This window comes from Notechis scutatus, chromosome 1 (assembly GCF_049901735.1).
Source record: "Notechis scutatus isolate UNSWTSFEM ecotype Mainland chromosome 1, rNotScu1.2, whole genome shotgun sequence".
Classification (NCBI taxonomy): domain Eukaryota; kingdom Metazoa; phylum Chordata; class Lepidosauria; order Squamata; family Elapidae; genus Notechis; species Notechis scutatus.
The window spans coordinates 50,740,661-50,812,749 of NC_142009.1; the positions used below are offsets into that span (position 1 = coordinate 50,740,661).

General features: G+C 38.5%; 1 protein-coding gene across 3 annotated transcripts; it reads right to left on the reverse strand.

Annotated features, from left to right (window-relative positions):
* Positions 1-274: 274 nt before the first annotated feature.
* Positions 275-49,153, reverse strand: LOC113420441 (spermatogenesis-associated protein 7-like). Of its 3 annotated transcripts, none has more exons than XM_087952429.1 (11): positions 49,065-49,153; positions 40,737-40,814; positions 29,031-29,123; positions 22,915-22,962; positions 16,754-16,875; positions 15,197-15,624; positions 15,012-15,072; positions 10,189-10,235; positions 7,777-7,854; positions 4,695-4,749; positions 276-2,395 (listed from the first exon to the last, which is right to left on the reverse strand). In XM_087952429.1, exons 2-11 carry the CDS (start codon positions 40,798-40,800, stop codon positions 2,294-2,296), a joined length of 1,098 nt encoding a protein of 365 aa, XP_087808555.1. In that variant the 5' UTR covers positions 40,801-40,814; positions 49,065-49,153; the 3' UTR covers positions 276-2,293. The 3 variants fall into 3 exon arrangements, with proteins under 3 accessions (XP_087808567.1, XP_087808555.1, XP_087808563.1); XM_087952437.1 differs by having other exon boundaries at positions 48,918-49,130; XM_087952441.1 differs by lacking the exon at positions 22,915-22,962 and having other exon boundaries at positions 275-2,395.
* Between the last annotated feature and the right edge of the window lie 22,936 nt (positions 49,154-72,089).

Below are 72,089 nucleotides of genomic sequence, written 5' to 3' on the forward strand. Positions count from 1 at the left end.
ATGTAGAGTAAAAAGAAGCGTTTCTTGATGTGTTTTCATGCACATGCATAAAGAACATTGATTATAGGTCTGACATTACACTATTACATATAGTCTTCATTTAACAACTCTGAGGTTACAATAGATTTTTAAAAAGCTATTTGCAAACCATCCTCAAAGTTACAACTGCACATCACAGTCATGTGCACACATACACATCATAGTCATGTGACCACATTTTAGGCACTGGCAACCAACTTGCATTTATGACCAGCTGCAATGTTCCCACCATCACATGACTGCAATCTGCATTATTTTGGGGCATTTTTCATCAGAAAATGGAATACCTGCAATGGATGCAAATGTTAAAGAATTTTGAAATCAACCAGTTTGATTTTCTGATATGAATTTATTTTTCCCAGTTGCTTTCATTCTGATAAAAACTGACACTGTTTGGAACTGAGTTAACATAAGGGAGGTAGCAGATTAGTGTGATCATCATAGGAGGAATATCTACTTGAACAATGAGACTTCTTTTTCGTATATACACATAACGGTGTTCTGGAAGGTTCTCCAGCTTCCTAGATGCACAGCATGTTTAACTCAGCAGGATTTCTAAATAAACATTTACACAATTTCACTATTAAGCTGAAATGTAAATAGACTAATATGTATTTAATCTCTTTGTACCCATCTTTCTACTTTAAAATGTAAGGCACAGGTAATTGTTTCAAACATGTTATAACCATGATGGCGAACCTATGGCACGCATGCCACAGGTGATATGCAAAGCCCTCTCTGTGGGCAGGAGCTGTTGCCCCAGCTCAGCTCCACCGCGCATGCGCCTCCCATCAGCCAGCTGATTTTCAGGTCTCTTCTGCGCATGTGCAGGAGGTGGGGAGAGTGCAGGGGGAGGCAGCATGGGCCCCCCACATTCCCCATTTTGGGTCTAGTAGGCATCCCTGCAACCTCCTGGGAGCAAAAACGGGCCGTGGGGCAGCCGTGCTGCACCCCACCCTGCTGCCTGTTTTTGCTCCAAGGAGGCTGCAGGGAGGTCTACTAGGCCCAAATCAGCATGCAGGGAGGTCGCGCGCACAGGCATGGAGGGGCAGGGAGAGCACGGGGGTTGTGTGCGCATTCACAGGGGGCAGGGCGAGCGGGAGGGGTCACATTGCATTATGAGTGCAGGCACGTGCACGTGCTAATGCGCGCATAGGCACACACTTTGTCACAACAACAAAATGGTTAACCATCACTGAGTGATGACTGACATATAGGAGTCACCCTACAGGCTGTTAAATGGGCACCAAAAAAAAAAAAATTTGTCCCAAAAAATTGTTCCCAAAATTGACCTGGGTGACTGAAAATCTCCAAAGATAAGAAAAAAAGCATACTTTTTTAATGACCAAAGTTCCTCAACAAGATAATCAAGTCTTGTTAGTTGATAATATTATAAGATATTGATGATTCGAGAAATCAGCAATTGGGTTCTGTAAACCCACATTGCTGACCCTTTGCTGATATCATCTTTCTGTAACAATGCAGTGATACATATATGGAAACAATATAAATTGTTTATATAAATTGTAAATATCACATGATGAAAAGCTACCTAAAAAGTCTTAATGCTCTTTAAAATAAAAGCTTTTCAGCCAAATAATTATAACAATGAAACAATTAAGATCAATGTACAAATGCTACTAGGTAAAAGGGATCTGAATTATAAATTTATTACTTAATCCCGCAATCTAACATCTGAGATGGTTGTTCTGGTAGAGCTAACATTGCTAGGTTTCAAAACTCAGGACAGACCATTCGATAGCAAATACGCTTTTACGTTCTTTTGAGAGAAGTTGCATGATTTACAATTCCAGAACTGCAAAAATATGGAGGAGCAATAGATGGCAACGAAAAGATACAGAAAATTCTAAGTCTCCAAATTGCTATCTAGATATTTATAGTCAACACATGCTAATTCTCTACTCAGGGGAAGTAGGTTCATAACTATCTCAGTGTGAGCTATTTAAGTACAATTATGTATCTAAAAGGACAGTGCCAGACTTGCCTATAGAAGGGTTGGTGTTCATAAGAATGGAGAACCTGATTAATAATACAGTTTACAAAAATACTTGTGCCTAGAGGAATTTAGAAATCCAATTCGTATTAGCAGATTAATTAAGGTTTATTGTACTATCTAAATTGCTCTTGGCATAGTAATTTTTTCCCCTATGCTTATTATGAAATATTTACTCATTTGAACATGATACTTTAGAAGGCTATAGATAGGGCTTATATATAATTTATATTAAAGCCACTATTCCAATGTTTCAAGGCAGTGTAACTCAGATGAATCAGGCAGATGAGTGTAAATGTTCAAATCTTCCTCCAGGGCTTGAAAAATTCTTTGTATTTTTACCTTTAAAAAAGTGGGGAAGGAAACAGGGAAGAAAAGAGAGAGAGGTTTTAAAAAATTGGACTCTTGGGGCTGCTTATTATTACTATAGCTATATCCAAGTGTTTAGGTCAGACTAATTTCCTAAAAATATCTCTTGCACAGGCATAATTTCAACCTAAAGAGCTCCCAGTGTCCAAATATGTCATTATATCTCATGCAATGTGGTAGCTCATAATGAACCAGAGATGTGCAATCGAACTTTCTTCTCTAGTTCTCTTCATCTCTCTAATGAAGCTGCAGTTTGTTTACTTCTAGTGCTTTTATACCCCAATATAACATGAATAAAAGGAGTGTCAAGTACATGAACTGTATAGGAACTCTGTAATTCAGAGCAGGAACGTCCAATGAACCAGATACAGGCTGGAAAGCTTGAATTGTATATCCTAGAAGTTTTGAGATCTGGTATTCCATTAAAGCTTCCAACAAATTTATAATTTTTAATGTGAACCAAGAGGAAATTGATTAATTGATTAGACACAGAAAGGTGATTTTATTATCAGCATTCAATTAAAGCAAGTTTTATTTATGTCCTATCCACTTTTTGGCTCTTAACATGTTGTTCAAGACCAAATTTGGCCCTCACCCTCCATAAAAGTAGTGAATCCTTTTAGTAAAAAAACTATTTTTCAAATATTCTACTTCAGAACTTTATCATCAACCAACAGAATATCAAAGAAAACTGGATGACAGGACTGGGCACACTTGCTGAACACTGCAGAATATCTTACACTTTTTTGAAATTGCAGGAGGAAACCAGTATTAGCACTTAGCACTTTTACATTTCTCCTGATGTACCCAAGCTTCACTTTCCTAAGGGCAGAATGTATTTAGAATAATAGAATTGGAAGCTCTTCTGATCCAACCCACTGCACAAGCAGAATACAGAATACAATTCTGGACAAATGGCTATCCAATCTCTTCTTAAAAACCTCCATTGTTGATGCACCCGCAACTTGAGAAAGTAAGCTGTTCCAGTGGTTGATTGGTCTCATTGTTAAGAAATTTCTCTTTAGTTCTAGATTGGTTGTCTCCTTGATTAGTTTCCACCGATTGCTTCTTGTCCTGCGAAGCACGCTCTTATAGAACCAGTAGGAAAAAATTTGGAACCCCACCACTGGCTATGATTCTGTGTGATTTCCAGATCCACATGGACAGGGAGGTACTAGCCAATCAACCAGATTATCATGGTAGTAAATAAAGACAGAAGACAGTAGGAGTGATAAATCCAGTGGTGCCAAGTGACAGCAACTTCAGGAAGAAGTTGGGTAGTTGGAGATGTACCAGAACCTAAAGGAGGAACTGGAGAGAATGTGAAAAGTAAAGGACAAACTGGTGCCAGTGATGATAGAATTAGGGCTATGACTATAAGCTGGGAGCTCCAACAAATCACAGGAACAACATTAGAGCTCTCTGTCCAAAAGAGAGTGCAGGGCAGGAAAGAGCTAAGATACTGCACAGAACCCTCAAACCGCCAGACTTCTGGTAGAGGACCTGAGACTGAGGAAGATACATATGGATGAAAAGAGAATTTAGATAAAAGGAGAGAGAGAGAGAGAGAGAGAGAGAGAGAGAGAGAGAGAGAGAGAGAGAGAGAGAGAGAGAGAGAGAGAGAGAGAGAGAGAGAGAGAGAGAGAGAGAGATGAAGAAAATCTATATTGCTACTAGTAGTTGAAACTGTCTCAATGGTATATAATCATTCGATTAATATAAAGAATCCAAAGCTATGAAGAATTATTACTACACCTTCAATACATTTTGTATTTCTGTTGGAATATGCAGCTCTCAGCAGTTTTGTTCAATATGTGACTTGTGCCATCAGTACAGGTTTTATCCTAAAAAGGACGCTTTGAAACTTGGAGAAGTTGAGCATTTTCCCCATGGCTTTACAATTTAACAATGTATGAAAGGATCCATGTCTTACAAGTAGAGTTAAACTTTCTCTCTGACCTTATCTGTTGTGTCAAATGGCAGAAATGCAAAATCCAAATATATGTTGCAAGAAATATCCTCATTTGGCTATTCCAGAATGTAGATTGCTACCTATTCAATCAAACATTGTTTTGTTCAGTTGTACTTTGGAGATATAAGAAAACATTTCAATTTTTTCCTTTTGAGCTTATTACCAATATAATTCATTTCATGTTGGCACCTGATTTTCTTCTCCTAATTAATGTGTAGTAGTCTAAATAATATAATTTTTTCTAGATATGCATAAGACTATTCCTGGAATACATTGCATTGTTTTATGAGTATTACTCACCTCATCAAGGTCACACTTGTTGATAATATGCATCCGAATAATATCACCTAATGATCTTAAAAGGAAAGAGAACCAAATTTCAGTTCAATAGGATTTACACCAAATAAATGTGCATAGACTTACAACCCACTCATATTTTCCTCACTGATAAACCTCACTGATTAAGCCATGTATTTTGCTGCAATCTAATATTTGCTGAACATTTATTTATTTATTTATTTATTTATTTATTTATTTGCCAATTGTTTACAAGATAATAAGTATAAGTGTATACATAGTTGTGAATACATGAAATGGGTACATATAAGAAAAATAAAAGAATAAGAGAAACAATAGGACAGGGACGGTAGGCACGTTGGTGCGCTTATGCACGCCCCCTACAGACCTCTTAGGAAAGGGGTGAGGTCAATAGTAGACAGTCTAAGGTTAAAGTTTTTGGGGTTTGGGGAAGAGACTACAGAGTCGGGTAGAGTATTCCAGACATTGACCACTCTATTGCTGAAGTCGTATTTCCTGCAATCAAGTTTGGTGCGGTTTACTTTGAGTTTGTATCTATTGTGTGCTCTTGTGTTGTTATGGTTGAAGCTGAAGTATTCATTGACAGGTAGGACATTGCAATGTATGATTTTATATACCATGCTTAAGTCAGACCGAAGACGGCGTAATTCAAGGTTTTCTAGTTCTAGAATTTCAAGTCTGGTGGCATAAGGTATTTTACAACGAGTAGAAGAGTGGAGAACTCTTCTTGTGAAATATTTCTGGACTTTCTCAATTGTGTTAATATCAGATACGTAATGAGGGTTCCAGACTGATGAACTGTATTCGAGTATTGGTCTAGCAAATGTTTTGTATGCTCTGGTTAGTAGTGTGATATTACCAGAGAAAAAGCTACGTAGGATTAGGTTAACAACTCTTAATGCCTTTTTGGCTATGTAGTTGCAGTGGGCTCTAGCACTTAGATCATTAGAGGTGAGTATTCCAAGGTCCTTTACAGAGCTTGGGTCATCAACAAGATCTTGGCTATTCAGCTTGTATTTTATTTTCTGATTTTTTTTGCCAATATGTAGGACAGAGCATTTATTTGTTGAGATTTGAAGTTGCCATTTGTTTGACCATTCAGATACATAGTCAAGATCTTTTTGTAGGGTAGCAGTATTGTCTGTGGTATTGAACAGCTTTACATCATCAGCGAAGAGAACGCAATTGCTCTTAATATGATCACAGAGGTCGTTTATGTAGAGTATGAAGAGAGTTGGTCCTAGAACACTGCCCTGGGGGACACCACTATTGACAGGTACTGGATTTGATAGGATGCTCCCGATTTTGACCATTTGTTGTCTGTTTGACAGGAATGCTTCTATCCAGTTAACACATCATCTATGTAAAGTACAGATACAATCATGTTTTAAGCCATCACATTTTAACTAAAGCATTCCTTCTATTCATATAAGGAACATATATGTGTCATATATACAGTATGTATCAAATATATAATTACATATTTATAAAAATGCACATGCATAAAGAATGCATAACATGAAACAGCATTCAAACAATTATCAATGCTGTAGTTGAGCTATTATTTTCTCTAACATTTGACCCTAATATTAAAAATATGTAGCATTGGAAGGAATTTAAATTTCCTGAATTTAAATTCCTTATTTGTTCTGCTCAACAAAGCAGAATCCAAATGTTGATGAACTATTTAGTTTGCACCTTGGAATAACCAATTTTGTGATAACTGGAACAACCTCCCCCAATATTGTGTTCCTCCAATGTATTGTCAGTATTGTTTCCTAAACTTTTGGTGTTAAAAAAGTTCCAGAAAATAGTAAATGTGATTGTGATGGTTTAAAAAAATATGTGTTGCATTGTAAGGAGAAAAATCAATAGGGATCTATACCAAAAGCATTTTCATAATGCAGAACAAACTTTAGCCTACTGAAGCTATTGTTTCTACCATATGCTACAAAGGATGATGAGAGATAAAATAATTTCTTTAATCTATATTGGCAAGCAATCTTCATTTCCAATGTCACCCACATTATGGAATGTCACCCATCCATTTTTAAGACAATTAATGAGAGATAACATTGCTCCTGAGTTTTGCTTATGTTCTGTAATATAATTGCCTCCACACAGAAAGTTGGGATATGTACTAAACAAGTAAATTTATCATCAATAGCTATATTTTTAATGGAATAGATTTTACTTTGCCACATGCTTAATGCACTAAAATTATTGCAATAATTATTGCCACCCTGATACTAACACAACGCTACTTTGGATGTCTTGAGGCAAATGAGTTCTTTAAGTATGCAATAAAACAACTTAAAACTTTGAAACATATTCCACCATTTGCATTTTCCATCTTATATTTAATCGCATGTACATATGTTGGAATTGATGCAAGAAGTGTCAAACTTATGCTATTGTCTAGCCTTACATGTATAACTTTCATGGCATCTTGGTTTAGCTTTGCAAACAAGTATCATCATTTAAGGAAAGAGAGGTAAACAAGCATCATCATTCAAGGAAATTTGGCTTTCGCTACTGGGGAGCTGATTATTGGAAAGCTGTGTAATAATAATGGGTTCTTATTCTTTGAATAAGATAAATTGAACTAATACATGAAGTTAGTTGGATTGTAAGGAGCAAGGGAATCAGAATTTTACATTGCAGAGCTATGAATTTAAACTGCAATTTGCCAGAATTGCTCTTTTGTTAGAGCACAAGCATCTTACAAAGGAGCAATTAAAGCATTCAGCATCTTGAAGAATCAGACAAGCATTTGAATTTGCTGACAGAAACTTTAAAGCAAAAATTGTATTATTGCTGTTGAGACAAAGATACAACAGTGCTTTGCTAGAATTTGTTTAGACTGTCCTACATTTACGTGTGGATTGTTTTACATATTGTGATTTTAATTAAAGAAATTATTGAAATCTTTACCAGTTTATTCCAATTTAGACGCAACACAGGTAGAAATTGGACCAACATGTTAAAAATATTTCATCTTAGGGGGACATGTTTTTACACGCTATTTACAGAAATAAATTATTTAAAAAAATATCTGACTCACTTCTTCCAATAATAACTTCTAAGCAAAATATAATTCGTAACTTCTTGAAGCAACTGCAGGTACTTCAACTCTTCATTTCTTAAAAAAGAAACAAAAATAAGAATATCCATGGAAAATCAGTTCTCATGTTTTAATAATTATTTTCTTCCTACAACTTACATTAAAAATGGCGAATATAGTTGAAAGTCAGTCTAATCATACATAAATTATTAGATTACAGACTAACAAGAGTTGGAAGGGACCTTGTAGGTCATCTTCTAGTCCAATCCCCCACCCAAGCAGGAGACCCAACACCATTTCTGACCGATGGCAGTCTAGTGTCTTCTTGAAAGCTTCCAGGGATGAAGCTCCCACAACTTCTGGAGACAACTTCTGTTCAATGGGTTGATTGTTCTCATTGTCAGAATAGTTCTCCTTGTTTTTAGGTGATGACAGTTTCCTCAACTTTGCTGCCCTCCAGATGACTTCAGCTTCCAGAATTTTAACAATCATGCTGGTTAGGAATTCTGGGAGTTGGAGTTCACCTATCTACTGTCCATTAGAGGAAAATAGCAAAACTCGTGTAATGATGTCATTACACAAACCCTGCAACATATACCGTATATACTCGAGTATAAGTCGACCCGAATATAAGCCGAGGCACCTAATTTTACACAAAAAAACTGGGAAAACTTATTGACTCGAGTATAAGCCGAGGGTGGGAAATGCAGCAGCTACTGGTAAATTTCAAAAATAAAAATAATTAATTTGGGAAACGATCTCACTATCATGAAAGGTTTAATTGATTCACTAACCCAAAAGAAGAAGATGATGATGACAGCGGGAGGCAGGAGTCACTCTCTTCCCCTCCCTCGGAGGCCCCCTGAGTCAGGAGTCACTACCGCCGGCACGGCCCCAGTCCCGCCGCCTCGGGAAGGGAAAGGCAAAACGCTTTTTGCCTTTCCCTTCCCGGCTGGGGCTGTTGGGAGTCGCTACCGCCGGAGCGGCCCCAGTCCCGCCGCCTCGGGAAGGGAAAGGGAAAACGCTTTTGCCTTTCCCTTCGCGGCTGGGGCTGTTGGGAGTCGCTGCCGCGGAGGCCGCGACTCCACACCATTTTTTTTCAGAGGGAATCTGACTCGAGTATAAGCCGAGGGGGATTTTTTCAGCACAAAAAATGGGCTGAAAAACTAGGCTTATACTCGAGTATATACAGTATTCCTGTGTCAGACAGCAGGATGCAAGTACAAAAGAATGAAGTTTAGGTCACAACGTCAATATATGGTGTCGTCTTGTCTGTCATTCTACTCAAAAGGCCTATTCACATGTCTGGAGATTGTCATAAATTCTGTGTTAAATGAAGGGTGTTTTAGGTCATAGTTGCATCATATCATATTTATCACAAAGCTATAGATTTGCAGCCATAGCCCCTGAAATCTGAGTGCTACAGAGGACAAGTCACTCTTCATTCACCCCAAGTGTTAACAAAGTATGCAGGAGAATACACAGCTTTGTCTTCTCCAGCTTCCCTTGTCAAAGCCCAAGGAGGCATCTGCCTAGATGCAGTGTCAGGATCGATGCTCTTCTAGCTTTGGCAAAGCCTTTCTTATACCTCCTGCAGTGTTTTTTTTTTTAAATCACAATGAACAAAAGAGAGTTCCACATCATTGGGAGGTGTAAACATGCAAAACCAGTTCAGTAAACCCTAAAATAAGCTTAACGTTTTGTTAAAAATGGGGAGATAAGTAAACTATCTCTTGAGTCAGTTTAAAAAGAATCAGCGAATCTGGTGTTATTATGCCCTCAGTCCTCCCAAAGCCAAGTGCAACATCTGGCCATCAAAAGGTTACCCAAATCTCTGTCAGAAATCCTAATGGAGATTAAGGCAAAACCTCACAATTTACATTAGCATATAGCTTGATAGTGAACTAGCACTGATCCCAATGTGGCTCATCATCTTGACTACAGTTCTCCAGAGATTTAAAATAACTTTCCCAACCATATTAGAACTAGGAAAGAAAATGGCACCTTCTGTAAGCAAAGAGTGCTCTTCTCTTTAGCTACCACCTTGCAGAATAAGCATGGCAAAATCTATTCCAGGGGCTGCAAAAGACAGGTGAGTAATCTGCATGGAATGCCTACCTGATACTTTTTGCATCCCTGATGTGGGCTTTGCATATCACCCGCTCTCACCATTGAGATGATAATATTAGCATAGAAAGACCATTTATCCTGCTTCCAGACTCAGAAGTGTCAGGTTGCCCATTGAAAAGAAAAAGGCAGACTAGATAAGCCTTTGCCTGGGTCATTCAGAACCCTTGTTAGGTTCTTACAAAGGAGCGGCCTCCATGTTTCAGGTTTCTTGAAACAGCCACAATTTTAATATTTTGTTGCACAGGGAACAGTGTTGTTATTAAAAATAAATGCAGAACTCACTTTGCATGAAGAAGTATTTGAATAGCAGTTGAATTCCCAGAATGTTTCTGTAATTTTTAAACACAAAGAAAAGATGTAAGCAATTGCTTTATCTCATTCATTGCTTTACATTGAGGCTGTGCAAATCACTGAGTAGATATTTGCTTTGGCAAACATCTGTTCCAAAGCAGCCATGTTGCTTCACTTTGCATTGCAAAGATTTAATGATTACTGCAGAGGACAGATCACTCTTCATTCACCCCAAGTGTTGACAAAGTGTGTGGGAGAATACATAGCTTTGTCTTCTCCAGCTGCCCTTGTCAAAGCCCAAGGAGGGATCTGCCTAGATGCAGTGCCAGGATCAATGCTCTTCCAGCTTTGGTAAAGTACAAGTAGGAAATAACAATAAGGCAATGCAAAACCCTTGAAGGCAATGCAAAATCCTAGGTAGCTTCACAATAGTTAGCTTCACAGTAATTATATTTGGGCATGTGTGCTATGCTGACTATTTGCTTTTCTGGGGGGAAAAAATCCTCAGTTTGATCATAAGGCACAAAGTATCTCTCTGAAAAGGCCTTAATAATTCATAAAAGGAAAATACTTGTTCATTTTCAGATGCGGGACAACAAAATCAGCTCTTAAAATATATAAAATACACTATACATTGCATATCCTTTATGTATATCTGCACATATTCCTTTTGTACACCCACAATGAATCAAATCCACTGTGGATTTCTGCATAGATCCTGGATATTTTTACACTCCCTGTGTTTGACAGGATATAATTAGTGTTGTGTCCCTGACTAACTACAGTCTCCAACCTGGTCTGCATTCCTGGCGGGAGCAGCGACCGCTCCCATTGGTCGATGCCGTTTGACAGCCGGCTACAGTCTCCAATCTGGTCAGCATTCCTGGCGGGAGCAGCGACCGCTCCCATTGGTCGATGCCGTTTGACAGCCGGCTATAAAAGGAGCTGTCAAACGGCATCAGCTGTTGCCACCAGCTGGCTGCCAGCCCAGCCTCGGCAGCCGCGGTAACCCGTTATGCTTCGAATAAATGTTAGCCTTTAGCTCCGTGTCTGCCTCGTGTGTCCGCACTTACACAACACTGGCGATGAGGATGGGATACACAAATGAGAGGCAACCGGACTAAAACAGCCGAGCAAAGTCACTGTTGAAAAGAGCCGAAGCCGCTGAGAGCTGAATGTCAGAAGCCGCAGACAATCTCTGCGTGTGCCAAGTTTAAAAGCTCCACAGCTGAGGAGACAGGCGCCGCCTAACAGGCACTGCTGCGAGCGCTCTTTTGAGGGCGCGAAGCTCAAAGCCTCCCTGACTGAGGAGACAGACGCCGCCTGAAAAGGCACCACTCGCCGAAGGCCGAGATGAGCCGGTCTACCCGCCGAGAGCCCGTCTATCCGCTGAAGGCCGAGACGAGCCGGTCTACTCGCCGAGAGCCGGTCTATCCGCTGAAGGCCGAGACGAGCCGGTCTACTCGCCGAGAGCCGGTCTATCCGCCGAAGGCCGAGAGCCGGTCTATCCGCCAAAAGCCGAGATGAGCCGGTCTACCCGCCGAGAGCCGGTCTATCCGCCGAAGGCCGAGACGAGCCGGTCTACCTGCCGAGAGCCGGTCTATCCGCTGAAGGCCGAGACGAGCCGGTCTACCCGCCAAGAACCGGTCTATCTGCCGAAAGCCAAGACGAGCCGGTCTACCTGCCGAAAGCCGAGACAAGCTGGTCTACCGCCGAGAGCAGAGGGTCCTGAGCCAGACAACCCGGTCTACTCAGCAAGAGTAGGCGACCCGGTCTACCAGCCAACACCAAAGTTTTCCCTGCCTGACCCGGTCTACCGTTCCAGCCAGACGATGCGCCGAAGCAAACCGGACGGGGAAACCTACCTGGACCACCGCTGGCTCCTGGCTGATCGAATTCACACCCCTGCAGCTTCCAGGACGATCCCGGGGGCAAGGGACTCTACCCCAGCCGGAGCTTCCCCTGGACTATGACGGTACAGCCGCCAGCGCAGGCAGCCGGCCTATTTGCAGGGCCGCGCATGCTCTTAGCCAGGGGAAAGGGGTGTTGTGTCCCTGACTAACTACAGTCTCCAACCTGGTCTGCATTCCTGGCGGGAGCAGCGACCGCTCCCATTGGTCGATGCCGTTTGACAGCCGGCTATAAAAGGAGCTGTCAAACGGCATCAGCTGTTGCCACCAGCTGGCTGCCAGCCCAGCCTCGACAGCCGCGGTAACCCGTTATGCTTCGAATAAAGCAATGTTAGCCTTTAGCTCCGTGTCTGCCTCATGTGTCCGCACTTACACAATAATTAGGGACACTTCCACACCACCATTGTTATACCTCTGTTTGACAAAAGTAATTTAACATTGATCTAAAATAAATTTCATTGCTGCTGACCCTCAAATTTACACACACATCACACACACACACACACAAAGATCAGCACCTCCGCTGGTGATTGTGGGGTTTCTCTAAAAATCTGAATGGTTGGTGTTAGAAGGAGAATCTACAAAGTTACTAAGGCACTTGCCTTTGTTCCCTTTAAATACCATTGAAAAAACAGTGATTCCCCAAGATGTTACCACATTTGAATCTTTGCAGGAAGCTGGAAGGTGCAATGATGGAAGAATTCTGCCAACAGGAAACTAACAATGGGCAACAAGCTCCCACAATACAGCAGTCTGCCTGCCAGACACAGAACCCACATTCCCATAAGGGACAGATGTTCTTGGTTACATATGTATGGAGTCAAAAACCCCACCTCCTTCCCCTGATGAACATAAAAAACTGTCCCATTCATGGTGCTCTCTGAACTTATTTGCTTGCAAACATATCATTACCCAACTAGGTAACATCATCAGTGAGAGTGAATATGGGATTTACTGTCTGTTTATATCCAATAGCTTGCCCTGACCATTTTGATGAGGGTATGATTTGTTCCTTGGTAGTTTCTTTATTACAGCATTGTTTAATCCTTGATTGTTTGCCTAGTGCTAATCCCTGCTTATCTGGATGTTGGCTGATGCACTGAAGGAAATACTTCTTTTGAATACATCCTAAATCACAAATAGCTGATTATTTACCAGATTGGTCCAAAGGCTTCACACTCTCAGATGTGAATGCCATCTCAAATCAAAGACAAAGATTTCTTGTGATCACATGGAAAATCTGCTGTCCAACACAGTGGTAGGATTCAAATTTTTTAGCTACCAGTTCTGTGGGTGTGGCTTGTTGGGTGTGGCAGGTGAAGGATACTATAAAATCTCCAGCCAGAGGTGGTATTTGCCGGTACTCCAAACTACTCAAAATTTCCACTACCAGTTCTCCAGAACTGGTCAGAACCTGCTGAATACCACCTCTGGTCCAACACAAACATCATAAAAGCATGCTTCTTTCAGCAGGCCCTTGGTCAAGAAGAACCCACTAATATGCTGCATTCTTTATTCACTGGATTGTGATTTTCTGTTGGTTCCTCCCCCTTTTTTTACTGTTATATTGTGTTCCTCACTTGTTCTGTGTGCTGCCTTTAGTTGCTTAACAATTAAGCACACATGCACACACAGAGAGACAGATTCTGACCATATTCTGCTTTGTTTTAAGCTAACAGGTTAGACCACAAACCCAATTCATCCTGAAAAATTGATGGAATAAAATATTTTGCAATATCAGAATGAAGTACATATTGTACAATCAATACCTTTTGCTTTTTATTTTAAATAACAATTGTGAAAAATGCCAGTAACTGGGCTAGATCCCTAGTAGCTGTTTCTAATTCAGGATGTGTGTGATCCTTTGTACCTATAAAAACCTGGCGTGATGAAGTGTTTTTTTTAAGAGTTAAAGTCTGAAGATCCCTAATCATTTTTTTTTCAGTGATATTGCAAAATTCTCTGGCACCTAAAAGAGGCAGTAGGTATAAACTGTCTCTTTTGTTGTAGCTTCTGCTAAATGAACCTCCTAACTGCCATTTGGTGCTTGGCTGATGTTTTGCAGACATGATACAAGCAATGCTAATATATAGTGGGAAGAGACAGAATAAATATTGTGCAGCCAAATGTTACATGAATACACATTTGATACTAAATAGTCCAATGAAGTACTTGTATGATCACTTTTCAAACTGTTGTCTTTTTCTGATGTTTATATGCTGCAATGACCAAAAAGCAAATGAAAAAGGGAAATGTTAATTTCAGACATGCTCTCTTGTTCCTTTAAAGCAACTCTGCACATCTGCTGATAGAGTACAATCACAGATACTGTCTGCATATTGTGGAAGTTTTAATTCTGCTTGTGTTTGGGAAAATCTGCTTTCAAAGGAAAGCAGCTTCTTTTCTGAAAAAGCAAAATAACAATGTGTTTGTTCCACATAATTTCTGACTACATTAGTGAACACCTGATTTATGTTTTCACATTCTCTTTTAGGAGGGACAATTCTGCATTGGGCTGAGTTATGACTTTGACATGTTTTTAAACACTGTTTTCAAAGCGGTGCTGTAATTTTAGGTCTACTGTCACGAAACACCACTGTCATTATCCACTCTGAAATACTAGATTTCCCAAAGAAGTACAGTTTTAAATTGCTTTCATAACTACTTTTACTTAGAAGAATCAAATAACATTATTCACAACGCAATCTAATTCATGTCTTCTCAGAAATTAGACTCCCTGAATCTAACGAGACTTCTTTTTTTCAGCGCATGTGAGTAGAGAATTCAAACTTCATTATGGATAAATAAAAAACTGAGCAATGGCCAATACATTTTAATACTAATGTTGATATTTATGAATGTTACTGCCGGAGTAATTTAATCTATTACTGAACAATATGAAACCTTGTGTGGATGGCATGGAGGGTCATCCATATAAGCTCTTAGGCACTCGTTATCCATAGACCTGAAAGATGAAAAAAAAAAAGATATCAGCAACAGTGATAGCAGTTTAAAATTTACTTGTCTGAAGCTGAGATTGGTTCAGCTTCACCAACTATTTGTTGATAACAAGCTGACAAACTCTTTACCTGTAAACATTTCTTGATCTTCTGTGTGACTTTGTATGAAGAGAAAGGTTTTTCTTCCTGCACGGATGGTTATAATATCTATATTTTGAAAGAAATGATTTACTTGCTGTTTTTAAGAGCTTTGGGGTAAAAGGCTGCTTTGCTTCCGTAAACCAATCAGCGTGTGTGTCCAGTAGATCTCCACTAGTAGATTTCTTCTTAGGGCTCTGACATAATTTCCCAGGAGACAGGGAAAGAGATAATGCACATGGCTGGAGTGCATTTCTGTACCTACGAGATAAGACTGGACCTTGAATATCTTCTGCCTTCAAAACTGAGGGCTGGAGACTAACATACATTTTCTTAGACCATTTGGAAGGACTCTCTTCCTCTTTTCTCAAAGGAGGTGATCTTGCTCTTGAAATCAAATTCAGGTGATTTGGTAACTGCTGAGAATTTAGGAAAAACAGAGAGAACATTTAAAAATGTAATTGTCCTTCTGCACCCTAGAGTCATATGACTGAAATCTTATAAAGGAGAACCAATATAGTGGATTCAGTTGTTTAAAAACATAGGTAGGAAATCAAATTCTATCATTCCACACTCCAGGAAGAAATTGCTGTTTAGAAGTTTTCCCATGTTTCAAATCAAACATCTCCAATAGAAATTGCAACATAGCAGAGTAAAATTTTAGCTGGGCTAGCTTTATCACTGCAGATTTTTTTTTTTAAAAAAAGCAAAGATATATTCTACTTGTGGAAGAAAAAATTCAAGCATATAAAAATGTGTGTAATCACAGGCATTCTATAATGTTCTTTGGAATCCTCATTCCTACTTCATTCAATTATGGGCCAAGAATAGGTTACAGATAAATTGTACTATATAAAAGAATGATACCAGGATATGATTTGGAATCAGTAGAAATTTATCTTTAGGCTGGAACTGATATTATAAAAGAGGCTTCAATTTTCCATGGACAGGTCTTGCAAAAATACAGATGGGAAATCAAATTCTATCATTTCCCACCTAATGAGGAAGGTGGATAGAAATATGAAAATATGAGTAGGAAGAAACACTTTCATTGATTCATCATCCAACTGATATTTAAGATAGTTTTAACTCGTAGGACCATCTCAAATCACATGGCTCATTTTGCTGAAGAGTTGATAAAATAGGGTTGGAGAAGACAAATGAAATGTAACATTGACCACAATCCCTAACTAATTAATTAGTCTGATTAATTAATGCAATACTAATGTAATATAATCTGAGCAAAATAAATTCAAATGAAATAAGTTAAAATAACACAGAGTTTGAAAATAGATTATTCTTACTGCTGCTGAACTAGCATCTAATAAAAGTGTTCAGTACCATAGGAAAATAAGTTGAGGATATGGGTCCATATTCCATTTTTATTACTAGACAATTATAGCATTAAGCTTTCCCTCACTTAGTGTTTCATTCATTCTATGAAATGGTTTTCATGCACTCATTAGACACTGGAATACAGTTCCTTGGAAGAGACATTCACTTCCTACCCATTGCCTCCAAAACAAGCTACATAGTATATCATCTTACATTGTGATTCTTAGCGGAAACACCTCTAGAATGACATGGTGATGTAGAATGGATCAATGCTACTTCTTTCTTGAATTTTTCAACAGCTTTGATAAGCTTCTCTCTTTTCTGTTGGTCTCTGTCTGTGATATGAAAGTTTTGACACAAAGAGTTATCATCTTTCCTTATCATCTTCTAATAAAAGAGACTATCTGTAGCTCAGGGCTGAAGAGTTATTGGTGCTCACCAAGCTTGGGTGTTTGTTTGCAGATCCTTCTTTACCTAGCAAGATTACCTACTCCTCACCATTTTCTTTAATGTGGTGTAACTATATATTTAAAGCAAGCTTGTCCAACCACTTGGCTTGCCTGAGCCACACTGAGTGAAGAGGAATTGTCTTGGCCACATATAAAATACATAATATAATAAAGAACAAATTTCATATATATTCATTGTGATCTTGTGGGGCTGCATTACTAGTTGTCGAGGGCTACATGCCTGCTTTAAAAGATTTGGGAGAAAAAGCTAAATTAAGACCTTTGAATGTCTTATTTTTTTCCTCAAAAAAAATTTCAATCCCTCAGTAAATTGTACTAACTGGTAAGATGTTGTTATTATTAACAATATTGAGCCAAATAATTTTTTCCATCTAACCTTTCTTTTTAATTGATATTTAATATGTTGACCAGAGAACATATATATATATAAAAGAGGTAAAGACAGGGACAGAGAAAAAAATACAGAAAAGAGATTTAAAATTTCCAGGAAAGATAAGAAAAAAACCATAAACAATCGAAAATAGTTAAAATTGGGCCAAACATTTCAGAGGTTGTTAAGTGAAATTAAAATTATGGGGCATCCCTTTGTATGTTGCTTTTGACTTGAAGAAGGTGGAATATAAGTTAATATGGCTTTCTTATATGGCTATCGCGATACCAAAAGTACTTGAAGTTTTGATAATCTAATAAGATTATTAGATAATCTAACAATATTAAATTATTAGAACTGAAGAAAGCAAAAGAATCTTAGGGTGATGACTTTGATTAAATAATCTGATAACAGGGAGAAAAGATATTTGGGGGAATCTAATTTTTTCTTGAAAAGTAGAAACATTACATTCTGGATGATATCTTTGCATCTCGCTGTTTGAGGAAGTTCCACAACATTTTCAGAGACTCTTCCCATCCCGCTCACAATTTTTGTGAACTGTTGCCTTCTGGCAGAAGATACAGAACAATTAAAACTCAGACCACACGTTTTCCAAATAGTTTTTATCCCAGAGCTATAATTGCACTTAACAATGAACTTAAAGACCACCATCAGTAAGCTGTTGGACAGTATTACTTGGTCTGTTGTATGGATGCTTGTGTGTGTTTTAGGGGGTGAGGAACCTTGGCAGGTGGGGTGTTTTTCAGGATTGTCATGTATGTGTGCATGTTGGGTCCGGTCTTTGGGTGTTATGTGAATTTCGTTGCATGTGTATACTGTGTATATTTGTACAATGACAATAAAGTTAACAATAATTATTATTATTATTAAACATTACATTCATATGTTTAAATTTATTCCGCCATGTAAAGAATTTGTATAGAGTGAACATTATGGAGCACTGTTAGTACATTAGAAAATTGATTTGCCTGCAGGCAAAAAGAGATACAACAAGAACACGGCAATAAGGAATTGGTATGGGAAATGTAGTTCCAAATACTGCACTTATAGAAGTGATAGCTAATAAATTGGGTGTCATGACTGCAGAAATCCAGAAACTGGGCCATTCAATTTCTGCCCCCTTAACTGCTTTGAATTGTTGGGGACACCATACAGGTATTGCCTGTCACATCTCAATTCAGAATAACAGAGTTGGAAGAGACCTTGAAAGTCTTCTAATCCAACCCTCTACTCAAGCAGAAGACCCTATGCCATTCCAGACAAGTGGCCATCCAGTCTCTTCTTAAAAATCTTCAGTGAGGGAGCAACCACACCTTCTGAAGACAAAGCATTCATTCATGATTGTATAGGCCTCATCCTGGCTTATAACATGGTCTGAAACTCAGAATGTGGGATTGCTAAGTGAGCAAATGAGTAAATCATAAGAGTAAATCTATATTCAATGACCATGTTCCAATGGAGGTGAAATAACCTGGGAACACACAACTAAGAAAATTAAAGAGGTTGGAAGAGTTTGGAAGATTGTAAACATTTCTCTCCTCTTTTGTTCTAAAAAAATTGCTAAGTAGGTGTAAATTATAACAGCTCAGAAGTAATGGATGGTGTATTCTATAATTCCCTTAGGTCTTAATTTACCCTGTAATATGGTACTTCTTCCAAGCAGATAATAATATATACCATGAAAGGCTGTGCTAAATCTCATTGGCTGAATATCTAAACAATCATTCTGCAGAAGCCTACATTTTTAATTATATAACGCCAATTTCTTCCTACATCATTTTTTTCTTTACCTAGTTTCAATTTCTGTAGGCCATCAACTATCATAAAAAGTCCTCTATATTTATGCTTTGCTATTAATTAAATTACTTTACCATCTTCCACAAGGCTGCTTTCAAGCAGCAAGTTCTGAATTATAATGGAATAAATATTAATAAATTAAGAAAGTGAATTATTAAATTTAAATTTTAACAAGAACAGTGAATTATTAAGTTAAAAGTTAACAAATTAAGAACAATGGATTATTAAATTACGGACCAGTATTTATTATAATTCTTTCTGTTTTATGTAATAACTGTAAAGCATTTTAATAGATGTGTATTTCTCAGCAGTAATCATGTTATGAATTAAAAAAAACATTTTATCCATTCTTTGAATGAACACAGATTACTGAAAATCTCATCAGACAGAATGCTGCTAATATCATAAAATCACTTTAATTACCTAATAATATACGCTACGCTGGCTGAAGAATTCTGGGAATTGCAGTCCACAAGTCTTAAAGTTGCCAAGTTTGGGGATCCCTGCTATACATTCTATGTTCATTTAAATTCAAAGAATATCTATTGCAATTTAAATTCATTATGTAATAGTCATCCCTTCACAAATTACTTCAAGTTCAACTGCTTATCAATGACATCACATATTTTAAAAACAATGGAAAAGTGATTCTGGTATTACCGTATTTGCCGGCGTATAAGACGACTGGGCGTATAAGACGAGCCCCAACATTTCCACTCAAAATATAGAGTTTGTTATATACTCGCCGTATAAGACGACCCCCACTTGGAGGCATGTTTTTCAGGGCAAAAAAGTCATACGCCGGCAAATACGGTAAGTTGTAACACTTGGGGTATTCTGGATATAATTCTTGATTGACACCCCGTCCCTTTCCGCCAAACTTACAAAGCCACCAAAATGCTTTAGAGAGGCAGCTTCGCCTTTCTCAGGCTGGCACTCAATTCCTCTCCCTTTCTTTGCGATCTGCTTTTTTCAGGGGAAAATAAATAAATAAAAATAAAACTGGACGAAAAACAGTCGAGTTGTTTCTTAATATCTTTCCACCTCCCCAACCAATTTGTCTCCAAGGGTGCACCACACTGATTGCGACATTAATTATTTCAGAGAGAGAGGGTGGGGGGAGAAATCTTTGCTTCCTACTGTGGCTTTTTCCTGCGCATCGTTTTTCCCTTGGCTTTGTGGTTGTTACTTCTTACAGGGAGGGATAATGAAATATCCACGCTGGGAGAAAGCGGAAAGGATGTCTATTTTCCTGCTCACTAACTTTCCAGAAAGCGTCGAGTTCCTACCCGAGACTTGCCAAAAGTCCAGTTCATTCATTTGCTACCTTTCTCCAATGAGATCCAGATCTGTTTCCACAACGCGCTTAGGATCTTATCTTATTATCTTATTATTATCTTATTAGCCTTGCTCGGTCCGTCCAAGAGAGAAGAAGGCAGACGGTTTTGCGCTCAGGGAGAAAGGAAAAGAGCCTCTCGCTCACGCTGCACACTGCCCCCCTCCACCCCAGCAACGCTTAGGAAAAGAGTTACACAAGCATCCTTTCCAGAAGTGAATGGGGGGAGGATTCGGAGCAAAGGCTGAAACCGGGAAGAGAAAATTCCCAAAGAAAATCGCACGAGCAGCATCCCATTCCTGGGAGAAAAACAAAAACACGAACTCTTCCCGAAGCACAAAAGCAAGGATGGCGCTTTCTCAGCTTTGAGCTGCGTGGCTGCTCTCCACCCCTCCACTCGTCCCCACGTGCGGCGAAGTTTCTGCCACTGGGGGGTGGAGGGGATGGAAGGAGGTGAAGGATGGGGGCAAAGCCTGGAGCCTGCCTGTCCGCTCGCACGAGCGGAGTGGGTGGTGGGTGGGTGGGGAGGAGGAGGAAGAGAGGAGGAGGAAGCTTCGCAAGTTGCGGAGCTCCGCCCCTGTCACTCTTGCACCGAGTGACAACAACATATTTGCCGGCGTATAAGACGACCTTTGTTATATACTCGCCGTATAAGAGCAGCCCCCCACTTGGAGGCATCTTTTTCAGGGCAAAAAAGTCGTCTTATACGCCGGCAAATACGGTAAATTAAAACTGACTTTCAGTGGCAAAATTGAAAATTGTTAGCACTTTATTTCCAAAAATTGTTCTACTGTAAGTACTGTACCTAGTTAAGTCTGTAATAGTTATACTTGAAAACATCTACTTAATATTTCAAAGCAGTGATGTTCCTATAATATGAATCACTCTTGCTATCATTTTTTTGCTTCCTCAGTCATTTATGCTAAGCTATGCAGATTCTTCTATTTCTCCCATGCTAACGTAGCTTCATTTCTTGATTCATTTTAAGATGTTTTTAAGGAAGAGGCAGAATGCATGCTCAGCAAATATTTTGTTCTGTAATAAAAACTAAGCTAAGAATTAAGCTAATTTTACCTTAAATTAGGATAGCAATTCTAAAGAATCTTTTCATACACACTTTTGAGGCCTTTTTTCATTTATTGCTTATTATCTATTAATAGTAACAGCAAAAACAATTTGTGTAGATTTGATGCCATTCATGTACAAGGCATTTTACTCAGAATAGAATTGATAGGACATTGCCCCAAAGGATTTACAATCTAACAATAGACAAAGAAAAAGAAACAAAAAAGAAAGAGGTTATTGTTCTGAAGTTATTTTAATTATAACCTCTTAGGCATAGTTACTTGTTTAAAACAAAATAAAATCTTATTAGTCTATATATTCCATGGAGCTGGGTGGGTAAGGATGAGAAAAGAGGGACTGGAAAACAAGTGATCTAAGGTTTGGTTAAGGATATTGGAGTTGGATGAATAAAAATCATAATGCAGTATTAAGATATCAGAGCAAAGGAACAGAGAAAAGTTTATAGTGCATCCAGAAGATATTTTAGCTGTGGTCCATGAACCCCTGCAATATCATTACAGGGGGTACACGAAGACTTGAAGAAATGTTAGGATTTAAATCTTGAGCTAAGTTTTGGTGGTCCTTGGCCATGGCCCATGGTCACAAAAGATATTTAAAGGGATCGATGATGAAGAAAAGGTTGAGAACAGTTCTATTGTATATTTCCTCCCTTTCTCTCTCCTCTTTTCTACCAATTGTTCTACATTCTCCTCCCTCTGCAGTGCTGTTGGCTCTTATTCTCTTTTGAGTGTTAGGGAGAACATAGCCAACATCTGAAATCTCCATTGGAATATTTCATGACCGTTAAGTGCAATTGTTAGAAGATTTCGAGAGGTACGGAATTTATTGATTTTGAAGCTGAGTTTCATGTCATCTCTTAATACTCCCTAATTCAGGGCCATCAAACTCATGGACCGCGGGCTGGATGTGTCACACACTGGCAATGCCCACGCCTGGTTTAGTGAAGGGGAAAAAGTCACAAGATGTCACCTGATTATGGTGTGACGATGCAAGTTTGATCTCCCTGTGCAAATTCTGGCCTAACTTCAGTCATGTTTCCTTAGGTGGCAATTGTTCCTCTGTGATCAATTTTACTGCTACTCTGGGATATCCTATTAGAAACTTAGAGTTCATGTAACTGAACCTTTTCTTCTGTTAATGATACAATCACTCTCCTATGAAGTACACACGTCCCTCACTTAAGTTTGAGAGCTGGAGCTAGGGGACAGAGAGAGAAAGAGTCCAAAACAAACATTTCCAGTCCAAACAAAATGAAACGAGACATTATTTGGAAAACAAAGCAAGTTGTACCTACATTTAATGCTTGTGTTCAAACTCTTTGGAGCAGATGAATCAACAGCAGCTGAATTAACAACAACAAAAATGTTTATCTTCTCAATACAGTATTCCATTTTCAAATGAAAAGAGAAATAAATAGGTTGCTTACAACCAATAGGAAACAGAGGTTATTGAAGTCTGGATTCAATTAACATAAGAAATCTTATTTAGATGTTTTGCTTATAAATTAACTAATGATAGCTTCTTTGTTGAATATGAGATGAAAACATCTACCAGTGCAGCTGTTAAAAAAGTGTAATAGTGACATACAATTCATATCTCATATCATAATTCATATCAAGGAATACCTGTGTGATTTGATTTTGCTTTTCTGTTTGAAGTGAACCCTGTTTCTCAGCTTATCCAAGCCAAGCAATCTACCTGTAGTCTTTCAGGGACATTATCGGCATAAATTTTTGTTTTCAAAGTATCCTCCACAACTTTCCCCTTATTTCTTTGACATTTTGTATACTTTTTAAAAAAGTGATACACGTTAAAACTGTTTCGGAAAGGGAAGAAATGATGCAGGCCTATAAACAAATAGTATAAATAGTTTGAATTTCTGCCGAAAAGCAAAAGCTTCTGTTTTAGCTCAATACATTTGTTTCTAAACTGTGGTTGCATACACTTCCAAATTGACCTTGCTACAAACATTATGCATATCCTTTTGAGCATGATGAGCTTACCATGCTTGAATCTTGGCTGTTAGTAAAAAAAAAAAAAAAGGCTTTACAAAAAGCCTGGTGGGAATTAAAAACAGGGACAGGCAGCTTGAATAATAAGAGGAATCTCCACAGTTAAGCAAATTTTACTCTAGTAATAATGGGTATAGATTAGAGACAGTCCAGTTTTTAGGCAAGATGCATAGTCTGCAGTTCTATACAATACTAATTCAAAGCTATTTCCCTGTTAATATATTTTCCTTTAATTTATTAAAGATTATTCTATCCTTTCTTTTTTATATGTCTATAGTGGCTAACAATAATAAGACCATTGAGTTAAAAAAGTGAAAATAATGGTTTTTCAATTCACTTAAAAATCAAAACAGATTTGATCAGATATAAAAAAGTACCGTTTATCGGCGTATAACACGCACTTTTTCCCCTGAAAATAGGGGGCAAATGATGTATGCGTGTTATACGCCCGATATAATGTTAAGAAGCCTTCGGTGAATGCTGCTGGGATCGGGATCAAGGACACAAATGAAAGAAGGGGAGGGAGGAAGCAACCGAAGCCTGTCCTTCTCTCTGGGTCAGCTCTCAGTCGCTCTCTCGCTCCTCCACCAGCACAGGAAGAAACTGCTTCAAAGAAAGCGGGGGGCTTTTCCTGTCGCCGCAGCTTCCCTGAAGCGCCCGTTTCTCCCCACCCCGTCCGCCCGCCCGCCCGCCCGCAGTGCTCCGTTCTGCCTGCCTGCCTGCCTTCGTTAATGGTTGAATCGAACAGCTTCGGCTGAGTAAAAGAGGCGAATAGTTATTATTCTCAGCCGAAGCTGCTCCCAAACAACCAGAAACTAAGGCAGGCAGGCAGGCAGGCAGAATGGGACACTGTGGATTGAAGCGCAGCGGGTGGGAGTGGGGGTGAAACAGGCGCTCGGAATAGCTGCGGCGACAGGAAAAGCCCCCGCTTCTTTGAAGCAGTTTCTTCCTTGGATGGTGGAGCAGCGAGAGAGCGAAGCCTCCTTCTCTTCTCTTCCCCCCGGTCCTTGCAAAAATTTCTGCTTGAAACCGGTCCCTGGTACAAAAAGGTTGGGGACCACTGATTTACCTTATAAGTGGTAATAATATTAATAAAAAAAAAGTTCTGAGCTACCCTTATTTTGCTTCAAAGTTTTTATTTAGAAATTTAATTTTTTTCCTGAAATTTCCCTCTTAAAATGAAGATGCGTGTTATACGCCTGTGCGTGTTATACGCCGATAAATACGGTACATTGAAAATGTATAAACATGTTCATTCAGGGCAAGACTTTAAACTATCATCTTTAGTATCGATTTAGCTAGCAGATCCAGAAAGATGTACGAAGGGAAATAGATGGAAGCCTTTGCGGCTCAAAGGGAATACTTCTAATTAATTAATGAAAACAAAGTTATGTGCCGCCTCCCAGAAAGTGGGTCCTCCAAAGCTGCGACTATAAATTAGTCATGATTTCCATTTCCTACTTTTGTACCACAGGATCATAAAGCAGGGGAGAGCCAGACCAGATTGTCCATAAAATGTTAGGAATGTTAGGAATTTCTTCTTTTAGTTTTGATGAGATCTATATTTCTTCAGAAATACTGTAAATGGACATCAGTGTATGTAGGGTCTAATGTATAGAATCCCCTTTTCTTTCTTTTATTAGACATGCCACCTATCCAGGGGTGGGATGCAAATATTTTTACTACTGGTTCTGTGGGCGTGGCTAGGTACGAGTGGCTAGGTGGGCATGGCCATGTGACTGGGTGGGTGTGGCTTCTTCTTTTTTTGCTGCATCCCCCCCCCCATGCTCCATTTTTTTTGCCTCCTGGACCTCAGGGAAGCCTCCTGGGAGGCAGTTTTTGCTTCCAGGAGGCTTCCCTGGGGCCCAGGAGGCAAAAAACAGAGCATGGGGGGGGGGGCAGCACTCACACACCCTGCATGCCCCTTTTTGCCTCCTGGGCCTCAGGGAAGCCTCCTGGATGAAGCAGTAAGACAGCAAAGGGGATCCCAGCACAGCTGATCATCGGAACAGTTGATCGTGGGGAGGAAAAAGAAAAGAAATACCAGTTCGGCCGAACTGATAGCTGTTTTTTTGATACCGGTTTGGCTGAACGGTAGCATTGTTTACTACCAGTTCAGCTGAACCGGTACAATACCACCACTGCACTTATCCTTTCTTTTATACAGCCTAGAAGGTTCCCTGGGGGAAGGAGTGGAGACCATTCTTTTCAAGGTTATTTGCAAATGGTTTTCTTTTATTTGTAAGCTGCCAGGAGGTGTCAAGGTGTTGGGTGGCCTTGAACCTTAATTATATAAATAAATAAGAATCAGGATTAACTTGACAGGGCAAGGCTTTATTTTGACAGGAGAGGAAAAACAGAAGAGGTGTCAAACACAGGTTATAAAATTCACACCTCCTGAGGCTGCTGAAGCCAGATTGGTTTCCCCCTTCCACCAAAGTTGGCATCCAATCCTAAGCAACTTCTATGGCTCTTTGTTTTAGAGAATCCTATACTGCAGGGCATTATTCTTCTCTTGGAAACAAAGACCACTATCATTTCTTCTCTCTTATAATATAGGACAGTCCATACAGATCAAGAGAAGAACATGTATAGTTTCCAAAATAATAAAAAATGCAACCAAGCTAGAAGAAAAATGTCATCGTAATCCAAAGCATATCTCTACATTAGTAAAAAAAAAATTTCCTGTACGATTGTAGTCCACAAAACAGAATACCCAGGGACACAATGTTTTATTAATATGCTGTTTCGTTCCTACCCCTCAGAGATCTACATAGGATTACGAAAAAGAAATCATGTCTTTGTATGCTACCTAAACTTTTTCTTGTAGAGGTTTTGCTTTAGTGACCCACCTCACATATTTGAATGCAATGTTAGATTCTCCAGCATAATTCAGAACTGGATTGCAATGTTTGAAAATTAAGTTGAAAGCAGTTTCATTAGGGGAGTGATGAAGAAATCAGTTTTGAAACCTCACTGGGTCTGGAAATAAATCCTAAACATTTTACCTCCTGGAATCTCTTCTCTGGAATGGGAAGTATGAGGACAGATACTGGGAGCCTTATCATCGCTGGATTAGACTAGTGCAATAATGCAAGGACTTGGGACTGCCCTTGGAAACCACCCCAAAAGCTTTATTTCATACAGAATGCAGCAGCCCATGCTCATCAGGCCTCTCCTGTTATACTGCTTCTGCATGACCTATAATAGACGGGACTGTATTTCTGTTTCTGTTTGCTATCTTTTAAGCTCTATATCAGGGCTGTCAAATTCACAGCCCGTGGGCCAGATGCATCACGCACTGGCCATACCCATGCCCAGTTAGCGAAGGGGAAAAAAAGCTGCGATAAGTCACGTGACAACACAAGTTTGACACCCTTGCTCTACATAGTTTGGTGTCTAGCTATCTAAGAGAATACCTTTACCAGCTAGATTCTGTCAACTGATCCAGACTGCACGGAATATCTACTAGAAGTCCTTGTAAGTGCAATGGGAACACATGCATTGTTTGGACTAACTCCTCTCCCATAGAACAGCCTGCTCCCACCCATAAGGGAAGCATCCATTCTTATGGTCTCTAAAGGGGAAAAAACAGTTTTTGTAGAATGCCTTGAGAGTCATAGGGACATATAGAACTAGAGTAACAGACTAATACAACCCTGTATGCATATATGCATGTATGTATGTATATATGTATGTATGTATCCTGCCTTTAATATTTTCAAAAATAACTCAAGGTGGAGAACATATCCAACACACCTTTTTCCTATTTTTCTCACAACAACCCTGTGAGGTGAATTGCGCTTAGAGAGAGTTACTGGCCCAAAGTCATCCAGCTGACTTCCATAGCTAAGGAAGGACTTGAACTCACTTTCTCTTACTTTTTAGCTTGGTGCCTTAACCATTAGACAAAACTGGCTCTCTGTACCAGTTGTACCATTAATTAGAATTTATTTTATATGTTATTAATACCTATCTTCAAGAGAAGACTACAATTGAGACAGTAGATAAACTGTTTAAATAAATATAATAATGCTGAAATGCTGAAGGTTATAAAGTACTCTTGAATTAATTTCCCCATTTTCTTATTGTCTTTTATTCTACTTCATGCAGGTATACTGAGAGCAAGCTACTCAACATAGCAGAGAATGTAGCAAGTATGAATTACAAATTCAACTTTAAAATACTTTCTGGTAGTTCAGATCTGTTTATTCATTGATGAACCTACCTGGGGTGAAGCTTGGCTCTTTTGCTTTGAGTCATCAGAGTTTCTTTGCTATGAATTTTAAAGGTTACTTCAAGCAGAAAGCAAAACCAGGAAAGTCGTTGGTGTGACAATACTCTTTTTAAAAATACTGGTCCAAAGTATTTAAAAAGTGCAGTTCAGCTTTCTGTATGTTCTTCTTTAAGGGGAATTGCTTGATTTGCTATTGCCAAGCTCAAACAGTGGACAAGCTCCATATCCCTTCTGGTGCTTTTATAACATTCAAGACCACGGCTGTCAAACTCCCGGCCCATGGGGCAGATACATCATGTGCTGGCCACGCTCACACCCAGTTTAACAAAGGGGGGGTAGTCCCGATATGTCACGTGATGCCACCATGAAGATGTGAGTTTGACACCCCTGTTTAAGACTATATAAAACATAAAAAATAAAATAAAAGCAAGACTACAAAAAACAAGTCCGAGATCTCAGACTATCATAGCATAGGGACTCTTATCTGGGAAGTTGAAGAACAAAAATGTCACAAGAATAATGGTAAAATATAAGGCTATCGTGCTCCTTTTAATCCTCAACGTATAACAGTTCATTTAGTGACTGTTCAAAGTTACAACAGCCCTAAAAAAAGTGACTTATGACTGTTACAACCATTGTAATGTCCCAGGGTCATGTGATCACTTTCTGTAACTTTCTGACAAAGTCAATGCAGAAGTCAAACTCACTTAATAACCATGTTACTAGCATAACAACTGCAATAATTTACTTAGCAACTGTGGCAAGAAAGGTCATAAAATAGGGCAAAATTCACCTAACAAATGTCTCACTTAGCAACAGAAATCTTGGACTCAATTGTGTTCATAAGTGAAGGCCTACTTGTATCTTAAAGGACAAAAACAGAAAGGTTAGGTGAGCTTAGGCTAAACCTTTCACGAACTCCCTAGGAAGAGGGCATTAAACAGATGACAGATTTTGTCCAAGATATCATAGCACTCGTTTAAAAACCTTTTAGACAAAACTGACAATTATATAACATTTAGAAGTGATCTTTAAAAAAATAATATTAAGACATTTGGGTTTGAAAAAGATCTATGTTGCACACTTTTAGTTAAACTGAATCCACACTTAACTACAATTGTTAGATGATGGAGAAGAAAAGATATTTCATGTAGCAAATACCTTTGGCGGCGAACAGTTTTTTGTAATGCACAGCCATGTGATCTTGAACAATGTACTGGCTTGAGAGCTTGCAGGAAGAACTTGGAGAAAAGGCTGAGGAAATTTAAAAAAATGGCTCTAGTTAATGGATTTAAGTATCTGGCACATCGATTTCTGAAGAATTCTTACAGCTTCAAGAGAAATGCATTTTCTGATTATGATACCTGAAGCAAAGGAAGTGGTATTTTAATGTGGCTACTTCTTTTTGTACCACTTTAACATAAAGTAATAAATAAATCAATAGAAATAAATAATGAATGAAATCTTTGTATGTATATTTATTAAATCTGAACTTCTTTTTTTATAAATAAATTTTATTGATTTTACAATTAAAACAAACCAACAACACATACACAAATGAAAGAAAAGAAAAAAAGGAGAAGAAAATAGAAAGAAAAAATAGAAAACAATTAAAAACATTCTCATCTTCAACAGTTTGTAAGATCTCTCTTTTTTTAACCCTTAATTTATGCCATATACACACACCTAATCCTTACATATATCTATATATCACTACTATGGATTTATCCTATCCTCTTTTACCTTATAGTGTAAAATCTATCTTTGGTCTATCCATTTGTACCAGCAGTTCCAGCTATTGTAGTATATTGAGGTGTCTTTATTTTTTAGTGCCAAAGTTAATTTGTCCATTTCTGCACAACTTGAAATTTTTTGAATGATCATTTCCTCTGATGGAACCTGAGGCTGCTTCCAACATTGGGCAAAAGCTAATCTGGCCGCTGTCAAAATGTGTATTATTATGTATTTTGCTTTTTTTGATATTTGTTCGTCAAAGATCCCTAACAAAAAGGACTCTGGTTTGTATTCGATCTGCTCTCTTGTCATTTCTTCCAGCCAAATTCTAATTTTCTGCTAATATTTTTGAGCTTCTGTACAGGACCACCACATATGGAAAAAAGTTCCCTCTTTTTTTTTGCATTTCCAGCAATTCGGACTCATATTGGGGTGCATCTTCGCTAATCTCGAAGGAGGAAAGTGCCATCTATAAAACATTTTATAGGCATTATCTTTATATGCTACCGACTTTGTAATCTTATTGTTTCTACCCCAGACCTTTTCCCATTCTGTTAAGGTGATGCTACATCCTATATTCCTACTCCAGGCAAACATGTTCCCTTTTACAATTTCTTCTTCTAATTCGACTTCTAATAAATAATTATAAAATTTTGTTATATTTTTTTTTGCCTGATCCTAATAAAATTTTATCTAATTGCTGGAGTTTATTGTTGATTCTGAATTCTTTCTTGTCCTTTTTATATCTGCTTTGAACTTGAAGGTATGCCCACTGATCAATTTTTTGTCCTCACTCTTGAAGTTCTTGCCACGATTTCAAATTTCCTTGTGTATCCAATAGGTCCTTATATTTAATCATTTTAGTGATATCCAGATTATTTGGGTGAATCATCACCTCCATTGTTGAAATCCAAATTGGTACTTTTAAATAATGTTACAAGACAAAGAGCGAAACAGAATTAGTTAAATGGAAGAAGAAGAAGAAAATACTATCAATTAATATAAATGGTTTAAACTCGACAATAAAAAGGAAAAGGATATTAGCTAAACTAATCAAACAAAATGCTGATATAATATGCCTACAAGAAACTCATATAAAGAAAACAGATGAAAAACACCTAGAATGTCCGAAATTAGGGAAGCTATTTACCACACCAGCAGACACGGGGAAAAAGAAAGGGATTGCAGTATATGTTAAAGAGGATTTGAAAGCAGATTTAATATGGTCAGATTCTGAGGGAAGAACTCTGGTTTTGCAGATCTGGATCAATGCCATCCCAATTCTCTTAGTGGTAATCTGCGCCCCGAACGGAGATCAAAAAGAGTTTTTTAAGCATCTTTATGGAAAAATAGTAGGATTGGAAAAAAGAAATATTTGTATCATAGGAGACTTCAATTCTATTGCTGAATATCAAAAAGACCACAGTAATGGGGGGGAGAATAAAGGGGGGGAAAGAGAGTTTCCCAAGATTTGTAGGGAAATGATGAAGGAGTTAAATTTGATTGATATATGGAGAAGATTACACCCCGAGAAAAAACAATTCACATCCTACTCAAATCCCCATCAAATATGGATACGAATTGACATGGCATGGATGAATGGGGAAATAGCAAATGAGATAAAAGAGATTGAAATTTTACCTAATGAATGGGCAGATCATAATCCAATTCAGATAATATGGAAGGGTAGGGAAAAACCAAAGAAAAGATGGACGTTAAATACTCAATTAATAAGAGAAAAAGAATATACTAACAAACTCAAGGAGGAATTAAAATGATAATGGAGTAACTACTAAACAAAACATTTGGGATACAATGAAGGCAGTAATAAGAGGTATAACAATCTCTTATAATGCCAAGAGGAATAAGGAAAAATATGCCCAGCAAAATAAATTACAACAAAAAATTAAGGAACTAGAAACTCAATTACAGAGTACCCCAAAGGATTCAAAATTGAAAAATCAGATAATGATAGCTAAACATAAATTGAATTTAATTGAACAAGAGAAAATGATTATAAATTTGAATTTGACTAGACAAACTTATTTTGAGCATGCTAATAAGCCAGGGAGATGGCTATCTTACAAACTAAAAAAAAGGAAAGAAAAGAGATTGATATACCAGCTAATAGATGGAAAGAGGGATATACAGCAGGAGATAGAACAGAAAAAAGAAATTGCTCATAAGTATTTTGAAGATTTATATAAAAAGGAAGATGTTAATGAGGATAGAATAAGAAACTATTTAGATGAAGTGAAGGATAAAGCAATTGGGGAAGAAATAGTAGAACTATTAAACAAAGACATCACTTGGTTGGAATTGAAATTAGCAATAGAGAACCAGAAAAAAAAAAAAAAAACCGGGCCCGGATGGGATTCCAGGGGAGCTGTACAAGGCAATTGCAGAACAAATTGGACCTCTTATGGTGGAAGTTTTTAATGATGTTTTATTGGCAGCCAGGATGCCGGACTCATGGAGGGGGGCATTGATTTCGCTGATCCCGAAGGAGGATTTGGATCCCCGATATATAAACAATTATAGGCCAATTTCACTGTTAAACACCGACTACAAAATATTTACTTCTATTATAGCAAGCAGACTAAAAAGAATGCTAAACGCGCATATATATGAAGACCAAAATGGATTTCTCCCGACCAGACAAATCAGGAACAATTTAAGAATAGTACTAGATGTCTTAGAATTGTATGAAGCTCACCCCGAAAAACAAATTGCACTTATGTTTTTAGATGCAGAGAAGCCCTTCGACAATTTAAATTGGCAATTTTTAATCCAAAAAATTTATAATATGAATTTAGGCACCAAATTTGAAAATATTATAACAACTATTTATGATACACAACAAGCTAATATTATAATAAACGGGGAATATACCCGCCCAATAAAAATAGAAAAAGGAGTCAGACAGGGCTGCCCACTCTCACCCCTGCTCTTCATATTATCATTAGAAACATTATTAATGCGAATTAGACAGAACCCAGATATAAAAGGATTAAAGGTTAAGAAAGAAGAATATAAGTTGCAAGCATTTGCGGACGATATGATTTTTTTCATTGAGGAACCAATAGAAAGAGGACAAAAATTGATGAATGAATTAGGACAATTTGGAGCAAAAATTAATAGGAAAAAACTAAATTAATGACTAAAAATTTAACAGAAAAACAGAAAATACAGTTAGAAGAAGTTATGGAAATACAAGTGATAAAGAAAGCTAAATACTTAGGAATATGGTTGACAGCACATTGTAAGACACTCAAGGAAAATAATTATGATAAATTGATGCAACAGGTAAAGAAGGATTTAGAAACATGGGGTAAGCTGCAACTTTCATTATTAGGCAGAATCGCTGCCATTAAAATGAATATTCTTCCAAAATTTCTATATCTATTTCAGATGATCCCAATTAAAGTACACAAATTTTTTTTTTTGAAGAACTCAACAAAATAACTGTTAAATTTATTTGGCAAGGGAAAAAACCTAGAATAAATTTAAAGGCAATGGAGGATATGAAGAGCAGGGGAGGACTGGCACTTCCAAATTGGGAGTTGTATTATATTGCTGCCTCTTTAGTATGGTTGAAGGAATGGGTGAATTTAACTAACAAGAGAATATTATTTTTAGAAGGCCATGATTTGCAGAGGGGGTGGCACGCTTTTTTATGGGATGTCGGGAAAACTAGTCAGAAATATTTCCACAGACATCTAATCAGAGACTCATTATTAACTAATTGGAAGTAAATCTGCACTTCTTTGTATGTTACCTCTTATATATAGTTCTTAAAGAATATTATAGGTTTAATTTTCCAATAAAATCTCTATTTGAAAAGATTTTAAAAGCTGATTATTTTTTACCTCAGGAGCTAAGAAATAGAAAAAAAGATTATTGATGTCCATTTTTCTAGGAAGCTAGAGTTTTTTTTTTAAAAAAAAAATTAGTCTTCCCCTATCTCCTCCAAACTTCTCCTCCAGAGCGTTACTTTAGTTGGTATGAAGGAGAGTACATGAATGCAAAACATTCAGGAATTTGGAATGACTGTTTATATTTCTGTTCTTGCTTTCCAAACTTAACACTTGGTTAAATATTCATCTTACGCACTATCATCATTTGATAAAAAATTATTCTGGTGGAAACAAAGTCTCAAAATAACTGAAAACAAGAGAAAAGAAAGCTGCAAAACTTATTTAAAAAATTTAAGGCCAGTTGTTGAAAAGCAAGGGAAAAAGTTAAATGTGTCATTTTCTTCCCACTTTACATGCACGGTTAAGTTTGATTTTCAAATCTGTTCCAGTTGAGCTCCAAGATCAAAGTACAACAATATCAAGTCTCACCATGCAGTGCTGACCACTGAAAGTGGCCTCCATAGTAGAGCATGGAAGACTTCATTTCTGAAAGACGGACACACACACAAAAAGCTAGACTGGAGTTTGCTAAACTGCAAACTCCTTCTGGGAGAATGTCCTTGAAACAGATGGTACAAAATTACAGCTTTTTGATAAGTCACAGCAACTCAATGTTCACAGAAGAAGAAAAAATCCTTTAAAAGAAAAGAGCACCAGTCCTACTGTGAAAAATTGAGAAGGTTCCCTAATGTTATGGTACTGTTTTGTTGTCTCCAATACTAAATGCATCAAATCTAGGTAGGGCAGAATAAAATCACAACATATCAAGGCATTCTGGAACTAAATTTCCTGACAGTTAGAACAATTGATCAGTGTGACAACTTGCCTCCATAAGTTGTGAATGCTCCCAAACTGGAAGTTTTAAAGAAGAGATTGGACAACTGTTTGTCTGAAATGGTATAGGGTTTCCTGCCTGAGCAAGGGATTGGACTAGAACAGGGGTCACCAATCTTTAGAACCTCAGGGGCCACCAAACTCGTAATTTTAAATCCAACAGACAACTAATATGAATTTTGACTGACAGTGGCTTGCTGACATTGGTGGGAAAGTCAGTCCCATATTCCAGAGCTGCAGTAGTCACAGGACTGGCCCTTTGGACTTCCCGGAGCAGTTGTTCCTCCACACGAGGGCACCGGCCTGCTGTGGACTGGAGGAGCTGCTCTGGGATGACCACAGGGCCAGTCTAGTGACTACTGCAGCTCTGGAATAACGGACTGACTTTCCCACCAACATCAGTAAGCCATCCTGGGGCAGATTTCCCTCCCCCGCCAGTGGCTCTATTCAGGTTTGCACTCGGCCGAAGGGTGGGAGCCAGCAGGTGGGTGGGCCATGTGGGCGGTGCAGCCTTGTGTTCCCACGCAGCCTGGATTAATTGCTTTGGGGGGAGTGCTTGGGGGGGACATTTCTCTGCGGACCACCAAAATTTTCTCACGGACCACCAATGGTCCCCGGCCCACCGGTTGGTGACCACTGGACTAGAAGACCTCCAAGGTCCCTTCCAACTCTGCTGTTCTGTTCTTTTCCATTCCGTTCCATTCCACTCCAGTCCAGTCTAGTCTAGTTCAGTCTAAACACAAAGACCAGTGTTAGAATGCTTGTCTCAATCACAGGTCTTAGGCTCCCCCAGCAGAATGACCCAAAGTTACATCTAAAAGAACCCAAGAATCATTTTAAATCAAACATTGGACTCTTCTGAAGTGGCATGCTATCAGTCCTAACCTAAATACAATAGAACATATATAGAAAGAGCTGAAACTCACAATTAGAAGAAAGAACCCATCAAACTTAAGCCAACTGCTACAGAGTGGGACAAATTGCTGTTGAGAAGTATAAGAGTCATATTTAGAGCTACAGAAAGCCCTAGATTGCTGTTATTGCCTCAGAAGAGTATGTTACAAAACATTAGGTTGGGGTATCAATCAGTGGTGCGATTCAATTTTATTTAATACCGGTTCTGTGGGCATGGCTTGATGGGCGTGGCAGGGGAAGGATGCTGTAAAATCTCCAGTCAGAAGTGGTTTTTGCCAGTTCTCTGAACTACTCAAAATTTCCGCTACTGGTTCTCCAGAACTGGTCAGAATCTGCTGAATATCACCTCTGGTACCAATAATTATGTCCGTGCCATTTTTATTTCTTTAATTATTTGAAAGATTAAGCTTTCCAATAGCTACATTTAAACTATTGAACATCTGCTCAGGAAACTAAGTTTGCACATTTTCTTTTGGATTTTTCCAGTGATCAAATCAACCATATTTAAGAAGGCATTTTTTCCAGATAAAATGTAAATTGTATTGGATTTTCTTTAGCAATTGCAGCAAACATTTTAGGTTAGATGCACACTTGGAATGTATAGGTATATTCAGAAAATAATTCCTATGTGGGAAATTGAACATAAGAAACAATTTTCAATATTAATAACAGATTTATTTCAAATATACACTAAAAATTATTTTTAACTTTCCCTAGAAAGCTCTTTATAAGCAAGTAAGATTTTGCTCCCAAATCTACCCAAATCTTACAAAGTATGCTAAGAATCTAGATAGGTGATTTTAATTATTTCAAACAGGGACAGCCTAATTATTGTCAAGAATAACAATGAAATTGGTTCCCCCCTACCCTTTTTACACTCTATAAAATACATCTGGTAAAATATCTTTCTGTTTACTTCTCAGCTTTTCTATGAGCAGAGCAATTTTCCACCAAGGTTTGTTTCCAACTGTGACACAGAAGTTTCGTGGGTGGTTTTCTGCAGGTAGATAACGCTGATTTTGAACAAAAATTAGGTTAGAAATCTGAAGTTGCTCTTCCTCTACCCTGATTTACATTGTTTATATCAGTTGAAGCTTTTTAAAGCTAGAGACATGATTGATTGGTAAATCCACTGCATCCTATGAGAGGCCATTTTAATTATCATGTTAATCTCTATATTTTATTAACAGCAATAGAGAAGGATAAAGCAACCTTAATGAAAGTTTAATAAATGATAGGCACTCAGGGTCAAGCTGGCCTGTTTTGCAACTTAAAGGCAAAATATAAATCATATTATGAAGGCAGTTTCTATTTCACCCAATGACACGAGGATTTTAAATGTGCAAAAGTTCTTGCGAAGTAAAATATACAATTAGCCAATGCAGGACACCAGAAATAGATGTCATATCTGGAATTCTGGAACTCTTGGATCCTTGTGAAATCAAGTACTAAAATAACAGTTTTATAAGCTGTTATTAAATACTTTGTGCAAGGGCAGAAATCCAAGGTTTATCCCTGACTCCAGACATGTATATAAACTACCTTAGGGAGCTTTGTCTAAATTATCTGGATGGATTTAGTTTTGGATTTTGTTTCTCTTGATGCAGTCATTATTACATGATAATAGATAACAGATAATCAGAGTTGAAAGGGACCTTGTAGGTCATCTAGTCCAACCCCCCACCCAAGTGGGAGATCCTACACCATTTCTGACAAATGGCAGTCCAATCTCTTCTTGAAAGTCTCAAATGATGGCACTCCTGCAACTTCAGAGGGCAAGCTGTTCCATAATGCTTGCCTGAAAGCCTCTGTCCAACGTGCAATAACACCAACTCAGAAATTTTCCCATTCCTACTACTGATTTTGATTAAGAACAGAACTGAGCACCCAGCAGGTCTTTGCAGTGCTCAAATGATAAATAATGGGCAAAGGCCGAGATGCTGAGATCTTTACCAGACTACCCAAAGAGAGCCTGAGAGCTGTATGCAATCCATGAATTTTCTATTGCTGACTCATGTTATCCAAAGAGTTCTATTGTCTTTAATATATATTGAGAACATTGTTGGGAACTAGTTGTATATTTGGAATATAATGCTCTCCTCATACATAATGATAACTAGCATTTATCCTTTTTCATTGCACACCAAAGTTTTTGAAGTGCTGTATCGATGTTTTAGGACAATAAGTTAGAAATGGTTAGAAATGTAGATAAAATGGTTAGAAATGGTAGATAAAATGAAATGGTAGATGAGTTACACTCATCAACATATAAATGAGCTCAGTTTGCCCTGCATGAGATTATTACTCCAGTGCATCACTTAATAATGGATCTGACTTTACTCCTAAAATTTCAATGTATTGACTATGTTCAAGGGTACTTTTTTACCTGCTGTAAATTGGTACATAACATGATTTCATATACACTAATTTTGGAGAGCATCAGAAATTGCAGTTGGCGCAAAATACATTTGTCAGAATTCTACCTTGAGACCATCCATTCAAAATATATTGCATCGGTTATGATTAGTGCTCTATTTTAGATCAACTCTGCCAAAGATGGGAATTTATTTATTTTGGCCATACATCTCCACCATGAGTTTCACTCAGTCTCTGTCTACTTTGAATGCAAGTCAAAATGTATTCTTGGGAGGCAGTTTATATACTGATTTTATGTTAACCATGAAAGTCATGTGGCTGGGGCAGTATAAAGTGTTCGTGCATAAATAACAGCATGTTAGCAGAAGGCTTTTACATTTATAGATTGCTGTTAAAAGTTAGAATGTCAACTACTATGAAAACTATCAGAATATTAAAAGCAAAGAAAATAGATGATAATCTAATTCATTATTATCAGTCAATGTTCTGTATGCTGCAGTAGTTTCCAGGTTTCCAGAAATAAGTCTGTCTGTTCTCATGTTCCTGAAAACCTTGAAACTGAGAATTGCATTTTGTGATTTAGATGTATGTAATGCTTTATGTAGCCCTGAGATCTTTCTGTGCCTTATCTGTAATATTTATTACTTGTTATTTGTTATTTGTTACTGAAATGTGCTTTTTTAAAAAACACATTTCTTTTTAAAATCAACCACATCTACAAAATTACCTTTAGGGAGAACAGACAGTGACAAATTAGCAGGAAACAAAAAGTATCAATAGGTTTTTTTCAGCAAGAATATTTTCCTTATTCCAAACCAACTATGCCACTACAACTTCAGCTTTGTAATTACTAATTTACTCTGTATCTGCAGACTAAACTGAAATAGATTCCTTTGGCATATTACATTTTGAATAAATCATATCTGAAGTTATAAATTTCCTGTTCTAAGTCTGAAAGCAGCAATAATCAGGCTTGATTGATGCAACCCAAATGGCAATAAAGCATGCCTTTACCATTTGGCTGATGAGCCAAAATGTATGAGCTGAAATGTAGGCTATTTTGTCTGCTACCATGCTTGGAACCACAATTAAAACTGTTCTTCTCTCCAGTGCTCAGTTAAAGTTTTTGGATAAGAGGTGGGATCCACACAAAAGTACCAGCCAGTTTAAGGTTGGTGGTATGCCTTAGCATAGATTTAATGGGAACGTCATAAAATAACCACCTGTGCAGAGCACCAGCAGTGGTATTTAGATTCCTTCTTAAATGGGCATGAAAATGATGCTGTCAAATGCAAAATTACAATCCTGGGTGTGATTATATTTTTTGTATCAAGATTACAAGCTCTGCATTTAAAGTTGTCCAGTGAAGAAGGGAGTCAGAAACCTAGTAAGGGTTACATCATATAGAATATAACATCTGAATAAGTTATCAACATAAAAATGAGGAAAACTGAGAATTCTGTGAGCTACAATTTCAATAATCTCCAGGATAAAATGACTTAATGAAGTTAACTAATTTGAGTTATTAGCATCTCTTTGCAAGAGCTTATGTTGAATGAAAATGTACTTTTATTCAATCCTATCTTCCTGAATTAGAAGAAAACAAGCAGAAATAAGAACATCAACATTTGGGAAAGATCCAGTCCTTTTTCAAATTCTTAGAAAAAGAGAATCAGTCATCCTGAATGTCATCCTCCTCAAACAAATGCATAAAGTTACTATTATCACTCATGAACTGCACCAAGAACATTTAAAGCTTTACATGTCCATATTCATGCCCTGGTAATTCTGGGACGTACATATTTCAATATATTGTATGTGGGGCTGCTACTAAAGATAGTATTTAGCATTTCAGCTAAGACACAATGCGACTTCTACCAGTAGATTGGTTCCCAACCCTATGGCGATGTAGAGAAATCATACCCCTTCATGTTGTTTCTGAATTTTTAATGTGCAATAAACTCTAACATAGTATTTGTTGGTCTGTCTTCATCTCACATCAGTTTACTACCATCTTCATTTGAGGCTCCTTGAATGCTTTCATTATCCAAATTTAGTGTACACATAGATAAGATCATTGCAGTGGTGGCATTCTGATTTTAAGATATTTTTTTAGTGACTCAATCATGATTTAGTTGACTGTTTTCATTTTGGCTTTGATTTAATGATTATCTTACATTTTCTTATGAGATATCCTTGGAACATTTATCCTATAGGATGAAGTCTGTAGGTCTGATAAAGGTTATTTGCTAAAAATGTCATGCTCTTGATGTAAGTTAAGAAAGAAAAAAAGGTACAGTAGAAATATTTAATCCCTTTAGAACTTTCTCCAGCTACATGTTCAAGAATCATTTGGTTCTATAAATATTGAAATGATTATTTTGCCAAAAGCAAGATATCAGTTCAAAGCTACTAAACCAAATCAAAGCTGCAAAAACAAATACTTTCCATTATATCCATTATTCATTATTCTGAGATGACTTTTGTGCTTTTTGTGCTATGAAGCAATTGGTCTATACTTGCTATTTCCAAGGGCCTTGCATATATTTTAATCTAAATGTAGTTTACAGACTTTCCCAAACTCTATTGCCTGCCTTAATTACTTACCTAGCTTTCAAATATGGATGAAACAATGATCCTGAAAAACTAAAACAGTTACAAACCATATCCTACATTTTTAAATAAATAATTTGAAATTGTTTTTAAAATCACTGAATGAAAACTATTGGTGTACAAGTAATCTTGTAATACACCAGAGTTTCTCAACCTTGACAGCTTGAAGAAGCACAGATTTCAATTCCCAGAATTCCCCAGCCAGCTCTGGGAGTTGAAGCCCATGTCTCTTCAAACTGCCAAGGTTGAGAAACACTGTAACAAACTATTTATTCTGAATAACCTTAAGCATCCCAATATGTTAATCAAATGGTACCATATTTACATATTTGAATTTTACCTACTTTCATTTGAAGGACAGCATAAATACAAGAAGTAAATAAGAATATTTTTGTCATTTCTGAAGACAGTTTGCATTTTTAAGAATATTAGACTGGAATACATAGCATTTCTCTTGCTGAAAATATTAAATACTTACGACTGCTTTTAATACTCATATGTCCTCTGAAAGGGCCCATCAAGGAATGGTTAGGAATCATCATAGCTTGTCAGGAGACTTGTGGAAAAAAAAACAATTAGGAAATACTGAAATGATTTTCTTTGAAGTAAACCTTATTGACACTCAGAATCAACTAGCCAATATTACAAGCCAATGTGTTTACTGTAGATGACTACAATAGATGTGAGAATGATAGAAGACAGGAGGAAAAGTTGCAGCCTTGGTAATAGTCTGATAAATACAACATGATCTGAAGGAGGAATGGGTGTGAAAAAACATGGTTCAGAAGGGACCCTCCCTAGTTTTAAGGAGAATAAAGACGTGTGTGTATGGGGCGAGGGGGAACACAACTTAGAAGATTGTGTTACTGTAACCTTACAATGCAGATAATGTTAAAAATACTCATAATAATACTTCTTGTTTGGACTACCTCAAAAGACTGATTTATTAATTAGATTTATATCCTTCCTTTCTATAGGAATAACTTCTTCATCCATGCTTTTCCCTTCACCCACATCCTGTAAATTAAAATTAATTAAGAGAGAGTGACTGCTGTCTCTTAAGTATCTTCCATGACTGAAGACAAACTAGAAACCAGAGCTCTTTGGTCCTAATCTCCTAGCAGTGACTAATTGCTCCAAATAAGGGTAATAAAAACTGTTTCACTAGATAACTGATTTAATCTCATGAACCCCTCCCTGGCATGCCTGACTCAATTAGATTGTTTGATTTTAAAAACAACAACAGAACCTTGCATGCTGCAAACTATTTTCCTATATTTATTCACAAGACTATTTCTAAGCCTGATATCCTCCAGAGGCATTCTTAGAAAACAAGAACTGTGGGTGACATATTCAGTGCTTTCTTTGGAAGTTTCTCTACCTGTCTACCTGAGGAAAAGTGATGGATAGCAACCTGCCTACAGTACTTTGCTTCTCAGTATAAGTAGACTTGTTAAACAAACCATCTCCCTTTTTTAGATTTGTTTAAATGAAACAATTCAGTTTGGGGCTGGTAAGCTATCATTCTTGCACTGAAATGGGAACATGCTATCTTGGAATGGGACTCTAATAGCCATAAATAATGCAACACTTCAAGTGAAAAAATTCAGCAGCACTAACGGAAAATGATAGAATACATGGTATATTTTGTGCTTAGATGTGAGAGTGATGAAGTATAACTATGATATCAAATTAACATAAGCATCCATATAAAGAATTGCCTTGTTCTAAACCAGGGGTATCCAAATGTGGCAACTTTAAGACTTGTGGACTTCAATTCCCATAATTTTTTAGGCAACCATGCAGGCTTGGGAATTCTGAAGTTGAAATCCAGAAGTCTTAAAGTTGCCAAAGTTGGATACCCCTGTTCTAAACATTAATAGCAAAGCAAATGATTTTAAAATAAAATAAAAAGAACCATGGGACAGATCTTGGGCCCCAACTGTCAAATTTCTAACATTTCCACCACAAATAAAAATATTTTAGCCTCTCTGATTTCAATTTAAGTAAATGTTCAATTCCACATGGGATATGGATAGCTGACTTCTGATCAAAACAAACCATATATATAAGAAGTCATTAGCAAGGAAATGAGAAAGACCTTTTTGACCAGCTTTGGGCTCCCTTCTAACACAACTTATGATAATTGATATGACTAGGATATGCCATTGAGGCTTGTGTCACGCAAGTGCTCTGTTTTCTTTTAGTTTTTGAAAAAAATGTAGAACTCACTAGAAAGTATATTTCTCCCTTTATAGGGAGATATGAATTAGAGAAAGTTTAGTGTAGTAGTTAAGGCATCAGACTAAAAACCTGGGGACTGTGAGTTCCAGTCCTATGTTAGAGACAAAGCCATCTGGGCTACCTTGAGCTAGTAATTCTCTCTCAATCCTATAACAAAGCATTTTTGAAACCTTATCAAAAAAATTACTGCAGGCACTTGTCCAGTCAGTCACCAACAATGAAATGAAGAGTCACACTGAGAGGAAGGAAGGATGCCTAAATTTATGACTAAATTTTGCATGGCAGCCAAATATTGTGTAAAACAATATTTAGCCAAGCTCGTTTAACTTCAGTGGAAGATTGCCACAGTAGTTGGCAAAGATTAATTTAGGACAGAAATGATTTAGGTTTTAAGGTTTTTTTTTAATATTTCTCACTGACACCCTACAACTGGATTGTGGACCCATATGCCACATGTGTTATATATAACCATATAACTATGGGGGCTAACCTTTTTGGGCTCCTGTGCTGATAACTGCACGCATGCTCACATGCACGCGCTCATGTGACATCACCCAGAAGGCAATGCATGTGGGGGGGCCACGCCTCCTGCGCATACACATGCAACCTGTGCTCCGTGTGCTTCTGTACATGCATGCGCATCTCCCGCATGCCACCTCACCCCCGTGCATGCGCGCCAGATACCAGACAATCAGCTGGTGGGTAGGCGGCATGCGCGCATGTGCAGTAGACCTTCTCTGGGTGAGGGTTCATGTGCCGGCAGTAATGGCTCTGCATGCCACTTCCAGCACACGTGCTATAGGTTGGCCACCACGGCCATATAATATATCAGATCGCGAAGTATAACACGCACTTTTTCCCTGAAAATAGGGGCAAATGATGTATGCGTGTTATACGCCGATATAATGTTAAGAAGCCTTCGTGAATGCTGCTGGGATCGGGATCAAGGACACAAATGAAAGAAGGGGAGGGAGGAAGCAACCGAAGCCTGTCCTTCTCTCTGGGTCAGTCTCAGTCGCCTCTCGCTCCTCCACCAGCACAGGAAGAAACTGCTTCAGCAGCGGGCTTCCTGTCGCCGCAGCTCCCTGAAGCGCCTGCTTCTCCCCACCCCCACCCGTCCGCCCGCTCGCCCGCCCGCAGTGTGCCTGCTTGTGCCTGCCTGCCTTCGTAATGGTTGAATCGGAACAGCTTCGGCTGAGTAAAAGAGGCGAATAGTTATTATTCTCAGCCGGCTGCTCCCAAACAACCAGAAACTAAGGCAGGCAGGCAGGCAGGCAGAATGGGACACTGTGGATTGAAGCGCTGCGCGCGGGTGGGAGTGGGGGTGAACGGGCGCTCGGAATAGCTGCGGCGACAGGAAAAGCTCCGCTTCTTTGAAGCAGTTTCTTCCTTGGATGGTGGAGCAGCGAGAGAGCGAAGCCTCCTTCTCTTCTCCCCCCTTGCAAAAATTTTCTGCTTGAAACCGGTCCCTGGTACAAAAAGGTTGGGGACCACTGATTTACCTTATAAGTGGTAATAATATTAATAAAAAAAAGTTCTGAGCTACCCTTATTTTGCTTCAAAGTTTTTATTTAGAAATTTAATTTTTTTCCTGAAATTTCCTCTTAAAATGAAGATGCGTGTTATACGCCTGTGCGTGTTATACGCCGATAAATACGGTATTACAGGCATACAAACACTTGAATCCAACAGCCTATAATTTCTATGCTTTGGTTGAATGGCTATATTAGAAGTGATTCTGCTGCTCTAACTGTCCATCAAATCCAATGTTGTTTCATTTAAAAGTAAGCAATCTATCAGCTAATTATTTTGAACTTCAATTCCTACAATCCCTAGCCAGTATATCAATGCCAAGAAGTCATAGGATCTGCAGCCCAAAGCATTTAGAAGTTGCTTGTCCTCCTGATCAGTTTTGCCTTTCCCACGTCTGTTTCCTACAAATCCTTTATGTAAAGATGTCAAGAAACAGAACCTTGATGTTCTGAATACAAGGTATATGTTTCAGACATTACCCTGTGCTTCTTTGTCTTTGCAATAAAGTGGGGTTGTGATAATAATAACCTTAACTGTTATTGTACATATATACAACGAAATTGATTTTTGCTTCTGATGGTGCTATCCATAACAAAAGTATAATACAACATGACTAATATAGAAAGTGGTCATTATACAAGTAATTAGGGAGAAACCAGTCAGATGTTTCCATGTAAGCATGGAGTGATTGTAGTTGTATTTAGGAGTCTGACAGCCCATGGATAAAAGCTGTTTTTAAACCTGTTTGGCTGGCTATGCTTCTGTGTCTTCTGCCCCATGGTAAAGACATGGTAAAGACACAGGATGTGAATCGTCCCTAAGTATCTTTCTTACTCTGCTGAAACAACGAGACCTGGCGATATCGTCCAGTGTTTATTTATTTATTTTTATTTATTTGATTTGCCAATTGTTTACAAGATAATAAGTATAAGTGTATACATAGTTGTGAATACATGAAATGGGTACATATAAGAAAAATAAAAGAATAAGAGAAACAATAGTGTTAACAAAAGTGTTGTTAGGGGGCAACCAATGGTTTCTTGTGTTGAATTGATCATTCTCTGTAGTGCCTTCCTGTCCGTAGCTGTTGAACCAATGTACCTATACTTTCTATAGTAGACCGACAGAAAGAGGTCATCAGCCGTTGTTCCACCTGATTTTTCTGCAGGACTCTAAGGAAATGAAGTCTCTGTTGAGCCTTCCTAACCACCAGGGACGTGTTGTTTTTCCAGGTGGGTGTCACTTCTAACTCTATCTTTCCCTTATCTCTACATAGTGATCTACATTTTATAACTTTTTTATATACACTAGTCAAATATAGACACTTATCATTTCCTCCTGTAACATCCAAACATAGGTAGGCTGATAGACAGTAGATAGCCTATCCATCGTCGTTTAGCTTCCCCATAGAGACAGAACCAGGCAAAATGATTGCTTCTGTCATAGGCGCTTTGCCTCTCAAACATTTTGCTGTGCAGTGGGTCTCATTGAAGATAATGCAGACAGTCAGATTTCAGGATTTTATTTTCGTGATCACAAAAGCCTCTCCTACAAAGCCTATGAAGATAGATTATGATGGGGACATACTCTTTCAGCATTCTGAATTGCACTAGGAAGCTTACTAATAAGAAATACAAGGAAGATAATACAGATGTAATATAGTCATGGCACTGAGCACTAGAAAAGAAGTCACTGGAGAAGTAGGTCACTGGATTTTGAACCTATTGTTGTTTCTCAGTACATTTCAAGGACAGCCCTTTGTAACACAGTATTATATCCAGCAGTAATAATGGTGTGAATCACTGTAGCAAGATCCTTCTGTTCCAGATGGGGCCCTCCTGGCTATGACTTTCACCCATGCATGCAGCAATAATTGTGAAGCCAAAGAACCTTCAGGCATCAGGACAAGACTTTGGCAGGCTTAATTTGACAATATACACTTAAATATCATCAACATGCTGGAGATGCCATACTCTTAACTGATAGATAACTTCTCCCTGCAATTTCATGTAAAAGTTTAACCATTGCAAATCAATGCTTCCAGTTTCCAGCCTATGCAAATAGTCCAGAAGGATACCATAGTTGAAGGTATCACAAAAAGAACCCCCAGAGGCTTCCTCAAGCAGAACTCAGAAAAATATAAGACAGCAAAATAATGGGAAAGATAGGTGAATGTTGTCCTTCATCCTCAAATTTGATCACCAGTTCCTTGAAATTTAAGTTAAAGGGAATACATTTCAACTCTGGGTTGTCTATGAATCTCTTCAAAAGAAGAGCTCTAATTAAAATAAATTCTTTGTTTTTTAGATATTGCTTAAGGTATTAATCTGCCAACAGAATTAGTTTTATGAAAGCATCCAGTACATCTAGATTTCACATGCCAAGTATTATTGCTGTTTCTTGACCTTTCTGGAAACTAACAATGAAAATACTGCTGCTTCAAACAATGTTTTCCCTTCAATTATCTGTTCCATTTCTGAAAAGATCTCCATTTATTCTAAATCAAACCTCATTTGTGACTCAAGCATGACTGCTTGTTGAAGGTATTGCTTTTTTAAAAGTTCTAAACATTTATTGGTCAACTGAGTTGAATTGATTAAACCAAATGCAATGAATGGATTTATTGTAGCTTAAAATAGAACAGGAGTTAATAACAGCCATGTAGCTATTGTGCTACCACTATAGGACAGAAAATCAATAGCAACTGCCGTGGCTTCACTAACCCCCCAATTAAATTGTACAGTTAAACAAATGGATAGGATGATTTAGATCTTAAAAATGTTTATTCTGATTGCAGTTCCATGTCCCGAGAAAGTCTATATTGCTGTGATAGGAAAAGAAAAATCATCTGAACTTCACTCTTTGCTATCCATATTTTCTGTCCATCTCATCATTTTTAAATTTTTTCATGATTATTAAAAGCCATCTTGGAGTACTGAATAAAGGATCACTACATGGAACAAAGCCATATATTTTGTTTTCTCTAAACCAGAAGTTAAGGAGTCAGATTATTTCAATGAAGATTATTCTTTTAGATAATAATTGTGTGTATGATCTAACTTCATAGTTATCTACCAGATAATACAAATTAAGAAATTTAACCGTGAGCCATTTATGAGGCTATCATTTCCTCCCCTCCCTCCCTTTATTCAGATTGAGATAACATATCTGGTATAGTTTAATTACTGTTTGTTGAACAAGCCATTGCAACCAATTCACATGTAATGCTAAGCTATATGAAGCCCAATGTACACACCAGAATGGCTGGCTTCATGCTTATTATTATTAAGTATGACATTTCAAGCCATTCTCTCATGCAAATGTTTCAGTTCAAAGGAATATTAATCAGTCAGACATTTCAACAGTAGCCAACTAATTAGATTGATTCGTTAAAGTATGTGCAGTGTCTGGTCTTCAGCCTGAAAGATTTCAAGAGGAAATTTCAGAATAATAAATGCAATACTGACCCTGTCCCTAGGTTTAGTTTTAAGAAGAAAAACACAATAAAAATCAAAAGAGCAGAAAGGGATGGGAAAGAGAAAATAACTCTGGGACCAGGTCTTAATGTTTATGGTTTAATGTGATGTAATGGAGCATAAAAGGCGGCCCAGATGATGTCACTGCTTCCAAACAGATGGACTTTTTGCTCTTCCAACATGCCAATTAGCATTATGAGCTGGGACCAGCGATATAGTATAATAATTTCATAAGCTATTATGCTATTCTGTCTGACAATAATTATCCTGTTACACACCAGCAATCATCGAGAAAGGTAAAACTGTTTTAGTGTAGTTGATTTGAGGGGAATCAAGGAAATTTTCTATTGCTGGGGAAACATTCTGTTCTTTAATTTGCAAAAACAGCAAAATAACATATGCCCCTAACATTATGTATAAACTCTAAAAGCTACAAATTGTTGAAAGCACATAATTTAATTAAAAAATAACCAATGGATATATGGCATGTACATGATCTCGCTGCATCTATTGTGCACCATAAGACTGACTGGTTGGCTTGATTTGTTCTACATTAGCCACAGTTTAATATGCCATCGGCTAACAACAGATAAAATTTTCTGTTTTACCTGTTAAATATTATATATGGTGCCCACAACAAAATTTGACACTCTGTGGTGCATGGGTATTTGGGTCATGAAAAGATTGTTGAATTAGTTCATAGGATTACACTCTTCAACTGTTTAAAATAAGATTGTGGTACCTGGAATAATTTCCCATGTATTAAAGAGGATCTGATAACAAAAACAGAATAGAATATATTTTATTCCAAAATATATTGGAATAAAATATATCGACCTCTGTGTTTTATGCGGGGAAATCCAGGTGCAAGCTGATAACAGTTAACCAGCAAGGTTAAACAGAAAGTCAGCCTTAAGAGTAAGAAAGTCTCTATTCGAATGACAAATTATAGCCTTAAGTTAGGATGCTTGTATAATCACACAGAAGCCCTTTGGGCATTTTTGTTGCTCATTCCTCTTGGGGTTTTTAAATGCACTATCAGCTGAGATGTTACAAGCTCCTTAGAGTCAATATTTCACAGATGGAGATGTCTAAGGAGGTTTATGCAAAGTTTTCCAAGGAGGGACTGTACTTGGCAAACTACAGGACAGGACAAGAATTAATAAAGGAGAATATTTGTAGCTCAGAGGGGTCCTTGGTGCTCTCTGAGCATGCTTGTTTTCTTGCAGGTGTTACGCTGGCTGGAGAATTCTGGGAGTTGCAGTCCATAAGTCTTAAAGTTGCCAAGTTTGGGGACCCCTGCTTTAAGACAAGATTGAGTTGGGGGCGGAAATGTCAGTATATATGAAGAAAGGAAAGTTTTTCTCGTTTTTTCCCTCAACAATCGTGCCTTCTCCGTGACTCACCGCAGGGACTACAACGGAGAGGAGAGTAAAAGAAGCGTTGCTTTCACGAGTCGGATCTCTTTCAGCCCCGCGATTTTCTTACTGAACGAACCGGCCACTTCCAACCAAAAAGACGGCCTGGAAGAACAGACAAGAGGACGCTTTTACCTTCGGCGGCTCCTGACGCGGGAGAAGTTCTCAGGCTGCGCCGGCGAAGGCGAGGGGCGCTCGGTGTTTTCTCAGGAAGTCTGCAAAGGGTATAAGGGAGGCGTTGGTCCGCGCTGCGGCGCGATTATTCCCATAACAACAGGAACCATAAAGCGGTCACCCGGGCAGGGCAAATAAATTGCTTGGAAACCGCCTGTGGTGGGGTCAACCCGGGGGCAGGCCGGCCTCGGTGGCAAAGCTGAGAGGGGCGAGTTGGAGATGTTGTGGGTATCGCTCGAGCACGAGAGGGGGCATTGAAAGGAAAAAAAAAAAGGAAGTATTATAAGACAGCAGGCAGGCAAGAGACCAGCCCCGGGGCTCATATCAATCAAGGGTCCTGGGCTACCTGAGCAGGGTTACAGCCCTACATTTGTTTTAGAAGGAGGCCCCCTCAGCAAAAGAGTACTTTACCTACGACCACAACTGAGCCCAACATTTAGGTTGCTAGGTGAGAAATTTGTTAAGGGAGTTTTGCCTCACTTTACCACTTTTCTTGCCACATTTGTTAAGTGAATCACTGCAAGTTGTTAAATTAGCAAGGTGGTTGTTAAGGGAATCTGTTCCTCTCTCCCCTTGACTTTGCTTTTCAGAAGGTTGCAAAAGGGGGAATCACATGACAACCCCCCCCAAATGCTGCAAGGTCATAAATGGGAGTCAATTGTCAAGCATCCAGAGGTAAAGCATGTGAACATGGAGCTGCAGCAACGGTCATGTCATTTTTTCAGTGCTATGGTAATTTTGGTCACTAAGTGAACTGTTGTAAGTCGAGGACTACCTGTAGTGGGCGGATGAATGAGCCCTGAGGAAGGGAATATGGTTCTAGCAAGGATTTACTTTGGGGAGATTGTGGGGTTGGCTTTCAATTTCAGCGTCACACACACGCACCCATTTTAAGTGAAAAGGACTGAGTAGATGGAAAGTAGACAAGGTCCTATGGTTGGTTTGTATGCTGTTCACTTTTTAGGTACAGAGTAGCTCAAGTGTCAGTAGGAAATAATTTGCTGTATAGCAGCCCAACCGAAACCTTCGCTTTCAATACCTGCCCTTTATTTTTCCTTACATTTTTATGCTGGGAAACAGTGCTGGCTATAGCTATTTTGGAACCTAAGGCAAAATGTAAGACTTAGTTTATGTGCTAATAGAAACACAGGTTGGAGGCAAGAAGATAGAAATGGCGCCCCTGTCTAGCTTCTGCTGCACTTCTGCACTATCTGCTCTGATTTAGGGAACATTTTCTTCCAACTAAGTGATTTTAGTAATCCCACTGAGCTCTTCATAAATAATGCATTCTTATTTCAAAGTAGTCATGTTTATTGGAGAGTTTTAAAAGCTTCCCTAATTATCTCTATTTCGAGAAATGCTTTTTAAAAACAAATTAGTCCCCAAGTTCTCAGCTTCACACAAAGGTTAGAAAAGTATGCCTCACTGCAGCAAGTTGCAAAGAAATCAATCATCCTTTGTACTGCTTTTCAAATCTTGAAGAAAACACAAGGCCTTCTGAATATGCTATTAATGTGCCTTGCAAGATGAAATGTGCACACCTGCTAGTAGTGTATCACCATCTCTCTATTTGATTTGAAATCTATAACATCACAATCACTCAAGTGCTAATAGAAAATATATGTGAGAACCGATGTCGTGCTCCTAAGTAGTGATGAGGGAAGAGAGTAAATTGTGAATACAAACTTAATTTGTTTCAACCTTCTATGCATCTTCATTCTGTAGTGAAAGTCTTTCTTTCAGAGGTCTTTTTGGGCAGATTGTTGTCAGAGTTTTTATATGCTTTGGATGCCATTATTCACCTTCCGCCCTGGAGAGGGAAGGTTGTAGCAAAGTGTACAAAATTTGCATTAATTTAGGGTTTTCCATATTTAATAAGTTATCTTCCCCACCTCATTAGAAACTCTGTTCAAGAAGTGTGTATGCGTGTGGATGGATGGATGGATGGATGGATGGATGGATGGATAGATAGATAGATAGATAGATAGATAGATAGATAGATAGATAGATGTGTCTGTCTGTGTCTGTCTGTCTGTCTGTCTATCTATCTATCTATCTATCTATCTATCTATCTATCTATCTATCTATCTATTTGTCTATCTATCTATCTTAAAAACTCAACTTTCCACTTCTCAACTTTTAACTATAGGGATAAATTTAGCTATAGGGATATATCTAAATACATTCCTATAGCTAGAAGTGGAAAGCTGAGTTTTTAATATTCATTTATTAATTGTAATATTTTAGAGATCCATTTCAACGTTTTGCTGACAATTGGATAAGGGAAGAAGTAACTTATTTCATACATACAAACAGATGGGTTATGAGATCAAGAGTTTTATCTTTGTTAACTATTGGAGGTTTATATTTGTTGTGACAAGGATGGGACACATCCTTATAGGGGCATTCTTCTCTTTTCCTTCTCTCCCCTCTCCCTTTTTATATCTCGTACTATCCTTTATTGTTTTTTTAAACCTTACTTATTGGAAAAATCTAGTTAATTTTTAAGTTAGAGTTACCTTTTTCTGCAGAAATCCAGAAAACCACTAGATGGCAGGAAAGAAACACAGAATGCCCAACTGTTTGTTGCCAACTAGTGGTTGTTACCAATATTAGCTCAAAAGTAAAAACAACACAAAAACTTTGACAGTGTGGATCTGGTAAGCTTAATTTTAATATTGATGAGCCCAGGAGAAAAGCATTCTTAGAATTAAAATATTGATTTATAGCCATGAATAAGAACATATTTTGGAAATTGGACTAAATTTCACTCCATATTGTTTACTGAATCTTAGTCATTCTCATTGATTTGTGAGCTTTGAGAACATATCTTGTGATGACATTACTATCCTCCAGGCGTGGGATTCTACCGGTTCTCCACCTATTTTCTAGAACCGGTTGTTAACATTCTAAGCAGTTTGGAGAACCAGTTGTTAGAAGAAATTACTGGCCTAATCCTATAAGGAAGGCAGGAAGGAAACATTCTGGTGTTGCTTACAGAAACTGCCTCTCCGTTAACCCTTATTACATTCTTGGCAGGACTAGACTTCCTGTCTCAGGAACGTCTTGGAGTTTTTTCCCCCTCCTTTGTTGGTACTTTGTTTGTGTGGAGTGACCATTCAAAGTTACAATGGCACTGAAAAAAAGTGACTTATGACTATTTTTCATACTTACAACTGTTGCAGCATCCCCATAGTCACGAGAGGCCAGGCAAGGAGATGCATGCCTCAATGGGAGTGATATTGAGTTGACCACGTCCAGCCAGTCACATGACCACCAAGCCACACCCACAGAACTGGTTGTTAAAAAAATTGAATCCCACCTCTGCTACCCTCTCATTTTCACCTGGTAATAATGGAAAAACTTGGAGCTGCTGCAGAAGGAGACACGGAAGGTCTTATTTTGTATTCCTGATATACTGTATTTGATTCCTAGGCAACCATCCTATTTATTGGGCAAAAGATACAGACTTTAACTATTAACTTTCTGTGTAGTTTCAGAGTGGTATATGGATGACAGAAAGATTTTTTTAGTCAGCTGCCAAAAATGAGAGATTTAGCAAAACATAGTAAAATGTGGCTTTAGGGAATGTCCTGTGAAGTGCTCTGACTATATAAACATAACCAAACTGTGGGACACAAGCTAATGCAAATTCTCCATGGAATAACTCATAAATAAAAGCAAATTAATAAGTGTTCCCTCCCCCCATTTTAAAAAAAGCACAAACATGTTCAACACTAAAGAATGCTTTTAACAAGAATACCAAGCCATAACTTTGAACACAGCTTATATTTATTTGTTTTGGTTACTGTGCTTGTTGACCTGTGCTTTGATGACATAGCACATTCATGAGAGTCAATAATCAGATAATTTCTTCCCTCCTCAGGAGACAAAAGTTTTAAAATAAGAATTGCAATTAGTAATTCCCTTTAGTTAGCAGAAGAAGCAGTAAGGTGATACAAGGTATAACCTCTTGTTGTTGCCAGACTTCCTGTCTCATCTGAATTTAATGGGAAATTTGGGGTGGCCAAGATTTATTTAAAATAATTAAATGATAGGCACAGAGGCATCTGAAGTTGGGAGAGTAAAAATTGAGGTATCATGGATGAGGTTGCAGAAATCCAGATGACCACAACACTAACTCTTCACTGTCTCCTAGACATTGTCCAGAATTTTACAGTTAGATGTGTTACCTTTACTAGCTCATGCAGTGTTTATAGCTGTGATGCCTGTCCAGAAAGTAAACAGATGTAAAGTGTGATCAGCCTGAGGGCCCAGCAAAGTTGGCATTTTGTCCTCTGGTAAATGTGTATTTTGTCATTGGGCATACTCGCTGTAGCAGCCATTTTGTCAATTGGCAAGCATCAATTTATGATAATATACAACATGATCTCAAATTTCATATATATATCTACTAGCCCCCTAAAGTTGGCTGCTTCTGGTTCAAACAGCTTTATTTTATTTTGCACAGTATTTATATGACAGTTTAATGCATGACACTGTATGTATGTGTGTATGTATATATGTATGTATGTATATTAATTATTGGAATTGGTATCTACCAACTCTCCTTTTGCTTTTTAAATCCAGGATTTGACTGAAAGAGCAAAGATGGAAAATTGTTTGAATGATTTTTTTTAGATTAAAAATGATGTTAAAAGAAGTAGAGAAATGTTCAGGACAGCTGTGAACAGTGGTGAGCTGCAACTGGTTTAACAACCGGTTCAGTGAGCATGCACTTTGTGCATGCCTAATGTGTGTTTTGCATATGCACGCAGCGTTTAATAACCATCCATTTTAAGCTTAAAAATTTACCTTCTATGTCAGTGCTGGTGAGTAAAACAGCTGAAATGCGGCAATCCACTGTGCCATGCAAATCAGCTGAGCTAAAAAACAGGGAAATATAGGACAGGGCAGAGGCCAACTGCTCAGCAGAACTAAAGCCCACCACTGGCCGTGAAGTATGTAGACAGCTAGTTTGCTGTAGTGGTTAAGGCATCGAGCTATAAATTGGGAGACTCTGACTTCTAGTCCTGCCTTCTGTATCATGCAAATACTATTTGGTATATCGATTTTTTGTTTTGGTATTTTTGCTACTGAGCTAATAGTTGCTTAAGGACATAGGAAAGAGAAATTTATGAGGAACGCAGCATGGAACAAGGAAAAGGATTAAACAACCACTATAAGCTACCAGTATGATGGACATTTGACCTGAAATAACCTTCTTTGAATATAGCAGACATAAATACCTCACATGATTCTTGGAATCCCTTAATTTTTTCATGGAACAAATTCTTAAACTATGCTTTCAAAATAGAATTTGCCAGGAAGTCTAAATTATTGTTTGTGGGTTTTTTTCTTCATCATCAATTTAAAAGTAATGATCCAGAAGCTTGGACTAAGAGGAAGGATGTGAATGAAGAGAGGCCTTTAAATAGCTTGTTGACAAATCTAATACACACTTCAAAAACAATATCCATCAATGTTTTGTACAACTCATCCTGTACTGCGTGATGCTGTATCCCTGAGGGATATATACTGGCTCAATTTTCACAACTCTGGTTGCTATCCTCTCTTCTACAGGAAACTATTTGTTAACCCCTGAACTATAAATTCTGCTTCAGGAGAATATCAGGGAAACCACAGGATACCATTTTTCCATATTTAGCAATAGAGGAAGAAGTCCATCCAATGTTGAGCACTTCATCCACTTGAATAAAATGGAAAGATATGAGATCAGCTAAATCTACCATTTCCTCACTAGATCTACTCTGGGTTAATGTTCCATCAACATGACAGAATCAGTGAAGAAAATGATCATCATTTGTTCTCTCATCCATTGTTCACTTGCTTTCATTTTTTGTAGTCGTCCCTGCCCCCAAAAATCTGGTGACTTACAAACTGCCAAAAACAAGGAAAAGGGTCTTGAAACAAGGAAACAAAGCATCAATTTGCATTAAAGTTTCACATGCTTATTTGTTTATATGTATGTACTGTATATCAAGAAGCAATTACTACCATTCAAATAGTAGAATAATTATACCACAGTAGAAAAAAATGCAAGTGTTTTACTGCTCCAAGACCCCTAATTCATTATTGTGGAGCAGGAGCTACGTTGACACAGTGGTTAGAATGCAGTATTGCAGGCCAAGAGTTCGCTCTTCACTGGCTCAAGGTTGACTCAGTCTTTCATCCTTTCTGAAGTTGGTAAAACAAGGACCCAAATTGTTGTGGGCAATATGCTGACTCTGTAAACAGCTTAGAAAGGACTATAAAGCATTGTGAAGTGGTATATAAGTCTAAGTGCTATTGCTACTGCTATTGTTATGAAAGTCCCTTTGGCTTTGTCATTAATGTCATAGACCAGGGGTGTCTAACTGGCAGCCTGCGGGCTGGATGTGTCATGCGTAGGCACGCCCACCCCAGCTCCATGAAGGAGAAAAACATCATGAAATATTACATTATGTCAATGTGATGGCACAAGTTTGACACCCGTGTCTGTGATTTTTGAGCCTTACTTGATAACATAATCATCCCTAAAGAAGAAGCAAAGAGACAACCAGAAAGGACTTCCAAATCTCACTTTCAGCTCCCATGACTTCTGACTTCATATAAGTTACACAAATTAAACACCAAGGGAGACATGATAGCATTGTTCCAATATTTGAGGGGTTGCCACAGAGGAAGGGGTCAAGCTGTTTTTGAAGGCACCTGAAGGCCAGGCAAGCAATAATGATGGAAACTGATCAAGGAGAGATTCATCCTAGAAATAAGGAGAAATTTTCTGACAGTGAGAACAATCAACCAATGGAACAGCTTGCTTTCAGAAGTTGTGGGAGCTTCATCACTGGAAGCTTTCAAGAAGAGATTGGACAGCCATTTGTCAGAAATGGTGTAGGGTTGTATGGGGAGGGGAGTTGGACTAAATGACCTACAAGGTTCCTTTCAACTCTGTATCTCTAATATTTCCATCACTGAAAGTACCATTTTGGAATATATTTTTTTATATTTTATATAGGCATGTAATAAGGGCTGTTTGGCCCTTTGAGGTCATGAAAAGGATTTGCAGCACATTTTATCTATATGAAATTTCAATAGACTAACTGAATTCTGGAGAGAGGCTCATGTTCTTGATTTATTTTTAAATGGCATGCTTCTTATATTTCTGAGGATCAACTATCTAGGAACAAAGACTCAAAATGGAAGAGTTAGGCTTTGAAATTGTGTCCTTGTGAAAACTTAAGAGATCAGTTCATTTCGATATTCAGTGAAGATGTAATGACCTTACATTTGTAAAGTAGGACAGTGTTTTTGTACAAAAAGCTCTAAGCAAAAGCTATTACAAGGTCAGATTAATTGAAAAATATTTTTCTCCCTGGCCTGGAGTTTGAGGGTAGATAGTATTACGCTGTGCTGATTTTCCTCCTTCCCCCAGGGCCAGTTTTGTTGTGGGTGAAAGAGAGGTCTAGACCGCAGTCTCTGCCTTGTGGTTTGTCTCAAGGCTCCATGCTCTCTTTCCTCTCCTGTTCAATAAGTACATGAAGCAACTGCATAAGGTCATCTGATGTTCAGGATTAGGTATCTCCAACCTGGGGAAAGTCAAAGAGTGAAGCTTACCAAGCACACTAATAATCTATATTAGCATTTACTTTGTGGTGAAATTATTTCTCTGCCCTCATTGTATCAGTGAATAATCAAATGGCCTTGTTTCAAGTACACAGTCCTTCCTGAATAAGGAGAAGCTGGGGCAGCCCTTGCAGGATTGCTGTGAAAAATAATGTCATCAGATAAAGTCCTTTGACTTTACTAGGAGTTATAGTCTGGATCGGCAAAACCTTTGTAGGTGGACAAGGTCTTTGGGGCTGTGAGTTTGGCTACATGTATTCTGAACCATTGCCCCTCATTGTTTCAAGCATACGGTATGTGGTTAGGTCCAAGTGCTAATTAATACTTCTATGGTGAGCCCCCTTCTCAAGGGGCCATTTGTAGGAGGAGGACTGGCAGAGTCAGGGAAGGAGTTAAAAGAGGGATCAGCTTAGAATCCCTATGTAACAAATGAACCGTGTTCAATCCCCCTTGAATGCCATTGACTAATCTGATTGAACCCTAATCTGGTTCTAGTTGCTGACCATTAGTTGAGAAGATTCTTGTGCATAGGCTTTAAGCAATAAATCAGTTAATTTGAACCTTTACACATGGACCTGGTTTTTCATGCCTGGCACTATCCTTGTATCCAACAGTAATAGACAACTTATATTCAGCCTTCCTTTTTAGGGAAGATTATTGAGAGTGGCTGGTATACAGCTACAAAGGATCCTGGAAGAAGTGGATTATTTGGATCTTTTACAGTCTGGCTTCAGTCTGGAGCAGAACAGTGAAATGGTATTGGTTGTACATGTCAATGAACTTTGGAGATCTCAGGATAGCAATAGCACTTAGACTTATATACCGTTTCATAGTGCTTTACAGCCCTTTCTAAGCAGTTTACAGAGTCAGCATATTCCATCCTTCCAATCTGGCTCCTCATTTTACCAACCTTGAAAAGATGGAAGACTGAGTCAGTCTTGAGCTGGTGAGACACAAACTGCTGAATTGCTGGCAGTCAGCAGAAGTAGCCTGCAGTACTGAATTCTAACCACTGCACCACCACGGCTCTTAAATGGGGGTGATGTAACAATTCTGGCTTCTTGAACCTCTTTATCAGCTTTCAGTACCATTGATCATGGTATCCTAGACTGACTTTTGGGAGTTGGGAGAGGCACTAGGTTACTGTATGGTTGTTCTTCTCTTGCCTCCATATCTGAATAAATGAATATCTTAGCTGCAATAATGTGGATGGCCATTGGTTGTCAGTAAGGTGGGAAAGGAAACTCATTTACTGCCAATTCATGGTCATCTTGATGTTTCCATCCAGATATGCTAATCTTATGCTGAGGAATGCATAATCACATTTGTTGTAGTAGGAAAGACAGCATTCAAAGTTATGTGAATAGGCTTCTTCTCTATCTTCTATCTCTATCATTAACAAATTGTTTGGCTTGGTGGTAGCAGTGCCTCAGATAAAAGGTCCATTCGGAGAGTGGTAAGGACAGCTGAGAAGATTATAGGAAGCTCGCTTCCCATTATTCAGGATACTGCTTATAAGCACTATGTGCTTAGAACTCGAAGCATTGTTAGAGACCCCACACACCCATTTCATGGTCTGTTTCTGTTGCTCCCCTCTGGGAGGTTTACCAACCTTGGAACAAGCTTGTTCCCTATGCCATCTGTCTGGTAGATTCATTTTTCTCACCATGTACATGTATACATCCGAACTAGACTGAGTTGTTTTTCTGTGTCCTATAATATATGTGAGTATGTGGGTACATGCATAATTTTTTGTCATGTTTATGTAGTGTATATTGGAGGTGGTGACCTTTTGAGAGCTGTATGCAATGACATTTCATTTTAATGTATGCTGCTGATTCGTGTACATTTAAAGTGATAATAAAGTTATTCTAAGTCTAAATTCTAAACCTTATAAAAAATAAGAGCTTGTCCCACCCATATGTTTTCTTCATGGAGAATACCGGATACAATACCAAATGCTGTTACCCAGTTAAACATGACACAATGTACAAGAGACAACTGAAGTAGCTTATCCTGAAGAAACATAGAAAAGATAAGTTCCCCCTTTTATGCCTCACATAGAATTGCATGCTATTTGATTACTGTATGCTTAAGATCTGTCTGTCTGTCTCTCTGTCTCTCTCTCTGTCTCTCTATCTCTCTTAGTTTTGAGATATATTTTAATGGAAAGTAGTATGGAAATGTTTAAATAAAAAAATACATAAATGATTGACAAACAAATAAATAATGGGTACTTATGGTCCTTCCTTCCTCCTTCCCTCAAACCCCCAGTCTGATTTAAACTTATTATTTTAAGTTATTAATAGACTAAGGATATTGAATTTGATAGTCCCAGAGAGCAAATGACAAATGCTTAAATAAGATGATATGATTTGATTCAATTATTATATCCTGAGATTCCAGAGAAAATAATTATCGGAAATAATTTCCTTCTCAGAAAACGTAGTCAGGCAAATAAAGAGACAAATGATCAGAAGAATTAGAGGCACACAGACAAGCAGTATTGTGATTTGTAAGCTCAGCTGTGTATAGATCAAACTTATCAATTCTAATGGGGTGCTTCGTGGTAGTCTTTCCTGTGAGGGTGTTTGACATATGTGTTAAAACTGAAAATTCCATAGCTCTTGGGTAACATGATCAAATTTGAAGGATTATAGTCTAACATATATGGAAAGCATTAGGTTAGTAAAAACATTTCCTATTTGCTAATTAGGCCTATCCCTGAGAGGCCTACCCCTGAGAGTTTAGGCACAAATGTCTACATCTCTATCTGTAAAGTATTCCAGGTTCCTCCCTCATTCTGTCAATCTTTTCTCAATTTTGAATCACTTTCCTCATCATCCCCACCCCTCATGTAAAAGGGCTAATCTACTGGGGCAAAGGGCAAAAGCCTGCAGATATGAATATTTTTAATCAAAACACCAAAGTTTTACAAACTAATACTTGTAGAATTGGATTTTTCTAGCCCCTAGTGTTGTCATGGGTGATTGTAAATCAAAATAGATTTACTCTAGGATGAGAGAATTATTACTTATTAATTATTATTATATGATTATTTCCTCTAGAATTTTTTTTCCTAATACTGGATGTGCAGAACAGGATTATAACTGCACCATCTCTACCAAGATATTAGGAATCTAGTCAAACGGCATCTGGAAATCCAAGATTGAGCATGAATGACCTATGCCAGGGTTCTCAACCTGTGATCTGCGGAACACTGGTGTGTCTGTGCAATGTCTTTAAAGAAAATCCACAAAGGCTTGGAGAAATGTTATTGAGTTAAGTCTTGGGGGGGGGCTCCATGGCCATGGTCGGTGGACCCCATTTAAAAGGGTCCATGGTGAAGGGAAAGTTGAGAAGCTTTTACAGAAAAGATATTATCCTTTCAACATTTAACTAGAATTCAAAGACAGAATAATTGCAACAACTAGCAGTACGGGTAATCCTTACTCTACGACCATATTTGGGACTCGAATTACTATAGTAAGTCAATGCGGTCTTAAAGCAAGTCATTGTGTGACCGGATCTGATTACAGCATTCATTAAGTGAATCCACTGTAAAATGAAAACCCAGTGTTAAATGAAAAGTTGTAAGTCGAGGACTACCTCTATTTCCTTTGTAATCTAGAGTCTGAATTTTTACAGCTGTACTCTAATTGAAATTGATGCATTCTAAAATGATATCAATGTGAATTGTGTTTGTATCAGATAGATGCATCTGTTTTTTTAGACATATTTCACTCATAACAGAAAGAATGTGAAGGGAAACAAAGATACTGCAAAACTCAGAGAAGTTCAGAAGTGGAATGATAATTGTATTCTGGTCCATGCCTGAAAGCAAGTTCAGTTCCAAGCTTCAGTTTATCTCTTAATGGAACTTTAAATAAAATCATTAAGAGTTCCTACCTATAGACTAAATGAAAACGGTCCAATCCAGGCATCAAGATATTTCTCCTGAAGAAGTTGGCCCTCACATTCAACAATGTCCTCAAATGGAAGGGAAGACATGGAGCAAAATAGTCCTGATAATCTACAAAACCAATGGCAATTTGCAATAGCAAATGGGATAATTACCCTTTCTTATTTAATGCCATAGTTCCTTAATCAAGTGCATAGCTGTGGATTAAATGCCAGGGATATTGAAAAGGTAGAATGTCAGCCATCTGACTTTTTAATACCAACCAATAAAACAAATAACGATATTTTTCAAATTAATATCTGGAGTAATGTGACCAGGCCACACCGTTAAGGTCATGCCTCCACTTGTACGTGGAATTATTCATTGTTCACACGCAGTTGCTGTCAGTGCAATATAAGATTCTTGAAAATGAACAAGAGACTTGGCCATCCAATTATTTTGTAGGCCAAGAAAGACTTTATGAAGTGGAACATGTAGATGCATTGCTGTGCTGTTATTAAAATATCTAAATGCAAGGACAGTTAGAACAATTAGTGGAATGAGTTGCCTCTAGAAACCCCAAAATCTCCAGTGTTGTCTCCAACACTGAAGATTTTTAAGAACAGGCTGGACAACCATATGTCTGAAATGTTATAAACTTTCCTGCTTGAGCAGGGGGTTGGACTGAAAGACCTCAAAGATCCCTTCCAACTCTCATTCTGTTATTCCGACTGTTATATTCCCTGGTTGCAAGCAGTTGCTGTTGGACACGAACAAGCTTAGGGAAATTTGGTCCAGCCAATATCTGTCAGCCTTCAAGATTTTCTCCCTTTGCTTTGCATCTTTCGGCTGTCATAAGTAATGGGGGGGAGGGGGGGAATGGTTATGGGAAGTGAGCTGGAGGTGTTACAAACCAGAACTGTATAAGCTGGAGGGGTAGATTCTTGCTTAGGTTTCTATCCTATGCTATGCGCAGCTGCAACTCTTCATCAAAATATGTCAAGGTCAACGGACAGAGGCCTCATCACCACCTGGAGATGCCCATATGATGATATACACAACTTTTAATTGGATGAGCCAATTGAACTATTGGGGGTGGGAACATTGCCATTACTTTGTATATGTGATTTACGCGCCCATTTCCTCAGATTCAGAATTCTTTTGTTGCTACCACTTGATTTCCAGTAAAAGATATCTTTTCTCTGATTAATGGAGTCTAAGTATTTCTTTCTTGGATTTTGAATGGAGCACCAGCTGACATTATTCTGAATCTCCACATTACCAGCCCACGCGGAGAATTAATAAATTTTCTTCCAAGGGGGTCTGAACACAATGTCAAATCCAGCCAGTGACCAAGAAGACCTGGGAGCGACTGGAGGACAAGATTCCCTGCTGTTAGAAGCAGCAGGGGATGCCGACTTGTAGTAGAATTAAGTCTTGGTGAAAAACCAGCTGTAAAACCCAAATGGTCCCTGGGAGTCAGCTGGAAGGATCCTGAGGAAAAGCCTCCTCCAGGAGTGACCACTACCCATCAGTGTGGAAGAGAGAAGCCATGGCAAGAGAAGGAAAGAAAGAATTTTCTACTAATTCAAGCCATGCATCTTCTGAATGAAGCTATCGGAGAACCTCAAACTGATCAAAGGTATGAGGGAGAGGAGGGGGAGGGGGAGGCAGCCCCAGACAGAAGAATCAGAGCAGCCACCCCCATAAATCAACCTGGGCTAGCTCAACAGGCAGCAGCAGCCCAGGTCCCCCCAGCAGGGGGAGTAATTGGAAGAAGACGTAGAACTCCAAAGGTGTCACTGTTGGAAGTAAAATATGGGTGGGGGGGATCCCAAGGAGTTAGGATTCTTCCTGGCACAAGTCTGGAGCCATATGGAGGAATATGGAGGGGATTTTTCCTCAGAAGCAGCCAAAGTTAGATGTGTTACAAGGGCTCTGGAGGGAACAGCTGCAAAGTGGATGGTGACTTTGCATAATGATAATGCCCCTCAGCTGATGAATTATGACCTGTTCATGACTGCACTACGGGCTAGATTTGAAGACCCACTTGCTGAACATAAGGCCAGAATTAAGATGAAGACCATAAATCAGGCGGAGATCAGTGGCCGACTACACCCAGGAATTTAGAGAGCTGGCGTGTCATATTCGAGGCTGGTCCCAGGGAGCCCTAATAGAAGCTTTTAAAGATGGGTTGAATGAAGATGTATATCAAAGCTGTATTGCCAGAAGAGACCCCAGTGAGCTGCAGCTGTGGTACGTGCTGGCAGCAGAGGTGGAAATTTATCTAACCCGAAACAGACAAGGGGGGGGGTCTTGGTTGGAGCAAGTCCTCCCCCACCAGCCCTCGAGAACCTTAAAACCTCAAAAGGGAGGAATGGCAGCAAAACCCAAGACCACTGCATGCTTCCAATGTGGGATGGAAGGTCACCAGGCTGCAGACTGCCGTGTCAAGCTAGAGCCAAAGGAGGCATCAGGAGGAGGAAGAAAACCTGAAAAAAAAACCAGCAAAGCCTCGCCAAACGGCACTTAAAGCGGAGCAGGTTGTAGAGATCACCCCTCCGAAAGGAGAGGAGCTGGCAACTCCAACCTCTTCTGAAGAGAGTGAATCTGAATTGGAAGACAACTCACTGGTAAGTCCAAACAAGGGCCCTATGGCCATTCCAGTGAGATTAAGGGTACCCACGTCGGGAACCAAAGGGGAAATGCTGGCCTCCACTGGTACCGAGAGCCTGAAGGGGAAGGAGAAAATTCCAGAGGAATATTGGGACTTAAAGGAGGTATTCAGTGAAAAGGCCTCAGACGAGCTTCCCCCCATCGCTCAACCGATTGCAGCATTGAAATTTTACCAGGGGTGAAACTCCCAAAACCAAAACTGTACTCGATGACACCACAGGAAGAGCTGCGGTCATTTATCGATAAAAATTTGGAACGTGGTTTCATCCAACCTGCTAGACCCTGGGTAGCAGCCCCAGTATTGTTCCGTGAAAAGATGGCTCCCTTCGTTTATGTGTTGACTACAGAAACCTCAACACTATTTCAGTGGAGAACGTGTACCCCCTCCCCTTGATGAAGGATATGTTGGCCCACTTGGCCAAAGGGAATTTTTTTTACAAAACTCGACCTGAGAGAAGCATACTACCGAGTTCGAATTAAGGAAGGGATGAATGGAAAACTGCTTTTAACTGCCCAATGGGCTGCTTCCAATTCAACGTTCTTCCATTTGGCCTACAGGGGGCCCCTGCAGTATTAATGCAAATGATCAATCAAGTGTTGCATGAACATTTATGCAAAGGGGTGTTGGTTTATCTTGATGATATTCTTATCTACACGGAGACTCATGATGAACATGTGAAACTAGTGCGGTCAGTTCTGGAAAAACTTCAAGCTGCTGAACTGTACGCAAAGTTGTCCAACTGTGAATTCCACCAGGAAAAAATTGACTATTTAGGCTATCGCATCTCACATGATGGCATAGAAATGGATCCCGGGAAGGTTCGTGCCATTTTGGAATGGGCCCCTCCCTGCACCAGGAAGCAACTTCAAAGTTTCTTGGGATTTGCTAATTTTTACCGTCAGTTTATTCCTGCTTTTGCAATGATTGCAATGCCTATCACAAATCTCCTAAAAACCAAAGGGGAGGTGAAACCAAAGCCTAGTAAACCACTGGAGTGGTCCATGGAATGTCAAGCCGCTTTTGAGAAGCTGAAATGACTGTTTGCTGCTGAACCAGTACTCAAGCACCCGGACATGGATGCTCCTTTTGTAATCCAAGCTGATGCGAGTGATAGCAGTCGGGGTGGTGTTACTACAAGCAAACGAGATGGGGATTCTGCAACCATGTGCATATACTTCCCGTAAACTAAGTGAACCCGAAAGAAGATGGGCCATCTGGGAAAAAGAAGCTTTTGCAGTTCGCTGGGCTCTGTTAACCTGGAGGCATTTCTTAGAAGGGGCAAAACACCCATTTGAGGTGTGGACGGATCATAAAAATTTGGAGGCTTTGAAAACGCCTCAGAAGCTGTCTCCCAAGCAAGTTCACTGGGTGCAGTACTTTAAGTGCTTTAATTTTTCATTGAAGTACATTCCGGGGGGAAGAACTTCATGGCGGATGCTTTATCTAGATTACTTCAATATAATAGTGCTCACCAAGAAGTGGTACGGCCTATTGTCCCAGACAAACAGTTGGCAGCTCCAGTGGTTACCAGAGCCCAGAAAAAGAAGGAGGTTGATTTATCAAATGATTTGACTGCACAATTAAGAGACTCTCTAAAACTTGATGATTGGTTCCATGCTCACTCAAATAACTGTACGGTTAGAGATGGATTGGCATGGGTGAGGGCCAAATTATATGTGCCAGCAAAGCTGAGAAACCAAATATTACAGCAAGCTCATGACTCGAAAGCTGCTAGACATTTTGGATTCGTGAAAACCTTACATCTGGTTAAAAGGCAATTTTGGTGGCCTACCTTGAAAAAGGACATAGAGACTTATGTAGCTAGCTGTCCTATCTGTGCCTCAGCCAAACGGCCTCCTGGTAAACCAGCAGGCTTACTACAAAATGTGGCTAGACCAACAGCTCCATGGAAGGAAATTTCTATGGATTTTATAGTGGAATTACCCGAAAGTGGGGGGGAATACAGTTATTTGGGTAGTAACTGATTTGTTTTCCAAACAGGTACATTTCATACCTTGTCCGAAAATCCCATCTGCAAAAACATTGGTTAAACTGTTTATTTTACATATCTACAGGTTACATGGGGTTCCTAAATGCATAATCTCAGACAGGTGTGTCCAGTTTACCTCAAAGTTTTGGAAGGAGTTCCTGAAGTTATTGGGCTCTGCCCAGGGCTTAAGCTCCACCCACCACCCACAAACCAATGGGTCTTCTGAGAGGACTAACTCAGTACTAGAACAATATCTTCGATGTTATATAAATTGGGCTGACCTATTGGGCTGACCTATTGCCATTCGCTGACGTGGCATACAACAATTCGGTACATAGTAGTACTGGGTTTACTCCATTTAAGGTGGCTTCAGGACAAGACTTTGTACCCATACCCGAGCTTCCACAGGAGAAATCTAACATTTAGTCCTTAGATGAATGGATAACACAGCTCCAGCTTACCCAGCCATTTACCCGTAAAGCATTAGATGATGCTCATCAAGCTCATAAAAAAATTGCAGATAAAAAGAGAACTCCACAAAAACCATATCAAGTTGGTGACAAGGTCTTTTTATCCACCAGATATTTGCAGACCACACAAAAGTCAAAAAAGCTTGGACTTAAGTAAGTATATTTCTCAATTGAACAAATTGTGAATAATCCAATATCAATATTCAAAATTATCCTATATCCTACGTGGCATTTTAACATTCTGATCTTAGGCATGTGCATGAGAGTTGCTGCTCATGCCCAGAAAACTTTAAGAGGCTCATTAAAGGATGTTTTAGAAAATTGAATTTTACAAAACAATGTTTTCTTCTTTTCAGATTAAAAATGGAAATTTAAAGATAATTCTATGGATAGATTTAATTCAATGGCCCAATCTAGAATTTTGCCCTGTTTTCTTTTCTAATAAAAATACAGATCATCCAATCTGAGATACAATTCCAGAACAAGATAAAATTGTACTTTGTATAGCATTACAAAATGAAAATGGCAGAATTTGTACTTTTCCACATAGATGAATGAAATTAGCTAGTAGACTAGACATTTATGATAAATTTGAGCCTACCAATTTTCAATTAATTTGGTGCAGGGTTTCCCAATGTCATTCCTTTACTATAATCATTATTTTTTTAAACACAATCTGCTGAAATCTGTAGTAATAGTATCCCTTTCTTTGAGGATAGAAACATTTAATACAACAAGCCAAAACAGCTAATAAACAGCCTGGAAAAGCATAAACAAGCTACATAAAATAAATCAAAATAATAGGAATCACAATGTAACCTCATAACTCATGGAGTGGTACTGCCTGTTTGAGTTCCACAGATTTTTCTGCTGCTTTCCCCCCACAGCTTTTCCCCTTACTTGAGAATTACAATATTTCTGTAGCAGCCAAATGGACCAAACATAGATTTAGATTAGACCTTGTAGAGGAAATCTGGACTGAAACTGGTTCAGTTTCAGTTTGGGAATTGGTTCAGATTCAGTTTGGGACTTCAAAAGAGTGTGTGTGTGTGTGTGTGTGTTACTAAGGGCTTATTGTTGAGGTAATTCCCCGTTAGGAGAATGTAATGGGGAGACAGGGAGATGTAATGAGAGTGGTGAGGAATAACACACGACCAGCACGCAGATACACTGAATAGTAAAATGTAGGTTTTTACTTCCAGTAAATGGTTAAGCAAAGTCCAACAAGCAGTCCAAGTCATACATGGTTAAAGCAGCCAGTTTTCCAGTCCAGGGATAATCCAAAAACAAAGTCCAGTATCATATACAGTTCAGTAATAGACTCACATCAAGAATAACGATGATCAGCAATAGTCAATAGGGAAATGCAGGAACAGCAACACTCTCAACAACAGGACTAAACAACCCAGGTTTCTGGCTCCATCTTATGGCCTTTTGAGGAACCACACCCAATTACAATTTTAGCATTCCCTTAAAGAGACAGTATTAAAATGTCTATCCTGGTTTATATATTTCCAACCCAACTGTTAGGTGACTTACATTCCTAACATTCTCCCCTTTGGGTAGGACAATATATACAACCTTACATTCTAAGTCCATAATCCTCACAGCAAGCCTTATCCTTTACAGAGCCTTGGGCCTTTGTAAAATGATCTGCGATGTTATTTTCTGACATACAGTATTCCAATTTAATCATTTTACTTTGCACACATTGTCTCACATTTAAATATCTTAAATCTGTGTTTTGATCTTGTCTTTACAGCAAGATTTGAAGCCATCTGTATTGCTGATTGGTAGTCTTCATAAACAATAGAATCTGTTACATCAATTCCCATATCAATCAATAGTTGCTTATAACAAACTAAATCTGTACATAATAAAGACAAACATGAGAATTCAGCCTCCACTGTCGACAAACTTAGATGTTTCTGTCAAATAGACCTCCACCCAATCAACACTTTTCCTAATAATACTACAGTACCTGACGTAGATTTACATGTATTTATGTCTGTAGCAAAACTTGCATCAGCATATGCAGTTAGACTTAGTTCATCTTTAGGCTCCAAATACAATGCATAATGCATTGTTTGTTTCAGATATCTTAACACACGTTTAGCAGCTTGCCAGTGCCTTTCAGTTGGCTCAGCATTAAACCTAGTTAATTGGTTAACACTGTATGCTATATCTGGCCTTGACCAATTACTGAGGTAAGATAAACTACCAATCAAGGACTGATAAATATCTTTATCAAAAACAGGACTTTGAACATCAAACAGTTTATGGCTAAATTCCTGGCTCATTGGTGTTTTAGTTCCATTTTAAGTTCCAAGTTCCATTTTAAAATTATTTAGTAATTGGTTAATTTTATCTGCCTGTGAGATTTTGTATCCTCCCCTAGTTTTATCTATCTTTAAACCAAGATATTGTTTGATTTCACCTAACTGTTTTATCTTAAATTTCTTTTCTGATAGTGAAATAATCTCAGTAGCTTCTAGCTCAGTTTTGGTGATTAATGCTATGTCATCAGTAAACAATAGCAACAATAAAACTACACCAGCACTTTCCTTTTTAAACAAACATGGATCAGCCATGCCAGCTACAAAACCTATCTTAGTTAATTCCTTAACTATACACTGGTTCCACTCATATCCTGATTGCTTCAAGCCATAAAGACTCTTTTTCAATCTCCAGCAATCAGTTGTATTATCATTTTTGATACCTAAAGGTTTCTTTAAATATATAGTGTGTTGCAACGGTGCATGTAGATATGCCATCTCTACATCTAAATGATTTATAATGTTAGCTGCCCACACTAATGCTGCTCGTAATGTAGTAGCCTTCAGACTAGGCGCAAACACCTCATCATAGTCGTTTGCTGTCTGGTTGAACCCTTGTGCTATTAACCTGGCTTTATGGGTAACAGTCCCATCCACACCTGTCTTAAGTTTATAAATCCATTTACATCCTATGGCATGTTTACCTGGTGGCCATCCACTTTCAGATCGTGACTCTGGTTAACTAACAACCAATTGCAATAGTCTGGAAATAAGCAAGTTCTTCAAGGCCTTATAAAAGGACAGCAACTCTGAAGTTGTGAACTGTTCAAGAGGGTAGGCTCTATGACAAGAGAAAACATGTCTCTAATGAAGACACTCTAGGGATCTAGAATGTGCTAATCTTATCTGGTCTCTTGTGGTAGGCAGATTCAGTTGGAAATAAGCAGCCGAATAAGTAACCTGGCCCTTTGACCCAGAGATGAAAATCCCCTATTTTACTTCTAGATTTGATAGTCATCTCTTACATTATACTCCTTATAATAGTCAGTTTTCTCTATACACTATATTACATAAATTTAAAAAAAAGATGAAAGAATCAGCTCTGAAAGCTGGGAAAATGCCAGGTACCCTCTGAATGGGGGGAGGGGGATTTTCACCATCTAGAGATTGTTCTGCTACATAGGTTCATTCTCATGCATATTTCAATAGTTGGTAAGAAAAAGTTCCTGCAGATGGGCTTTCTACATTCCTTTGGATTTGACTGGGGTGGAAAATGCTGTGCATCTTGGTAGCATCCATTTTAATCCAAGGCATGCTTTTCGGAGCTCATCCATCAAAAATTGAGAAAAATTAAAGATTAATTGGCTACCAACAGCATTTATTCTAAGTTTGAATTTCCAAGTATAGGAATAAACTACCTTGTTCACTTAAAATGTTTGGGTGACATCGTTTATAGCAGGAGTCCCCAACTCCTGGGCCATGGGCCTCTAGTAGGCCTTGAGCCAATTGGAACCAGGCTGCAGAAGTGGGGGGTGAGCATGCATGCACATTCCTTCATGCACAAGTGACTCTGAGTGGTTTACAACGAGCCTCAAATGGAGCTGTGGCACACTCTTGCCTGCCACTTATGCAGAACCATCTATATATAAACTCTGGTTTATAGTCATCAGCCATTGAGGTCAATGAGGAGGGATTATGAGTTTGTAGTCCAAAATACCTGCAGGATATCATTTTCCCAAGTCCTAAAAACATAATCAAAATTTCATAATTCTCATTTATATTTAAAAATGTTCTGGCAAGACATAATTAAAAGACAAAAAATAAGGGCAATTGCTTGAAATTTTATGGCTTCTTATGAAATGAAATGAATTAGTATACCTAAAAATTAGTAGGACAATTGGCACACACAGGTAGGCTAAAATCAGGGTTTGTTTTAAAAACAAACAAACAAACCTTAATTTTGTTTTCTGCAAAAAGTATTTCTTAACAATTGATGATTCTTTTAATGCCTACTAAAGCATGAATCGACAGTACATTCTCTTCACATGGATAGCTTCTTTCATATGATGTCTGTCCCAAGCTGCATTAGTAGAAATGTTTTAAAGGATGGCGCTTGCCAAAAGTAATGCTAAAAGTGATTATTCTTTGAAAATATATTACATTTACCTTGAATGTGATTTTGCTTCACTAAGATTACCTCATGGGCTAAAATCTAGAAACTGCAATTAGGTAGAAGTTCCATTCACCCAATGGAAATATCCTTTGCATAAAGGGCAACGTGTGGGAATAATTTGGCTGAAATATAATTTTTAAGAAAAGCAACATATTCAGTGCCTTAGGTGAGGGGGAGTAATTCAATAATACACAACTAGAATGAGTTGTTTTGATTCTGTTAGTTAGCTTAGCAGTGTTGCTTTATCTTGGACTCCTTCCACGTTTGCCTGCTTCTCCTTACCCATAATTGCTAGAAGTAATTTTGTAGCACAATGTAGCTCAGCAAGTGCCTGAACAAATGTAAAGATTTGGACTTATTGTATAGATCCATAGGGAAGGGTCAGTGGTGAAGCAGTATTAGAGAATGGAGAGAAGGTAGAATTTGTTAACACCTGTTTTGTGTCCTCTTTCCGAAGGGGAATTAATCTCTGGTTGAAGAGAGTTATACCACTGGGAAAAGGAGAGAAATGCCAGTTAGGATAGACATGGAGATATTAAGAAAAAAAATTACAAAGTTAAACGAATTTAAAGCTCCCCAGAGGAAAATGGGTTATATCCCAAAGTTTGAAGGAGCTAGTGGAGATGATTACATTTGGTCTTTGTTAATTGTTCCAGTCTGACCAAATTTCAGAAGATTGAAAGAGAGCAAATGTCAACTCCATCTTCAAAAAGAAGAAGGAAAAGGACCCAGGGAATTACATGGCCATTATCTGATGTGGACAAGGCCTTTGAATAAATAATAAGCAACATGTTTGTGAATGTTTGAATAGACATACAGTACTTCAATTAACAGAATGAAGCATGAACTTGTCATGTGCCAAAATAACCTTATTTTCTTTGATAAAATTGCTAGCTTCTCAGATCAGGGGAATATCATCAACACAGTGTACCTGGACCTCAGAAAAGCCTATTAAATTGTATTCTCTTTCATAAAATGTAAAGATGTTAGATGATGCCACTATTGGATGGACTCATCTTTGGTTGAATGTCTGTGTGCTCAGTGTACTAATTAATAGTTCCCCTTCAGCTTGGAGGAAGTATTTTTTTATTTTTTATTTTTAAACAAACATACACACACAAAACATAAAACATAAAACCATCTGCCAGTTACATACAGTGTGTTGGTTGGTTAAAAGTCTTTTGTGGTTCATCTCCATAGTCCTCACTTATATATAATTTGTATAAAGCCTCATATTATCCATCTAGTGTGTGTGTGTGTGTGTATGTGTGTGTGTGGTTATTCGGGTTTTCTCCCGCGTAAGATTGGAAGTATCTAGGCAACGTTTCGATGAAGTCTCATTCATCATCTTCAGGCTTCTGTCTTCAGCTCTGTGCTTCTCAGAGTGATGTGAGCTTGCAACTGCTTCTTCCTTTTAACTGCTAGTGGGGGTGTGACTTGATTGGGTGGGGGCTTGGCTGTGTTCTGATTGGGTGGGGGGTGTGTTCTCATTGGTTGGGGGTTTGGCTGTGTTCTGATTGGTTGGGGGGTTGGCCATGTTCTGATTGGCTGGAGGTGTGTTCTGTTCAGGTGGGGGCTTGGTTGTGCTCAGGTTGGTCTTAGTTACTGGGGGATTTGAGCTGGTGAGCTGTGATCTTGCTGTTTGGCTTCGAGTTCGTGGTCGTGCTGCATCTTCATGGTGGGGGTCAGTTCTCTTCATGTATGGCTCAGAGGGGTTTGAAGTGGGTAGTGATGCAGCTGCAGTGCGGCTTCTGGTCTGTGGTCATGTCTCATCTTCTGTGTGGGTGTGAGTCTGCTTTTTACGTGGAAGTGTGGTGGTGGCATCTTGTGTGGCCCTCGTGGGTGTGGGTCTGGTGTCATTCATCATGTTAGG

What these genes read in the sequence shown, in the direction of transcription:
- LOC113420441 (XM_087952429.1), bottom strand. Translation starts at nt 40,800, where the DNA reads ATGATGATTCCTAACCATTCCTTGATGGGCCCTTTCAGAGGACATATG. An exon ending in AAAACTGTTCGCCGCCAAAG is followed by an intron (nt 22,963 to 29,030) that starts GTATTTGCTACA and finishes TTGTTAATTCAG; the next exon opens with CTGCTGTTGATTCATCTGCT. An exon ending in TTTCCGCTAAGAATCACAAT is followed by an intron (nt 15,625 to 16,753) that starts GTAAGATGATAT and finishes CTAAATTCTCAG; the next exon opens with CAGTTACCAAATCACCTGAA.